This window comes from Canis lupus, chromosome 1 (assembly GCF_048164855.1).
Source record: "Canis lupus baileyi chromosome 1, mCanLup2.hap1, whole genome shotgun sequence".
Classification (NCBI taxonomy): Eukaryota; Metazoa; Chordata; class Mammalia; order Carnivora; family Canidae; genus Canis; species Canis lupus.
The window spans coordinates 114085488-114154453 of NC_132838.1; the positions used below are offsets into that span (position 1 = coordinate 114085488).

At 52.4% G+C, this 68966-nt stretch overlaps 3 protein-coding genes across 10 annotated transcripts; all 3 read left to right on the forward strand.

Moving 5' to 3' along the window:
* Positions 1-1050: 1050 nt before the first annotated feature.
* Positions 1051-40776, forward strand: FCGBP (Fc gamma binding protein). 2 transcript variants are annotated; one of them, XM_072777852.1, is made up of 20 exons: positions 1051-1202; positions 2883-4106; positions 6048-6397; positions 9640-10210; positions 12221-12825; positions 14251-14818; positions 18201-18793; positions 21245-21836; positions 21957-22156; positions 23782-23923; positions 25337-25674; positions 26634-27207; positions 27576-28192; positions 28643-29186; positions 30484-31055; positions 31264-31837; positions 32858-33057; positions 36371-36757; positions 40208-40476; positions 40601-40776. In XM_072777852.1, exons 1-19 carry the CDS (start codon positions 1148-1150, stop codon positions 40436-40438), a joined length of 8937 nt encoding a protein of 2978 aa, XP_072633953.1. In that variant the 5' UTR covers positions 1051-1147; the 3' UTR covers positions 40439-40476; positions 40601-40776. The 2 variants fall into 2 exon arrangements, with proteins under 2 accessions (XP_072633953.1, XP_072633964.1); XM_072777863.1 differs by lacking the exon at positions 2883-4106 and having other exon boundaries at positions 1055-1202.
* A 6656-nt stretch (positions 40777-47432) lies between these two features.
* Positions 47433-58342, forward strand: FBL (fibrillarin). Its single transcript, XM_072777927.1, has 9 exons — positions 47433-47593; positions 52590-52736; positions 52851-52952; positions 53043-53137; positions 54381-54551; positions 55448-55580; positions 56594-56706; positions 57959-58104; positions 58214-58342. Exons 1-9 carry the CDS (start codon positions 47584-47586, stop codon positions 58236-58238), a joined length of 942 nt encoding a protein of 313 aa, XP_072634028.1. The 5' UTR covers positions 47433-47583; the 3' UTR covers positions 58239-58342.
* Positions 58343-58744: 402 nt separating this feature from the next.
* DYRK1B (dual specificity tyrosine phosphorylation regulated kinase 1B) lies at positions 58745-66959 on the forward strand. 7 transcript variants are annotated; one of them, XM_072777874.1, is made up of 13 exons: positions 59566-59660; positions 59906-59965; positions 60914-61077; positions 62111-62230; positions 62319-62507; positions 62656-62803; positions 63670-63956; positions 64666-64812; positions 64894-65034; positions 65327-65362; positions 65447-65642; positions 66022-66128; positions 66223-66959. In XM_072777874.1, the coding sequence occupies exons 1-13, from the start codon at positions 59582-59584 to the stop codon at positions 66592-66594; spliced, it is 2046 nt and encodes a 681-aa protein (XP_072633975.1). In that variant the 5' UTR covers positions 59566-59581; the 3' UTR covers positions 66595-66959. The 7 variants fall into 7 exon arrangements, with proteins under 7 accessions (XP_072634015.1, XP_072634019.1, XP_072633996.1 ...); XM_072777885.1 differs by lacking the exon at positions 59906-59965 and having other exon boundaries at positions 59540-59660; XM_072777903.1 differs by having other exon boundaries at positions 59545-59660; positions 65327-65642.
* The last annotated feature ends 2007 nt before the right edge of the window (positions 66960-68966 follow it).

Below are 68966 nucleotides of genomic sequence, written 5' to 3' on the forward strand. Positions count from 1 at the left end.
CAGGAAGTAGAACCCAGTGTCTGCGTGGAACCAGGAAACAGAGGCCTTCATCCTTCTTTACACACAGATCCAGTCCCCAGTTCCCACTCTGCTCTCCATGGGGGACCCCACCAGAAGAGCCACCTCCCACCTACGGTCCCCAGTGAGGTTAATTTTGATGTTCATATTTTGCAGACAAGATACCCAGAGGTCCTACTGAACTAGGAGTGGGGGGTTTGTGCCCCACTGACCTAGCTCAGGTGCTCAGATTCCTGCCCGCCCCAGACACCTGCCCCTGCCCCCCAACAGTGGTGCCTGGACACAGGACATGGATGGCTGGAGACCCGGAGGAATCAGCTTGCAGGGACTAGGGAAAAGCCAGAACCCGGATATGGGTCCTTTGCTATTGTTCCTGGCAGGAGGCAAAGGAAGAGATCCAACCATCGAACCAGCAAACAAGACTGAATACCACATTCCGCCCCTACTCCCCCACCCACCGGGGACCCAGGCTCCCAGCACCCTGTTCCCCACCTGTTTCCCTCAGGGACACCACCCTTCCAAGTCTGAAGCTCCCAGCAGGCTTGTAGGCCACAGCCACCAGCTGTTCTCACACCCCTCTAAGGACCCAGGTGTCCAGCCCTGCCCTTCCCAGGCTTTCAGGGTCCCCATTCCACCTGGCCCTGGGATCACCAGCCTCCTCCAGGAAGTTGGCACCATCTTCCTGGCAGGTGGCCCAGGGTGTGGCCGAGGAGCCAAGAAACTCCACTATATAGCCCAGCCCAGGGGCTAGCCCTGTAGCTCCAGGGACCTGCAGGTGAGATGAGAGAGGCTGGGGTCCCCTTTAGAAGTGGAACATTGGGTCCCCTACTCTAACTCCTGGCTCCAGGCTTCCCCACTCCAACCCCACCAAACCCACTAGACACCTAACTCCCATCCTTGTCCTGTCCTGCCCTCCATGGCAACTCCTCCATCCCCACCACCAGACCCACTGGATACCTAACTCCCCTATACACACACACACTGGCCTTTCGATCCAGCCCACCTCAGCCTTCCTGGTACCCAGGTGGCCCTGGTCCTGAACCTGGGCCCTTCTGTCCTCTTTGGGACAGCACCCAGCCAGAGGGGCAGACCGGCCTTCTATGACCCCCTCTCTTTCCCTGCTGCAGACATGGGTTCCCTGTGGAGCTGGTGGGCCCTCTGGACTGGAGCAACCCTCCTGTGCGGTAAGTCAGATAGATCCCATCCGTGTCCTTGCACTAAGTCTGGGGGACTCTGCCTGCCGGGGTCAGCACGTTCCATCTGTACGCCCTCCCCAGCCCCATCTCCAATGCCACCCCAAGCTATCTGAGATGGGAGAGAGGTCCCCTAGGTTCTACAGAGAAATGTGGAATTCTCCCATTTTCTCCCTGTCCTAGAAGAAAGCAAATGAAGTCCGCGGTCCCCAGATTTAAGTCCTTGAGACTACCGTTTTCTCAGTTTTCTATAACTCAACTCAAGTTCTGACTCTGAGCCTCCTTCTGCTGAGGTGGTAGAAAATTTCACTGAAGTCATTCTGGAAGGGCTTGGTGCCCGATTCCCGAGGTTTATGCCCAGGCCAGGAGCCTCGGGGAAGCCAGAGTACCTGCGGAAGGATGGGGCCTCAGAGCCTTCTAGTCATCAGTCGGCGTCCACTTCGGTCACTTCGGAAGTCTTCTTCTGACCCTGTGGGACATGGGGACGTCCTTCCAGGCTCCCCTTAGTCAGCAGACAATCCTTCTATAACCTCATACTCTCTCCAGGACCCTGTAGATCTCCTCCCATGTCCTCTTCATCCTTCCCCTCCTTTTCTCTCTCTCTTCCCAGCCCTGGAGAATCTCTTCCTAGTTGGGGTGTTGAGAAGCACCCACTCCTCTCTCTTTCCAGGAGACATGTTGTCAACACTCCTATAATCTCCTTCTTCCCTTAACCCCCTTTACATCCCACCCCCTAAGATTGATTGATTGATTGATTGATTGATTTTTATTTTTAAAGACTTTATTTATTTATTCATAAGAAACACAGAGAGAGAGGCAAAGACACAGGCAGAGGGGGAAGCCCTGCAGGGATCCTGATGCCAGATTCCATCATAGGACCCTGGGATCACGCCCTGAGCCAAAGGCAGATAGATGCTCAACCACTGAGCCACCCAGATGCCATCCCCTACGTTTTATTAAGACAGAAGTCTAAACTGGCACCTGAATCCAGCCAGTTTGGGCCCCATAGTACTTTTTTTTTAATTTTTATTTATTTATGATAGTCACACACAGAGAGAGAGAGAGAGGCAGAGACACAGGCAGGGGGAGAAGCAGGCTCCATGCACTGGGAGCCCGACGTGGGATTCGATCCCGGGTCTCCAGGATCGCGCCCTGGGCCAAAGGCAGTCGCTAAACTGCTACGCCACCCACGGATCCCTGGGCCCCATAGTACTTAAAACAATTTTAGGTTGGAGATTTCATGTGGAAATTCAAATAGCCAGTTTCTCGGGTAAAATGCTAAGAGCTGGCATTAAAAAAAAGAGAGAGAGAGAGAAGAAAAAGAGCCCATAAACCATCATAATAACAGGCTAAAGCTAGCAGCAACACCCCGCTTTCCTTGGTGTATGAATGCTCCGGTTTGCACCCAGATGGTTTCCCACGTTTACATCACTTGCCTGGCCACATCAGCATTTGTTTGAGATCCCCGCTGGAAGTGTACAGGCTTCTAGAAAACAAAAGCCAGAAAAGCTGGTCAGTGAATAAGGAGAAAGGAAAGAAAGGAGGGGTGGGGGTGGGGGGAAGCTCGAATTAATACTTCAATAGGATGGTCTCTAGGCACAATGCAAGGGCTTCCTTCTCTGTGGGAGAGGACTGGGTGAGCAGCCCCACAACTGTGTTCTCTGCCCCCAGGGTTGACCCAGGGGACCTCAGTGGACTTCTTTGCAGCCTTCCTGCAGAACTACCTGCCCGGGTACCACCGGGCCTCTCTCCAACTCCTCCTCTCCAGTCTATCAGACCGCCCCACCTCAGTCTCCATTCACTGCCACGCAGATGGCACCGTGCAGAATGTCATAGTGAACCCTGGGCAGTCAGTCACGGTCAACATCAGTTCCAAGGCCGAGATGGTCGGCAGTAAGGTCTTCCAAAACTCGGTGATGATCTCCTCTGACCACAACATCTCTGTGCAGGCTGTAAACACAAAGCCCGATACAGCAGAGCTGACGTTGCTGTGGCCTGTCCATGCTCTGGGCACTGAGTATTTTGTGCTCACACCTTCCAGCATCTCATCCAAGAACCTCAAGGAGTTTGCCGTGGTGGTTGGGGCGGCGGGGGCTTCAGTCACTATTCAGCTGAAGGGATCAGCGACATTCCAGGGCAAGTTCTACCCAGCGGGCAGTGTCCTAAGCTTGACCCTGAAGCCCTACGAGGTGGTCCAGGTACAGAGCACAGCGGAACTCTCGGGGTCAAAGATCACAGCCAGCAGCCCCGTGGCTGTGTTCTCAGGCCACAGCTGCGCCCAGAAACACACTAACTGCAACCATGTGGTGGAGCAGCTGCTGCCCACGTCTGCCTGGGGCACCCGCTATGTGGTGCCCTCTCTGTCCTCCCAGTCCCGCTACGATCTGGTCTATGTCGTGGCCAGCCAGACCACGAAGCTGACCTACAATCAGGGGGGCACCACGGGCTCCCGTGGGCTCCAGGCGGGCGATGTGGCCGAGTTTGAGACCCGGCCAAACCTGCCCCTCTACCTGTCGGCGAATGTGGGCATCCAGGTCCTGCAGTTTGGCACAGGCGCCACCAGGGATGGAATAACCTATGACCCCCACCTGGCCTTGGTGCCAGATGTGGCAGCCTACTGCCCAGCCTATGTGGTGAAGACTGTGCCAGGCACGAAGGGTTTGGCTCTGGTGATGGCACAGACAAAGGCGGTTAACGAGCTGACCATGGATGGGCACGGGATGGGGGCCGATGTCTCCTGGACAGCCGTGCCTGGCAGTGAGTTCTCATATGCCGAAGTGGACCTTGGCCCTACTGACAAGATCCACATGCTTGAGGCCACTACCAACTTCGGGCTGCTCACCTTCGGGCTGCTCCAGGCCGTAAGCTATGGGACAGCAGGTGCCTGCGGCCGAAGTAAGTGATGGGAAGTGACCCCTGGCCCTGTCCACCTGGTGACCCCTTTGCTGGCTCGCTTGCCTTTTCCTTTTTCCCACCTGCCTGCTCCCCTGTGGCTTTCGTGCTCAGCTGGGCTGTCCCCACCCCACCTCCATCCTCTCTGCCATCCTCCCCTCCCCAAAGGCTTCCCAGCTCCTCCCTACCCAACCCCCTCCAAGACCCCCTACATATTTAGCAATAAGTGTGATCCAGGGTCCTGACCAATAAGAAGAGATGCCAGCCAGAGCACTCACTGCAGCAGGGTCCTACAAGCCCCCGCAGTGGCTGGCAGGTGTCTGACATCAGCCCTTTATCTATTGCTTTGTGTGTGTGTGTGGGATGGGGGGAGTTATGGACAGAGTCCTAGGAAAGAACCAAGGTGCCTAGAGGAAAGGATCTTTGAAGGGAGGGGTGGGATCAGGCTGGCAGCTTCTCACCAGCTTAGAAATACCTTGATATTTTAGCAACTATACCAGCTGCTAACTCTCACTCCCACACCTCATATAGGAGTGTTCATGCCCCAACTCAAGAGGTCTTAAGAGTATGACAATAATAATGGCTACCATGTTGGGGGGAGTTCTCTCTCAATATACCAGAGACCATTCTAGATGTCTTGTGTGTGTTAATAGAGTCAATCTCTAGGACCTGGCCCTACACCTAACCTTAGGCTCTGCTCATTGAGGGTTCGCCCCCAGGCAATGTGGGGTTTGAGGACACTGAAGCCAGACTTCCAATCCCACCCTTGTGCCCTTGGGCATGTGACCTCTCCTCTATGGGCCTCAGTTTTCCCATCTGTACAGGGATAACTATACCCCTTCACAGGATTGCAGCGGGGGAGTAATGAGTTGACATTTATAAAGCTCTTAGGGGTTATCTGGCAAGTTATTTTTTTTTTAATTTTTATTTATTATTTATGATAGTCACACAGAGAGAGAGAGAGAGAGGCAGAGACACAGGCAGAGGGAGAAGCAGGCTCCATGCAGGGAGCCCGACGTGGGATTCGATCCCGGGTCTCCAGGATCGCGCCCTGGGCCAAAGGCAGGCGCCAAACCGCTGCGCCACCCAGGGATCCCTATCTGGCAAGTTATTATGAGCAGACAGAAAGCAAGAGCTTTTGTACCCTGGAAGGCAGGGGAGGAAGAGCTATTTCTTCCTTTGTGGACTCCCTGCCTCAAGCTAGGACCCTAGACATTAGAGTTCCCGGCACTGGCAAAAATGCCCCCTCCAACCGCGGGCATGCAAGGTACTCAACTTCAAAGAGCCACTTTGTGCTTAAATAGTAGAAAGCGAGAAGGGGTAGGTGATTCACGATAACAGGTAACACTCAACGCCTCGGCCAAACCCTACTTAATTTTAGCTTATTTAAGCCTGGCAACACCCTCCTCCCCAAATATCCCTGTGAAGAATGTAACATTATCACCCCCTTGTTGCAAACAGAGAGTTTAAAATTACTTGTGCAGGGCCGCCCAGCTGACCGGCAGAGCCAGGATTCTAACCTAGGCAGCCTGAGCCACCGGTCATTTCTGTTCTGATGAACAGTCTCTGTCTTCCATTTTCTGTCCTTTAAAAAGATTCCTTAGCCTTCTGACCTGAGTGGGAATGCACGGGGAGGGGTCACAGAGAGAGAAAACCCCAAAATGAACATTTCCACGATGATCCCTGCCCATCCTTCTTCACTACCTTCCAGTTCTTCTGGGCTGAGCCGTGTCAAACTAGAGAAATAGAATACCTGGAGTTGGGTCACGTCTGGGCAGCCATTCCCCTTGGGATTTCGGAACTCGGTGTCCCCACTTCTCAAGTGGGTAGTTGTGAGGCAACTGCCCAAACTCTCCACAGCAGGAGAGCTCCAAGAGTCCCTCCAGGAGAGCTCCAGAATACTCCTGACACTTTCCCTGTTGCCACCTTGCCTCCTCTCCCCAGCCGTGCCATCCCAGGAGAAGCCCACCTGCCAAGACCTGCAGTGTACTTTCCAGCAGCAATGCCAGGTGGTGGATGAGCAGGCCAAGTGCGTGGAGATGCCCGTGGCCACCTGCCGCGCCCAAGGTGACCCCCACTACACCACCTTTGACGGCCGTCGCTATGACATGATGGGCACGTGCTTGTATACAATGGTGGAGCTGTGCAGCGAGGACGAGACCCTGCCTGCTTTCAGCGTGGAAGCCAAGAATGAGCACCGGGGCAGTCGCCGGGTCTCCTATGTGGGCTTGGTCAACGTGAGGGCCTATAGCCACGTGATATCTCTGGTCCGTGGGGAAGTTGGCTTAGCTCGGGTAAGTATCCAGAAGCTTCAGGTTTAATACCTATGAACTTCCAGTGAGAAGGAGGAGGCAAAGCTTGGGTGGAGGGCCCCAAATCCAGGCCCTTTGCTGTGGGGTGGAGGGTACAGAGAACGAGGGGGGGGGGTCACAGAAGTGGGGGCTGGGGAGGGAGGATTTGAATCCCTGTGGTCCAGCAATTCCACTTCTGGAAATTTTAAGGATATTCAGAGATGTGGTTAAGGGGGAAAGACTTTATGCCAATGTAGTTTGTAATAGCAAAAGGAAAAAAGAATAGGAAACAAAATGCCCAACGAAGGGAAATATCTTAAGTGACCAAACGCTAATCAGTTCGCATTTGCTACGTGCTGGATTTGTTTCTTAGTGCTTTCTATGTATTAATGCATGGAATGCTCACAGCAACCCAGAGGTGAGGCATTATTATTATTATTAACACTTTTAGATGAAGAGACTGAGGTCCAGAGCGATGGGTGACTTCCCAAGGGCTCAGAGCCAGTGAGAGATGGAGCTCGGAACACAGGCAGGCTGGCTCCACAGTCACTATTCTTAACTTCTTTGCCATTCTGCCTCATACAATAGTTTTACATTGTTTTGTTTGCTTTTGATATCAAATGTACACATAATAAAACCCATACATCTGAAGTTCGTGGAGTTTTGACAAATGTGCAGCCAAACCTCCATTAAGATAGAGAATGTTTTCATCATTCCAGAACATTCTTTCATGCCCCTTCCCAGACAATCCCAACCCACTCTTAGAGGCAACCATAGTTTTGATGTTTTTCCACCATAGTTAGTTTTGCCCGCTCAAGAACTTCACATTCACAGAATCACACACTATAAGCAGTCATTTGCGGGAAGATTCTTTTGCTCAGCAGAGTACATGAGAGTTTCTTCCATGTTGCTGTGATGGATTTTTTTTAAAGAGGTAAAGCGTTGGCATAGCTCAAAACAAACAGGGCACGTTGTGAAAGGTCTGGCTGTCACTCCTGTCTTCATCTGCTATCTTGCCCTCCGCCAAAATTCCCCATTCCCCAGTTTTACTGACTTCTTGACGTTTTACCTAGGGTTTCTTGATACCAATAGAAGCAATATAAACCTACATTCTTACATCTCCTCTTTCTTAGCGAGAGTTCTGTACTGTCTGCTCTGTTCTGCATTTTGTTTTTTGCACTGTATGGTAGCTTCCGGAGCTGTTTCCATATCAACATAAAGGGAGACTCTGCCTTTTTTTTTTTTTAAGATTTTATTTACTTATTCATAGAGACACACAGAGAGAGAGAGGCAGAGACACAGACAGAGGGAGAAGCAGGCTCCATGCAGGGAGCCCAACGTGGGACTCGATCCTGGGTCTCCAGGATCACACCCCGGGCTGCAGGTGGCGCTAAACTGCTGCGCCACCGGGGCTGCCCCTTTTTTTTGTTGTTGTTTTCTTTACATCTGCACGGGTCTGCATGGGATGGATGCCTCTTCATTCAGTAAACTCAATCCCCACCCCCCATGGATGCTTTGTTCACGATGGTAAACAGCAAAGCACTGAGTATCCTTATAGCTCTCTTGTTTTACAAGTGTAAAAGTGTGAGATTAACAAATGGATTAAAGCGGATTAAAGTAGGTGTTCTCAAGATCCAGAGGGATTGACCACAAGCTCAGAGAGACTTCAAATCTTTGATATTATGTGTAGAATTTTGCACATGCTGTGAAGTTTTTCGGAAAGAGGGCCTATTATTTTTGTCAGATTCTTACAGAGGGGTCAGTGACTGGACAAAGGCTTAGAGCTCCTTGTGATGGGATGTCCCCAAGACATTGATTCCTAGGAGAAAAGAGAGGTTCATGAAATGGGGACTTCAGCATGGTCCCATTATTTAAAAAGAAAAAAATATACAAATTAAAAGGTAGAAAAAGCCCTGACTGGATTTATAAATGTACCTCTGTGTGTGTGTGTGTGTGTCCACAGCAATATGGGTGATTTCTCTTTTTTCATTTTTGCCCATGAACATTTTATAAGTTTCCTGTAGTGAACAAATATTACTTGTGTCATTTAAAAATGGAGATGACTTGCCTCCCTGGGCTGAGAGCCTGTGAGTGTCTCGGTGACTGCTATACCCACAGCACTGCCCAGTGTGGACCTGGACACACAGGGGCATTCCTGACTCACTGACCAAATGAAGATCTATCTTACCTTTGGACCTTGTTCATGCAGTCCCCTCTGCCTGTTATTCCTTTTCTCATATCTCTTGGCTAAGACAAGCATGTGTGAAGAGAGAATTAAGAAGAAATGCTCAGAAAGAGGAAACTGGGCCCAAGGGACAGAGAGACACGCTCCTCATCCTCCTCATCCTCCGGTTAGGCCTTCTCCCCGCTCAGGACATTTGGAAAGAATACCCTTCCCCTTGTTTTTGTGACTCTCCACACTGATCCTTTATAGCTCAGCTCAACTCAGCTGTCCTTGCCTCCAGGAAGCCTCTCCCAACCTGCTAGATTGAGTCTGGCTCTTCTTCTGGACTCCCAGAGCCTCCTGTACTCCCACCACCTCCTGTACTCCCACTCTCCTGATCACTCTGATCTGTCACTTTGATCTAATAGTGACAGATCTATCTCCCTCATTGGACTGAGAGCCCCATAAGAGCAGGGTCTGGGTTATCTTGGTCATCACTCCCAGGATCTCCCAGCCAGGGCCAGGCACAGAGGGAGTGCCTGGTGAATGTTTACTTAACACAGCGGTGCCTTCACTCACTTATTGAGCACTTGCTATTCTACTAGGTACTGTTCTAGGCGCTGGAGATGAAGCAGTGAGGAAAGCAGACAAAAATCCCTGTCTTCATGGAGCTGACAGTCTATGGCGTTAGGCAAATGATAAACATGAGAAATTTGTAAATTATATGTTAGAAACTTAGAAGCTATAGGGGAAAAAAATAGAGCAAGGAAGGGATGTAGGGAGTAGGGAGAGGTTGCCATATAAAATAGAGTGGTCAGGAATGGTCTCATGGCCATGGTGACATCTGAACAAAGCTTTTGTAAGAGATCAGGGAGTGAGCCTTGTGTGCATCTAGCGGAAGAACATTTTAGGCCACAGGGATGCAAGGGCAAAGATCCAGAGACTTGGTGGGTGGCAGCTACAGGAAGAAGGTATCCCAGGGCAACCGGAACAGGGGAAGCAAGTGGGAAGGTTTGAGGGGTGAAGGCCAGACTGCACAGGATCTTACCACCAACTCCCCTCCACCCCCCCATCTTTGCAGATTGACAACCAGCGCTCCCGCCTGCCCGCCTCCCTGGCCGAGGGTCGCCTGCGGGTGTACCAGAGTGGAACACGGGCCGTGGTGGAGCTGGATTTCGGGCTGGTGGTCACCTACGACTGGGACTGCCAGCTGGCCGTGAGCCTGCCAGTGCGCTTCCAAGACCAGGTGTGCGGACTGTGCGGCAACTATAACAATGACCCCGCCGATGACTTCCTCACCGCTGACTTGGAGCTGGCACCTAACCCCGTGGAGTTTGCCAATAGCTGGAAGCTGGATGATGGGGATGACCTGTGTGACGATGGCTGCCAGAACGACTGTCCCTCCTGCACCCCAGGCCAGGCCCAGCATTACGAAGGCAACCGTCTCTGTGGCATGCTGACCCAGCCCGATGGCCCCTTTGCTGCCTGCCACAGCGCCCTGCCCCCGAGGCCTTTCCTGGAGGAGTGTGTGTACGACCTGTGTGTGTTCAATGGGGACCGGGCCAGCTTGTGCCGGAGCCTCAGCGCCTACGCCCAGGCCTGTCTGGGGCTTGGCATCTCTGTCGGGAACTGGAGGCCACTAGCCAACTGTCGTGAGTGATGCCCTTGGTGTGGGCTGGGAGCCCGTGGTGGGAGGCAGAGGACTCAATCTCTAAGCACTTCAGCCTGAAGCTGGACCATGTCAGGGACACCGGGAGGATGGCCAAGATGTCACTGTGCACATAGTGAGCCTAAGGTTGGGGCAGACAGTCACTACTAGACACTGACCACTAGAGTGTTCCCTGCTGAGTTCGGCAAGGCTGGGGCAGAGTGGTCAGGGCCAGAATGGAGGAAGTCCAGAGGGCCATGGGCAATCAGGAAAACTTCTTGACTCAGCCTGGGGGTAGGGGGTCAGGGAGGATTTCCTAGAGAAAGGGATGCCCAATCTGAAACCTGTAGGAGGAACTGAAACTAGGCAGAATAAAGGGGCAGCAGGACATGGGTTCCAGGCTGAGAGAGGAGCATGTGCAAAAGCTGGTATGAGAGGTAGTCCCCAGAGTTCCAAAGCAGAAATGTGAACATCCCTTCATTCAAAGCCCTTCTGTGACTCCCTGATGCCCTCTGGATAAAGTCCAGGCTCCTTAGTCAGGCGGCCATACACTTAATCATTCATTCACTCATTCATTCATTCATTCATTCATTCATCCCAAAACATTCCCTGAGCCCCTATCTCGCCCCACCCCTCTGCTGATGATGGGCACAGTGAGGACCAGCACACACCTGCCCCTGCCCTTGTGAAACTCCCCAAGAAATTTTCAGGATACATGACATCTATGCACAGGGAAAAGGAGGTGTCCAGGCCCGGGTGTGGGGCTTGAGACGGGGACTCTGGAGGAGGAAGTCTGGGGAGACACTGAGGTCACATGGGGTTTGTCTTGGTCAGTACTCCGTCCTCATCTCACTGTTGGGTAGACACCAGCCGGAGTTATCCAGTGCCTCCTGTGGGCCAGACTCTGTCCTTGTTGCTGTCGAATCGGGGTCGGGAGGGAGAGGGGGATTGAGGCCGACCAGATCCCCACTCTCACAGAATTCATATCCTAGCAGGGGAGACATATAGTAAGTAGTAAACCATGGAATATCTTCAAAGAGCAACAGAAATGAAGTTCATGTAATAAGAGCAAATGGGAGGCTCACAAAGAGGGTGCTCCCCTTTCTGTGGAGGTGACATTGGGAGCCGAGAGCAGGATAAGACAATGGAGTCAGCTAAGTAGTAATGATGCTATGGGCTGTCTCTGCATAGATGAACTCATTTACTCCTCAGAGCCCTGTGAGATCAGTACTGTTACTATCTCGTTTTACTGATGGGGAAACGGAGGCACAGGGCAATTGGAATCATTTGCTCACAATCACACAGCTAAGCAGGAGAGGCCAGGATTTGAACCCAGGCTATCTGGCCTCCAGTAGCTTTCTTACATGCTTCATTGCTTTCTGAGGAGTGGCCGATCCAGATACTGGAAATAGCTAATGCAAAGGCCCTGAGGACCCATGAGGAGTATGAGGAGTATGAGGACCCATGAGGAAGCCCTTGTGTCTGGGACAGAGTGAACCAAAGGGAGAGTGAGAGGAGTTGAAGAGAGAGATGATGGGTGCAGATGATGGAGAGCTTTGTGGGCCACCAGGAAGACTTGAGCTTTTCCCCTAAGATAGCACCACAAGAGGGCTCTGAGCAGAAGGATGCCACTGGTGTTCGCAGGGTGTCTCTGGCCTGCGAAAGCAGAATGGGGTTGTTGGGGGACACCGGGCAGAAAGCTGCTTGTGGGGGGATCAGACCAGGATGGGGATGATGGCAATAGAAGGGGGCAGATTCTGGATAGATTTTGACAATGGAGCTCCCAGGATTTACTGACAGATTGGTTGTCCGTGAACAGAGGAGGAAAGGAGTTAACTATGTCTCTCAGGTTTGGGACCCCACACCAGGAGGGATGGAAATGCCCTGGGGAGCTCTGGGGGAGGAGGAGAGTGTCAGGAGGGAAGTCCCTTTGAGTCCTTCCCGACAGAGCACGCCACCCAGCCCCTCGTGCTGGCCTGAGCCCCCTCCCCATCTCTGTCTCCCCCCTCCGCAGCCCTGTCCTGCCCAGCCAACAGCCGTTATGAGCACTGCGGCCCCGCCTGCCCCGCCACCTGCAACTCCCAGGCAGTGCCTGCCAACTGCTCCGGGCTCCCGTGCGTGGAGGGCTGCGTGTGCCTCCCAGGCTTCGTGTCCAGCGGTGGCTCCTGCGTGAAGGCCTCGTCCTGCGGCTGCACCTTCCAAGGCCGCCCGCTTGCTCCGGACCAGCAGGTGTGGGAGGACGAGCAGTGCAGGCGGCTCTGCACCTGCAACGGTGCCACCGGGCAGGTGAGCTGCAAGGACACACAGGGCTGCCCAACTGGTGAGCGCTGCCGCGTCCAGAACGGCCTCCTGGGTTGCTACCCCGACCGCTTTGGGAGCTGCCAGGCATCCGGAGACCCGCACTATGTGAGCTTTGATGGCCGGCGCTTCGACTTCATGGGCACCTGCACGTACCTGCTGGTGGGATCGTGTGGCCAGGCTGCAGCGCTGCCCACCTTTCGGGTGCTGGTGGAAAACGAGCACCGGGGCAGCCAGACTGTGAGCTACACGCGTGCCGTACGCGTGGAGGCCCATGGCGTGAATGTGATCGTGCGCCGGGAGTACCCTGGGCAAGTGCTGGTGAGTGACCCAGGACCCTGGGGGGCCAGTAGGGTGGGGGCAGGAAATCCCCCTTAGGGAGTGAAGTTCATACTCTCTTAACCACTACATCCTATTGCCACTCCTGAGGAGACAGATGGGACAGGCAGGGACAGAAGTGGATGGGAGAGTATTACAGGCAGAAGGAGCAAGTGCAAAGACCCTGAGGCAAGAACAAACCAGAGGGGCAGAGGAAGAGCCAGAAGGCCCATGGGGCTGGAATGGAGGGAGGGGATGATGAAGGGAATGCCTACAATGGAGATTTTGATTTAAACCAAAACCAAAGGACAAGGAAGAGACCACCAGGCCAAGAGTGGTGGTTCCTAGGCACAGGAAGCAGCAGGTGCAAAGGCTGCGCTGAACTGAGCTTGAAGAGACAGGAGAACAGCACAGAGCCATGCAGCTGGACCTGAGAGTGAGGCTGGAAGTGTGGAATAGAGAGGTTGATAGGAAACTAGGTGAGAAAAGTGGAGACAAGCAGGGCCTGGTGGGCAGAGGGGTTCTATTTTAAGCTGAGACGTAAACAATCATGGGGAGGCCACCAGACAAAGAATAGGGACGTGGAAGGGGATAGGAATGTCACAAGCAGAAGGCACAGGGAAGGCCCTGAAGCTGAGCTGAGCTCACTGAGTCCAGGAGAAAGTGAGAACGCCTGGCTGGAGTTGCAGGGGTGTGGACGGATGGTACCAGAGAACAAAATTGGAGAGTAGTGAGGCTCAGATCACCTAGAGCCTCTTAGGCCATCGTAAGGGGTTTGGATCAAAGCTAACACCCACAGCTGAAGTAGCATTGGCCAACTAAAAAGTGCTGTGTGGTATCCTAGGGGGAGGGCATAGCAAGTGCAAAGGCCATGAGGTGGTGTTTAGGGTGACACCAAGGAGACTGGGTGAGCACTGTGACAGGTGATGCAGACATAGAGGTGGACAGAGCCAAAGTGGCTCTGGCTTTGTACCAAGTCCCAAAGGCTGAAGGGGAAGCAGCCAGGAGAAAAGTGTTGGGTGATGTTCTTGGCAAAGTGAAAAGGCCCTAAGGTTGGACTAAATTGAGAGGAATAACAAGAAAGCCAGTATGGCTGTAGCAGAATGAGTGAGGCGGGGGGGGGGGGGGGGGGGGGGCGGGTGGAGTGGGAGATGGTAAGGTTGAGGAGGTTATGGGGAGACAGGTCCCGTAGGCTCTGAAGTCCATGAGTTAGAGATTTGGATTTAAGCTGATAGTTGAAGGCTGAAGAGAGGTAGATGGTGAGCTACACAGAGGGGATAGCAAGTGCAAAGGTCCTGAAGTGGAACCAAGAATAATGTGCTCAAGAGAATAGCAAGGAATTCAGAATATTTGGAGCCAAGTGTGTGAAGGGTGGGACACAAAGCCATGAATACCCTGACCCCTTGGATCTCCTTCATCTCTGTCCAGGTGGATGGCATCCTTCATCACCTGCCCCTCCAGGCAGCCAACGGGCAGGTGCAGGTGTTCCGCCAGGGCCAAGATGCCGTTGTGCGCACAGACTTTGGCCTCACTGTCACCTACAACTGGAATGACCGTGTGATTGCCAAGGTGCCCAGCAGCTATGCTGGGGCCCTGTGTGGGCTCTGTGGGAACTTCAATGGGAACCCCAATGACGACCTGGCTCTGCGGGGTGGAGGTCAAGCTCCCAATGCACTGGCCTTTGGCAATAGCTGGCAGGAGGAGACGAGGCCAGGCTGTGGAGCAACTGAGCCAGGCGACTGTCCCAACCTGGATTCCCTGGTGGCCCAGCAGCAGCAGAGCAAGAAGGAGTGTGGCATCCTTGCCGACACCACGGGGCCCTTCCGGGAGTGCCACAGCAAGATAGATCCACAGGGCGCTCTGCGCGACTGTGTCTATGACCGCTGCCTGCTGCCAGGCCAGTCTGCGCCATTATGTGAGGCACTGGCCGCCTATGCTGCTGCATGCCAGGCCGCTGGGGCCACTGTGCACCCCTGGAGGAGTGAGAATCTTTGCCGTGAGTACCGGGAGTGACAGCGGGGGGGGGGGGGGGGGGGGGCTCGGCCTTATGAATATTCATTAACCTATTAATATTATTAATCTACGTGATTCTTATAAAGATATTCTGAGGTAGGGACTGCGGTTATACCTATTTAACAGATGAGGAAGCAGAGGCTTAGGAAGATTCAGTTACACACCTGGGGATCATGACAGGTAGGAAGTCACAGATGCAGTAAATATTTGTAAGACGACCCAGAATATCTGGTGGCCCTGGGTCTAATTCCTATGTGGCAGCTGTCATTCAGAGATGAGTAGCAATGCTGCCCTTAGAAGAAGCCTGGTCCCTCTCCAGTGTTCTTGGTCACCGTCTGGCCCACTTCACTCCTTTACATCTTACTGGATGGTACACATGCTGTCCACTGAAATACACATGATAAATATATGCATGTCACGTCACATTGTTTCTTTTTCTCCTTCAGCTTAACTTATAGTCATTCATTCATTCAACAAATATTTGTTGAACACCTACTATGTTCCATGCACTGAGGACATAATGGGGGAGAAAACAGGAAAAAAATCTCACTCTCCTGAACTGACCTTCCAATGATTTTTAGTTCCAGCAGAATTTAACCTAACGTAATATACTTACATACATGAAAGTCTCTTTTTTGATCACCACACCAGTTAGTTTTTGATGTGTAACCAACATCCCCAAGGCTAAAAGTGGATTAAAACAATAAGCAGTTATTGTTTCTCATGATTCTGTGGGCTGCTGGGCTGTTCTCCTGGTCTGGGCCGCATGGTTTATCTTTGCAGTCCTGCTGCTGCTGGCAGTTCTATGAGGGCTGGATGGTCTACAATGGCCTGACTTTGCATCTTAGGAAGAGTACCCCTATTGCTATGGGTGGCATTCGTGTGGCACACCCCCTACTATGCAGCTCCCCTTCTAAGAGTTTCTAAGGATTTTTCTCATTTCCTTCTCACCACCACCCTGTGAGGTGGGATCACTCCTATTCCTATTTTACAAAGTGAGCAGTTGGAACTACAGAGATATTAAGTGATCTCCCTGAGGTCGCACAGCAGGGCAGCATGACTTGCATCCAGGCAGGCTGGCTCCTGAACTTGTACTGTTAATCGCTTTATTCTGTTGCCTTTGTGGAAACTGAGAATCTCCTATTTCCTTAAAACTACTCCTGCCATTGTACCCCTTGGCAGTTGTAGAAGACTGGGTTATGAGGATGCAGACATCAGGCAGAGGGGGGCTTAGGGTGGGGCCTGACTTACCCAGCACCAGCTTTGATGACTGTGGGCATCATGCCATTCTCAGTTCCTCTACCACCCCTTTGTTTTTGTTTTTGTTTTTTTATATTCCTGACACATTTTATTTTTTTTAGTTTTTTTTTTTCAACTTTCACTTATTTATGATGGAGAGAGAGAGAGAGGCAGAGACATAGGCAGAGGGATAAGCAGGCTCCATGCACCGGGATGCCCGATGTGGGATTCGATCCCGGGTCTCCAGGATCGCGCCCTGGGCCAAAGGCAGGCGCCAAACCGCTGCGCCACCCAGGGATCCCGACACATTTTATTTTTTTAAAGATTTCATTTATGTATTTTTGAGAGACAGAGAGAGGTAGAGACATAGGTAGAGGGAGAAGCAGGGTCTCCACGGGGAGCCTGATATGGGATTCGATCCCAGAACCCTGGAATCACACCCTGAGGTGAAGGCAGATGCTCAACCACTGAGCCACCCAGGTGCCCTTGCTGACATGTTGTAAAGCAAATTCAAGCATGAATTTCCCATAAATATTTCAGTAAACATCTCCACTTAAATCACTTTCAGGGATCCCTGGGTGGCGCAGCGGTTTGGTGCCTGCCTTTGGCCCAGGGCTCGATCCTGGAGACCCAGGATCGAATCCCACGTCGGGCTCCCGGTGCATGGAGCCTGCTTCTCCCTCTGCCTGTGTCTCTGCGCCTCTCTCTCTCTCTCTGTGACTATCATAAATAAATAATAAAAAAAAAATCACTTTCATCCCGTAACAGCTACTTTCCTTTTCTCTCCTACATATTATTATAAAAATTTTCAAATGTATATAAAAATTGCAAGAATTTTACCATGAATACCCATACATTTGCCACCTACATTCTACAGTCTACATTTTACTATATTTGCTTTATCACATGTGTGCCCCTCTATCCATTTTGTTTGGGCCATTAATTTATTGGAAAAAAATCAAGTCATTTGTCCTGCAGAATTTCCTCCTTTCTGGATTTGGCTGGTTGCTTCTTCATTGTTTTATTTAACTTGTCCCTCTGTCCCCACATTTTCTTGTAAGCTGGCTATAAGATCTAGAAGAGCACTGTCTAAAAGAACTTTGGTGATGATGGAAATATTCTGTCCCTGAGCTATCCTGAGGGACACACCAATCACATATTGAGCACTTGAAATGGGCCTGGTGTGACCAAGGAACTAAATCTTCTATTTTATTTAACTTTAATTAACTTAGATTTAAATGGCCACTCATGGGTATCATATCAGCACAGATAGAGGCTTTACTGGGCTTAGTCTTGGCTTTTTTGTTTTATTTCAAGGAAATCACCTTATATTCTGGAATGGCTGGAGTTTGGAGAGAGGAACGGGAATTATTTTTTTCCTCCTTACAAAATGGGCCAAATATTTCAATTTACTACATAATTACTACTACTACTATATCATGATAGAATGAAGAAACTGAAACCACTATGTTCACAAACACATTGCATCAATCACATACACACACTGTATATGCACTTACATGTTTAAAATATGTTCTTAAAGACATTACAGGGCAGCCTGGGTGGCTCAGTGGTTTAGCGCCACCTTCAGCCCAGGGCGTGATCCTGGAGACCCAGGATCGAGTCCCATGTCGGGGTCCCTGCATGGAGCCTGCTTCTCCCTCTGCCTGTGTCTCTGCCTCTCTGTCTCTCTCATGAATAAATAAATAAAATCTTAAAAAAAAAAAAAGACATTACAGATAACCACAAATTACAGTCAAGTTGGATTAATTATGAAATAATCTATCCCACAGGCCCCACTGAACAGAGGGGCTCCTTGAAGCTAGACGGCTTACATGTGAGTGTGTGAGCGACTGTGTGCCTGTACGTGTGTTACCCAGAAGCAGAAATTCTTTTATTTATTTATTTATTTATTTATTTATTTATGATAGTCACAGAGAGAGAGAGAGAGGCAGAGACACAGGCAGAGGGAGAAGCAGGCTCCATGCACCGGGAGCCTGATGTGGGATTCGATCCCGGGTCTCCAGGATCGCGCCCCGGGCCAAAGGCAGGCGCCAAACCGCTGCGCCACCCAGGGATCCCCCAGAAGCAGAAATTCTTAATGCTCATCATTGCTCTCCCTGCAGCTCTGAGCTGCCCTCCCAACAGCCACTATGAGGCATGTTCCCGTGGCTGCCCGCTGTCCTGTGGAGACCTCCCAGTGCCCGGGGGCTGTGGTTCTGACTGCCACGAAGCCTGTGTGTGCGACGAGGGCTTTGCACTCAGTGGTGAGTCCTGTGTGCCCCTGCCCTCTTGTGGCTGCACCTACCAGGGCGTCTACTACCCGCCAGGTCAGACCTTCCGCCCTGGACCTGGGTGCGATTCCCTCTGCCAATGCCAGGAGGGTGGCCTGGTGTCCTGTAATCCCTCCTCCTGTGGCCCACACGAGGCTTGCCAGCCATCTGGTGGCATCCTGGACTGCGTGGTTGTGGGCTCAGCCACCTGCCAAGCATCGGGAGACCCCCATTACACCACCTTCGACGGCCGTCGCTACGACTTCATGGGCACCTGCGTGTACGTGCTGTCTCGGACCAACGTGACCCGACCCGGGCTGCAGCAATTTGCCGTCCTGCAGGAGAATGCAGCCTGGGGCAATGGGAGAGTCAGTGTGACTAGGGTGATCACCGTGCAGGTGGCTAACTTCACCCTGGTGCTGAAGCAAAATCACTGGAAGGTCACGGTGAGAGCAGTGGTGGAACACGAAGGGGAGGGGGCCTGGGATAGAGCATGCTGTGTGGGTGGGACATGGGGCTCAGAGCTTGCAGTGGATGTGGGAGGCATGGGATCCCTGAGGAGAGTGCGTGCCCCAAGTGGGGAGCCGAGGAGTCAGGAGGCCTTGGGGACCTGGGACCTGCTCCCATGTGGCTCAGTTTCCCCCTCCATGTGCTCCTCAGGCTCTCCTCTCCTGCCCTTGCCTATTCCCTCTGAACACCTCTCCCGACCTCCTCCTCCTTTTCCCTGCACCTGGTCCCTGCTCCAGCTGCCTCCCTTGTCTCCTGGCCAGCAACACAATGCAATCAGAGGCTGGACAAGTTCAGGGATGAGAAAGGTTCAAGGACAGAGGACGATCTGGGGGTGACCCCATCACCCCTCAGCAACCATAATAACAATAGTAACAGCAGCTATGGCTTTTACCCTAGATCTTATTGGCCACTAAACACTTCACATCCACAGTGTCATTTCATCCTTGCAACTGGATGTACCATGATTTGCTTTATTCTTTAGAGGGGAAGGTCCCATCACTGGCCCAAAGTGCCTCAGCAAAGGCATGACTTGAACCCAGGACAACATGCCAGGGGACAGTGCCAATGGTGCACACCATGGTGCTTTCTGAGAAGGATTTGGTCTCATATGGAAAGTGGAGAGATCTCCCCAGGGATCCCACTAAAATGGGGGCTCATGACCATTGTATCCACAAAGTATTGATGATGAGGATGCTGACAAAGAGCTGACTTTTTCAGCTGCCCCCTGTGCACTGGCCATGGGTTAGATGCTTGCATACACTCCCTGAGGTTGCCCACGTTCCTAGGAGAGTGCCTGACATAGAGTTGGCTCTGAATACAGGGGTGGTTGGTGTTCTTGTCATTTGCATCTCACTGAATCCCCCAGCTTCTCCATGAAGTGGAAACTATCATAGCCCCCACTTTACAGATGAGGAAACTGAGACACAGAGATATGTCACTGGTCCCTAACCATTCCCAGTCCCTGCTTGGGAAGTATGGCAGGTGACTATGTTTTAAGGAGCCTCGGCCAGGAGAGTGTCTTCCTCCTGCCTTCTCCTCTGATTCCTTACACTTCCCAAAGAATCTGATGCTCACTGTGTCTACATTCAGGAAGGATGAGCAAGCGTGTTATTCAGAGGTGGATTTCTAAGGCTTTGTTGGTGACCATCAGTCTTCAACTTGAAACCACTGGTTCTCAGCTCAGGGGTTTGAAGTTCATTTCCCATTAGCCTAATGCTCCACTCACTAATGCTTAAAGCCTTAGCACTCACTTGTCAAAATAAAAACTTCCAAACAGTTCACAATACTAGCAAATGCTCCCAGAATACCTGTGCCGGACACATTTCTCAGCACTTTCCAAATGTCCGCTTGAATAATCCTGCCAGTCCACCCTGCCTCCCATTCAGTAGATGAAGAAACAAATACAGAGAGGTGTCTCTCACCTGCACAGAGTCACAGGAAGAGGAAGGGACAGAGCTGTGTTGGAAGCCAGGCAGGTGGCTCTGGAGTCCATCACTGCATTATTGATCAGCAAGTGGTGAACGAAAGGTAGCTGGTAAGCTTGTTACTCCATCGAGACTTGCATCAGCTTCCTATGGCTCTGAAATAAGTTACCACAAGCGTGGCAGCATAAAACAACAGAAATTTGTTTGCTCACTGTCGTGGAGACCAGAAGTCCAAATTCAAGGGGTCGGTGAGAGCTGCCCTCCCTCTGAAGACTCCATGAGGGTGGCTCCTTCCTCACCTCTTTCAGCTTCTGGTGGTTCCAGGTGTTCCTTGGCTCATGGCCAGGACACTCCCATCCTGGTCTTGGTCTTTTTTTTTTTCTTTTTATTTTATTTTATTTATTTATTTGAGAGAGAGAGAGCACATGGGGCAGAGGGAGAGGTAGACAGGATCTCAAGCAGATTACATGCTGAGCACAGAGCCCAATGCAGAGCTCGATCCCAAGACCCCAAGATCAAGACCTGAGCTGAAACAAAGAGCCGGTCACTCAACCAACTGTGCCACCCAGGTGCCCCGTCTTTGTCTTCACATGGCCTTTTTTCTTCTGTCTGTCCCCTTTTCTGGCTCTCGTCATTATATAAAGAAACTCGTCCTTGGGCATAGGGCCCACCTGAATCCAGGGTGATCTTGGGATGATGACCCTAAGTATATCTGCAAAGACTCTTATTCCAAATAAGATGATAAAAAAAAAAAGATTATATTCAGGTTCTGGGTGGACATATCCTTTGGGGACCACCATTCAGCCTGCTATAAGACCTGACCATTATGCCCATTTTACAAATTTGAAAACTAAGGCCCAGAGAGGTGAGGTCACGTGGATCCCCAGTGTCAGGCAGGGGCTTGAACTAGCGTCTGCCCTCCCAAAGTGCACCCTCTGACATGTGGAATCTCTTGCCTCCCAGGTGAACGGTGTGGACATGAGGCTTCCTGTGGTACTGGCCCAGGGCCGGATCCGCGCCTCCCAGCATGGCTCGGACGTCGTGATCAACACTGACTTTGGCCTACGTGTGGCCTATGACCTCGTGTACAATGTGCGGGTCACAGTCCCAGGGAACTACTACCAGCAGCTGCATGGCCTGTGTGGGAACTACAATGGTGACTCCAAGGATGACTTCCAGAAGCCAGACGGCTCACAGGCAGGCAGCTCTACTGACTTTGGCAACTCCTGGGAGGAGGCAGTGCCAGGCTCTCCCTGCCTGCCGCCGCCCACCTGCAAGCCCGGCGAAGATTGCAACTCGAGCCCTGAGTGTCCACCTGAGCTGCAGGAGAAGTACAAGCAGGAGAAGTTCTGTGGGCTCCTCACCAGCCCCAATGGGCCTCTGGCTGCCTGCCACAAGCTGGTTGATCCCCAAGGTCCCTTAAAAGATTGTATCTTTGATCTTTGCCTGGGTGGTGGGAATGAGAGCATTCTCTGCAGCAACATCCATGCCTACGTGAGTGCTTGCCAGGCGGCTGGAGGCGATATTGAACCCTGGAGGACCGAATCATTCTGTCGTGAGTAAGGGGCAGAGGAATGGGGGGTGACTGAGGCATAGAAGGGGCAGACATGGGGCCCTGCAGCCCCTCCCACAGAGCTCCTGGGAGGGGGCCCTGACAAGAACTCCCTCTTTGCAGCGATGGAGTGCCCCCCCAACAGCCACTACGAGGTCTGTGCAGACACCTGCTCCCTGGGCTGCTCCGCACTCAGCGCACCCCCGCAGTGCCCAGAGAGCTGTGCCGAGGGCTGCCAGTGTGACCCCGGCTTCCTCAATGATGGCCTGGCCTGCGTGCCCATCCAGCAATGTGGCTGCTACCACAACGGTATCTACTATGAGGTAGGAACCCTGTCATTGCAGGCAGAGCCCAGGGCCTTGCACCAGACCCCATTCCACTGCCCCTTACCCCACAGCCCCCCACTTGGCCTCCTGAATGTCTCTCCCACCCATCCCTTCCCCTCTTCGTGGCCCCACTGCTGTCCCATTTGCCATCTCCCCGCTGCTGTCTCCACACCCTCACTTTTCTCCCTTGGGCCACCTTCCCCACGGCAGTGGGGAGACTCTTCTCAATATGGCCATGGGCCCTACAACTTCAAATCCTTCCCTGATTCCACAAGTCTAGACCATCTGTGTGACACAGCAGGTAACTCCATCTGCTTCCTTCTCCCACCTTCATGCACTTACTCCTTTTTCTTTGATTTGACTGTGTGTCTAAAGTCAGTCTCCCTCAAAGGACCACAAGCTCTGTGCGGGGGCCCTCTCTGCTGTCGCCTCATACAAATGAAAGCAGTAATAAGAGTGAATAGGTAGACAGTGCTCATTATGTGCCAGTTATGGCTTTCAGTGCTATGTGCACAGGATATGTGTGATGAATCTTTTTTTTAAAGATTTTATTTATTCATGAGAGACACACAGAGAGAGGCAGAGACACAGGCAGAGAGAGAAGCAGGATCCCTGGAGGGAGCCCAATGCGGGATTAGATCCCAGGACCCCAGGATCACGACCTGAGCGAAAGGCAGACACTCAACCACCAAGCCATCTAGGTGCCCTGTGATGAACTTTTTATTCCGAAATATATATGTATGTGTGAACTTTTTATTATGAAATTTTGGTATGAACTTTTTTGTATGTATGAAATTTTTATTACGAAAATTTTCTCTTTTTTTAAGATTTTATTTATTTATTCATGAGAATACACAGAGAGGAGACAGAGAGAGAGAGAGAGAGAGAGAGAAAGAGAGAGAGAGTCAGAGACACAGGCAGAGGGAGAAGCAGGCTCCATGCAGGGAGCCTGACGCGGACTTGATCCCGGGACTCCAGGATCACGCCCTGGGCTGTAGGCGGCGCTAAACCGCCGAGCCACTGGGCTGACCTATTAAGAAAATTTTCAAACATGCTCCCGCCATGTTTGACTTCTGTCAAGAGAACAGTGTAATAAATCCCCATGAGCTTATTACACAGCTTTAGTGATAACCACATTTTCCCCATCTTGTTTCAACTCCAACCTAGATTATTAAAAAAAAAAAAAGAAAGAAAAGAAAAGAAAAAAAAACCCTCCCTTTTCATTTCTTCTGTATTATTAACGAAGTTATACTCTTCTAGGTAGGTGCTATATTATCAGCAGCTTACAGATGAGGAAACAGAGTTATCCAGAGGTTAAGTAATTTACACAGAGTGATACAGTTTGGAAACAGCAGAAACAGGCTTCAGACCCAGGCAGTTTGCTCCAGAGCTTTTGCTCTTAATTGGTATGTCACACCGCTTCTCATAGACAGCAGACATTTAGTGGGGGTTTTGGAAAAGTGAATGAGTGAATGAATGAATTTGACCTCAGGACCATACGGTGCTTTAGGTCCACAGACAAGGGGCCACCCTGCTGAAAGATGTCCCTTTTGTGTTCTCTGGATCTTCTGTCTGCCAGTGTCAGCTCCCACCCTCATGGCCGTTGCCCTCTGTCCCCACAGCCGAACCAGACGATACTCACTGACAACTGCCAGCAGCAGTGTGTGTGCCATGCCGGACAAGGCGTGGTGTGCCAGGCCCACAGCTGCAAGCCAGGACAGGTGTGCGAGCCCTCGGGAGGCATCCTGAGCTGCGTCACCAAAGGTGCTGGGCTGGGGCCGGCCTCAGGGGGGCTGGGAGCACAGGGTGATGCAAATCCTGATTTTCACAGTGAAAGGTACGGAGGAGTAAAGATTGGGGTCTCAACCTGGGGCCCTCCGAGGCTGGGATTCCCAGGGCGGGGGGCAGAGAGCCTCCAGGCCAGGAGGCAGGGACTTTTATGGTAGAATCCAGGCTGTGGGGAGCCTCAGGGCTAGGTTTCCTGGGGGCAATGTCACAGACCCTGGACATAAGGCAAGGACAGGAAAACTTTTTCCCTAAAGGGCCAGATGGCAAACATTCAAACTTGCAGGCCTTGTAGGCGCAGTCATAACTCAACTCTGCCATCGAGGCATGAAATCAGCCATAGACTATGTAAGCAAGGGGATGAGGCGCCAGTGAAACTCTGATATTTATAAAAACAGACAGCTGGCTGTGCCAAGGTTCACTGACCGCTGGTACGCAAGATTAGGCTCAAGGCATCTAACATCATCTCCCCTTCAAGGCAGGGGAGACTGGGACCCACAGGGACAGAGATAGAAAGCATAGGCTTGAGGTCTCAAGCAGAGACCCCACCAGACTGGGATCTTAGAATACAGGGCCCTCCTCAAAGGAGGATCAGGACTTATAGGGAAATAGTCTGACATGGGACACCCCCCTCCCCACACCAATAAATCTGAGTCACAGAGCTCCCCCGACCCAGGACTGGTTTCTCAGGTTGAAGGGCAGAGAATAATTCCTTATTCCCAAAGATAAGGGCATGGGACCTCCAGAACTGAGACCCTCAGTCCCCACAGGGACTCCCAGGGGTGGGGCTATTTCAGTCAGAGTGGGATCAGGAGACAGAAACCACACAGTAGCCTCCATGAGGAGTTTAATCTACAGTATTTATTTGCAAGAGTCCCAGAGGGGTAAGAGAACTTGAATGAGCAGATGGAGGGAGCAGCTCCCAACTCCCACCCAGGGGAGGGAGGAAGGTGGAGAGGCGGAGGTCACTGGAAGGTGCAGCTATATAATCTGCTGGTTTAGAGGTTGTGCAGCCTGGTGGCCCCCAAAAGGCTGGGAGCTCAGGCATGGGCGAATGCGGGACCCAGGTCTTGAACACAGAAAACCCTGGTGCGGTGGATGCCCTCTCATGGATGCCTTCGGGGCTGGCATTGCAGATACTGGGACCCCTGAGGCTGGGTTCCAGTGTAAGGACCCTACAGTCTGTGTCTTTGCTGCAAGGTCCTTGGGGTCTAGGTCTCCAACAGCAAACCAACAGGCATGGGTCTCAGATGTGAGGCCTCGGGTATCTGTTCTCACCTGCAGTAGCCCTCAGCACCAGTACAGTAGTGCCAGCATAGACTGGGGCAGATGCCAGGGAGCAGCCGACCTTAGGCTGGGCAGCCCCACAAGGTCCCCTCTCCCCATCTCCAGACCCATGCCACGGTGTGACGTGTCGGCCACAGGAGACGTGCCAGGAGAAGGATGGCCAGGCTGTGTGCGTGCCCAACTATGAGGCCACATGCTGGCTGTGGGGTGACCCACACTACCACTCCTTCGATGGCTGGGAATTCGACTTCCAGGGCACGTGCGACTACGTGCTGTCAGCAGCCGGCTACCAGGGGGGCAGAACCCAAAGCCTGACCCCCTTCACCGTTACCACCAAAAATGAGAACCGGGGCAACCCTGCTGTATCCTATGTGAGGCTCGTCACCGTGTCTGCCCTCGGCTTCAACATCTCCATCCACAAAGGGGAGGTTGGCAAAGTCCGGGTAAGTCCAACATGCCCTGGTGGGGGCAAGCCATCCTGCCAGCCACAGTTAGGAGCTGAAAGCTCACTCTTGGCCTAGGCCCAAAACAAAATGACAGTGAAAGCAATGACAGCAAACGCCCCCTTTTTGTTGGGAATTAAATGAGCCCAGCCCTTTGCTAAAGGCTCTGATGTAAGACTTCAGCATTTGCCTTTTTTAGCAACCTGGGTTTGAATCCAGACTCTCCTTGTGAACTGTGTGATGTTGGGTGTGACTTTTCTTGATGGGCCTTCATTTCCTTGTCTGTGAAATGGGGATCCGTCTGAGAGCCTGTGAATGTTGGTGAGGGAATAAATGAGAGGCCCAGAGCCTGCAACAAGGAGTGAAATTCAGGGAGATGGGGAGAGGGGTGAAGGCCAGGGGGAGGCGGGCTGCCCTTCCTGCCCATGGTGACAGGATTACAGATTAATGAATGGTAGTGCACAGAGGGAGAGAGAGGTACAGAACAGGGTCAGCACTCAATAATGAATGTTGAGTGACTTGAAGAGATGTCCAGACACACAGGGGTGTACAGGAGATGGGGGGGGTCACTGAGAAAGAGACACAGAAAGATCCAGAGAGAGAGAGAGAGAGAGAGATGCTGAAAGAGAACTAGATCTAGATGTAGAGAGAGGGAAAGACAACAGAGAGAGAGAGAAGAAGAAGGGAGGGAGATGGAGAGAGAGAGAATGAGAGAGAGAGAGAGAGAAAGAGAGACCCCGAAAAAGCAGCAGAGTAAGGTTTCATTCTCCAGGGCCTGGACTCAAGCAACATCCTTGATGTTTATTAACCGACATATAACTGTCAGTCCTGAGGAAGGCCTTGGCAGCTGCCAGCCATGGCAGATGAGGGAGGGAGGGAGGCAGGCAAGGGGCCAGAGCTGAAGCCTCTGCACCTCGAGTGAGCCCTGTTTGCCTCCTTCCCCTCCCCTCCACCCCCAGGTGAACGGTGTGCTGACAGTGCTGCCCGTCTCTGTGGCCGGGGGGCGGCTTTCGGTGACCCACGGCCCATCAAAAGCGCTGCTGGTGGCTGACTTCGGGCTTCGGGTCACCTACGACTGGGACTGGCGAGTAGAGGTGACACTGCCTAGTAGCTATCACGGCCAGGTGTCTGGGCTCTGCGGGAACATGGACCGGAACATCAGCAACGACCGAGTCTTCCCCAATGGCACACTGGCTCCCTCGATACCCAGCTGGGGCGGCAGCTGGCGAGTTCCAGGCTGGGACCCGCTGTGCTGGGATGAATGCCAGGGCAACTGTCCAACATGCCCTGAGGACCGCCTGGAGGAGTACAAGGGCCCGGGCTTCTGTGGGCCCCTGGCCCCTGACTCGGGAGGCCCCTTCGCTGCCTGCCATGCCCATGTGGCCCCCGACAGCTTTTTCAAGGGCTGCGTTCTGGATGTCTGCCTAGGCGGTGGGGCCCACGACATCCTTTGCCAGGCTCTGGCCGCCTATGCCGCCGCCTGCCAGGCTGCCGGGATTGCCATTAAGAATTGGAGGGAGGAGGCTGGTTGTGGTGAGTGTCGGGGAGCAGAGCAGGAGCTGGGGGTGGAGGAGGGGATCCTGTCTCTCCCACATTAGATGGGTCTCACTCCGGTCTTTCTGGGCCATTTGTTTTTCTCTCTCTCTCTCTCTTTGCCTCTTGTCTCTTGGTGCTTATCTCTGTCTCCCTTTGATTGTCTCTGCCTGTCCATTTCTCATTCTCTCTCCCCATATCTGTTTGGGTCTTCCTCTGTGTCCTTCTATTGGTGTCTTGCTGTTCCCCTCAATCCCTCCCTGTCCCTCCTTGTCTCTGTCTCCATCTATCTCCTCCCAATCTTCTGACCCCACCCCTGACACCATTCCCTCTCTTTCTCTCCCTCCCACTCCTGGGTCCACCCACAGAGATCTCCTGCCCGGAGAACAGCCACTACGAGCTCTGTGGCCCAGCCTGCCCAGCCAGCTGCCCAGCCCCTACACCTCCCACGACCCCAAAGCCATGTGACAGCCCCTGTGCCGAGGGCTGCCAGTGTGATTCAGGCTTTGTGTGGAGTGCCGACCGCTGTGTGCCCCTGGATGGTGGCTGTGGCTGCTGGGTCAACGGCACCTACCACGAAGCTGGCAGTGAGTTCTGGGCTGATGCCACCTGCTCCCAGAGGTGCCACTGCGGGCCTGGGGGCAGCTCGCCGATCTGCAAGCCTGCCAAGTGCGGGCTAGGTGAGCAATGTGCCCTGTTGCCCTCGGGCCAGCTCGGCTGCCAGCCTGTCAGCACAGCTGAGTGTCAGGCCTGGGGTGACCCCCATTACGTCACCCTGGATGGGCACCGATTCGACTTCCAAGGCAACTGTGAGTACCTGCTGAGCACGCCCTGCAAGGCACTACCCACGGGGGCTGAGAACTTCACCGTCACTGTAGTCAACGAGCACCGGGGCAGCCAGGCGGTCAGCTACACTCGCAGCGTCACCCTACACATCTACAGCCACAGCCTGACCCTCAGTGCCCAGTGGCCGCGACAGCTGCAGGTGAGGGGCCTGGAGCCAGACGGGAGCCCATGCCAGCCCTGGGGTTGTCTGGGACACTCAGGAGTTTGTCATTCCCCTGATTCCCTTTCATAGGTTAGCGGGGCCATGATGCAGGGGTTCAGAGTATAGGCCTTGGAGCAGTGGCTTCTCCATTCCTTACATAATTCCTTTAGTTTAGCCTTAGTTTATTCTGCTATAAAATGGGTCTAAGAAGAGTACCTGCTTCAGAGGGTCGTGTGAGGAAGCAGTGGCATAGTAGCTCTAGATGCCCATTATTACTACTACTGCTGCTGTTATTATTATTATTATTATTATTATTATTATTATTACCAAGGGTAGATCCCAGCCTCAGGGTTCCACCCTACCCCACCCCCACCCCCTTCGGTGGTGTAGTCAAAATTTGAACCTTGACCCGCGCGGTCATCCCCCATCCCTACCGCGTGCCCGCAGGTGGACGGCAAGCTCGTGGCGCTGCCCTACCAGCTGGACTCACGCCTGCGCGCCTACCTGAGCGGCGCCGACGTGGTGGTGACCACGGCCGCGGGGCTGTCTCTGGCTTTCGACGGGGACAGCTTCGTGCGCCTGCACGTGCCGGCGGCGTACGCGGGCGCCCTCTGTGGCCTGTGCGGGAACTACAACCAGGACCCCGCCGACGACCTCGAGGCGGTGGGCGGGAACCCGGCCGGCTGGCAGGTGGGCGGCGAGGCTGGCTGCGGGGAGTGCGTGCCCGGGCCGTGCCCGCCGCAGTGCACGCCCGAGCAGCAGGAGCCCTTCGGCGGCCCAGACGCCTGCGGCATCATCTCCGCGCCCGACGGCCCGCTGGCGCCCTGCCACGCCCTGGTGCCGCCCCAGCAGTACTTCCAGGCCTGCCTGCTGGACGCCTGCCAGGCCCAGGGCCATCCGGGAGGCCTCTGCCCTGCCGTGGAGACCTACGTGGCAGTCTGCCAGGCCGCGGGGGCCCAGCTCGGAGAGTGGAGGCGGCCGGACTTCTGTCGTGAGTACTGATCCATGCCCGGTCCACATAATGGGGTGGGGTTGGGCAGGGGGTGTCTTCCCGCCTTCCCCTTCACACAGCTCTAAGACCAGAGTTCTCCTCCCCCACAGGGTTAGGCAGCACCTTGCCTCCCCTGAGCCAGATAGCTCCTGTCCAAAGAACCACAATGGCCTTCACACACCAATGCACCAGGACGCAGACTGCCATGGGAGACACTCAGATACACCTGGTCAGAAACCCCGGGTCCAGGATCCTCTCAGGGATCCACGTGCTGATATCTTAGTCAGATAGACCGGGTGGTGGAGCCGGTGAAAGCTACACAGCGAGATACACCTGGTCGAGGTAGATTCTCTCAGGTACCCCTGGTGAGAGAGACCTAGAGAGTTACACCTGGTCCGATGCACCTACACTGTTTCAAACACCGAAATACACAAGGTCAGATAGAACCTTGGTCTGATAACCTTAGGCAGAGACTCTTCTGATTAGAAGCACTTGGGCAGACACTCCCAGGTAAGATCATGACCCTGACACAGCCCCAGGTAGATATATACAGGTTCATGGTCAGAGAGTCCAGGGCCATTACCCTCAGACACATGGCCTTGGTGAAATTTATCCAGTCAGCTTCACCCAATCAGATACACATGGTCAGACTCACGCCGACGCCGACCTTGTCAGAGAGACTCCATCAGAGGCTTCGGGTCAGACATCCACAGCCAGGTGTACTCAGGTGGATTCATACCAGAGATACAGGATACACTTGGCTCCACGCCCTGGTCAGATTCACCCCCCTGAGACACCCACAGTGGGTTCTAATCCTGCATATCTTGGTCAGATGTAGGTGGTCAGATTCACCCCATAAGATTCACTTCATCTTTAGAAATACTTCAGCAGGGGGCACCTGAGTGGCTCAGTGGTTGAGCGTCTGCCTTTGGCTCAGATCGTGATCCCGGGGCCCTGGGATCGAGTCCCACATCAGGCTCCCCAGAGGGAGCCTGCTTCTCCTTCTGCCTATGTCTCTGTCTCTCTCTGTGTCTCTCATGAATAAATAAAAGCTTAAAAAAAATACTTGATCAGATTGACACACAGCAAGGTCAGAGAGACTTGGTCTCCACATCCCCACCCTGGATCCCCCAGTAAGATATCCTAGATCAGACACTTTGCCCAGATCTCTGGATGGAGTCAGTCATGAAATATTCTCAGACAGAACATACAGATTCTGAGCAGGTTCTCCCACTCTGCACCTTCTCTGTGCCTCTCCCATGCACCCACCTGGCTCATTCCCTCTTTGTCCTCACAGCCATCCAGTGCCCTGCCAACAGCCACTACAAGCTCTGCGGTGACTCCTGCCCTATAAGCTGCCCCAGCCTCTCTGCGCCTGAGGGCTGCGTGCAGACCTGCCGGGAGGGCTGCGTCTGTGACGCCGGCTTCGTGCTCAGCGGCGACACCTGTGTGCCTGTGGGCCAGTGTGGATGCCTCCACGAGGGCCACTACTACCCACTGGGCGAGTCCTTCTACCCGGGCCCTGAGTGCGAGCGGCGCTGCAAGTGTGGGCAGGGCGGCCAAGTCACTTGCCAGGAGGGCTCGGCCTGCAGGCCCTACGAGGAGTGCCGAGTAGAGGACGGTGTCCAGGCATGCCACCCTACGGGCTGTGGCCGCTGTGTGATCAATGGTGGCATCCACTACATTACCCTGGATGGGCGTGTCTATGACCTGCATGGCTCCTGCTCCTACGTCTTAGCCCGAGTCTGCCACCCTGACCCCAAGGACGAGGACTTTGCCATTGTGCTTGAGAAGGATGCAGCTGGAGATCTCCAACAGCTGGTGGTTACTGTGGCTGGCCAGGTTGTGACATTGGCTCAGGGGCCAAAGGTAAGTGGCTTCTCCCGGGGGTCTGAGCAGGATAGGGTCTACCCCAAGGTGAGTGAGGGGGACACAGTCCCACCCTCAGGTAATCCGAAGAACATGGTCTGACCCCAAAGGGCTGGTGAAGAACACAGTCCCACCCCAGGAGTCTGAGGGGACCGCCTCACCCATTATTCTGTGAGTCCCTGACCACCTGCTTGACCTTTCCATCCAGGTCACTGTGGATGGCGAGGCTGTGGCCCTGCCTGTGGCCGTGGGTCACGTGCGGGTGACTGCCGAGGGCCGGAACGTGATTCTCCAGACCACCAAAGCACTGCGGCTTCTCTTTGATGGCAATGCCCACATCTTCATCTCCATCCCCAGCCCCTTCCGTGGCCGGCTCTGTGGCCTCTGTGGGAACTTCAACGGCAACTGGAGCGACGACTTTGTGCTGCCCAATGGCGCCGAGGCCTCCAGCGTGGATGCCTTCGGAGCCGCGTGGCGGGCGCCCAGCTCCTCCCAGGGCTGCACTGAGGGCTGTGGGGCCAGTGGCTGCCCCGTGTGCTCGGCCCAGGAGACGGCGCCCTATGAGAGCAACCAGGCCTGCGGGCAGATCCGGGACCCCAACGGCCCTTTCGCAGGCTGCCACGCCGTGCTGAACCCCTCCGAGTACTTCCGCCAGTGCGTGTACGACCTGTGCCACCACAAAGGCAGCACCGCCTTCCTGTGCCAGAGCCTAGCGGCCTACACGGCAGCCTGCCAGGCAGTCAGTGGCACCGTGAAGCCTTGGAGGACGGAGAGCTTCTGCCGTGAGTGTCCAGGGGGGCCCTCGAGAGACTCCAGACCAGGCTCAGGGACGTCCCGCCCCCCTCCACCGCCCCGCACCTGCTCCCATCCTGTCTGCATCTCACCAGCAGTCCCTCCCTCTTGAAGGCTCTCCTAGCTTCTCCTGCACCACCCCCCACAGAGCTCCCACTGGCCCTTCTCAGTCTCCCTTCAGGGGCCCACTCTCCTGAAACCACAGACGTGCTTCATCCTCAGGGCTTGTCCTGAACCTTCTCTGTGGTGACCTGGGAGGGCTGGTCAGGCAGCTCACATAATAAAGCGTGAGTCTGTGGCTCACGTGGCCCCCATGTCCCCCTGGATGTGGCTATAGCCCTCAGACTTCCGGCCCAGGACTGTACCTCTTAGATACCCCCAGTTAGGGGTATGCTTCCTTCTAACTCCCAGGGTAGGGCTGTGTCCTGTTCATTCTTCTAAGGACAGCACCTCTGTCCAGAGCCATGATCCACCCCTATAGCTCTAGATTTGTCCTCAGTGCTGACAGCGGACACTTTGTCTTCAGCCCTGACCTCTCTCCTGACTGCCAGTCTTGGGGGGCCAGTGGCTTCCTGGACACTTTCCCCCGGATGTGCATAGGGTCCCTCAGATCTGCTGTGTTCTCATATGGCATTAGCATTTTACCCCACACCTGATCCTCCCATTCCCCGACCGAGTCTTCATCTCAGGGGCAGCCACACGCTCTGCCAATTGCTTGCCAGAGCCCAGGGCCTCACCCGGAACACTTCCCCTAGGTCCTTGCAACTCCCTCTTCTTGCCCCATCCTGGCCTGACCCCCTGCCTGTGCTTCCCCCAGCAGCCCTGATCATGCTGGGCTGTCACTGTCTGTCCCCCTGAGATGAGCTCATAGAGCAGGGCCCGAGGCTGCTTTCTTGCTGGTGTCCCCAGCACTGACTGCCACCCTAGACCCTGGTGTGCGGGGAGGCCTAGGGGGTAGGGGTAAGAGTGCGGGAGAGGACCCTGACCTGCCCTACCTCCTCCCTCTGCAGCACTCCAGTGCCCGGCCCACAGCCACTACTCCACCTGCATGCGCTCCTGCCAGGGCTCCTGCGCAGCTCTCTCCGGCCTCACCGGCTGCACCAACCGCTGCTTTGAGGGCTGTGAGTGTGATGACCGCTTCCTGCTCTCGCAGGGCACCTGCATCCCCGTGCAAGACTGTGGCTGCACCCATGACGGCCACTACCTGCCGGTGAGCCTAGGGTTGGCATCAACGATGGATGACAGGCAGGGAGGGAGGAGGAGCTCCAGGGAAACATGTGGAGTTCTTGTGCCCACACCTCAAGGATGGGGACATTTCCCAGCTCCATGGCTCCATGCCAGGGAAGTATTAGTTCCCTGAGTCTACTGAGACAGACGACCTCAAACTGGGTAGCTTCAAACCAGAGCCATCTATTCTCCCAGAGTTCGGAAGGCCAGCGTCAGGAACCAGAGGCACTGGGGCAAAATCCAGGTGTGGGCAGGACAGCCCTCCCTCCAGAGGCTCCAGGGAAGAAGCCATTCCTTGCCCCTCCTCTCTCCTTCCCCCCAGATTTGTTTTTGTTTTTGTTTTTAAGATTTTATTCATTCATTCATTCATCAGAGATGCAGAGAGAGAGGCAGAGACATAGGCAGAGGGAGAAGCAGGCTCCCTGCGGAGACCCCAAAGCGGAATTCAATCCCAGGACCCTGGGATCACGCCCTGAGCCAAAGGCAGACACTCAACCACTGAGCCACCCAGGCGTCCCTCACCCCAGTTTTTGGTGGCTGCACCCCAGTTTTCCTGGCCACCTCCAAATTCTGCTTCCATGTCACATTTCCCCACCTCCTGTGTATGTGTCACAAAACCTCTCTGGGCCTCCCTCTGCTAAGGATACAAGTGACTGCATTTAAGTTCCACTCAGATAATCCAGGACAGTTGAGATCCTTAATTTATCACATCAGCAAACACTCTTTTTCCATATAAGATAATATTGACTGGTTCCAGGCATTGGGACCTGATATTTTTGGGGGGCCATTCAGCCCCCCCAAAATATAGCCCCTTATCTGAGCCTCATTTTCTTCATGGGGTTAATCATCATCCTTGCACCATAGGTGTCTGAGGATCGGGTGCTGTGGTGCCTGAAGGGCACCCGCTGGGAACCGGGCCTTACCCTCTGCCTTCATCACACAGTAAAAAACCCCAACAATTTACAACAGCACAGTAGCTGATGAAGTTAGCCATCCTCTGCTGATGGAAGTTGAAAGTGAATCTGATTTATTTTTGCACTTGATGTTTTCTGCACTCTTGCTATGCCCCACGTTTGTGACAGGTGTTCATTTATTTAGTGATCATAACAATCCTGTGAGATGGGCACCACTGCCACAAAGAGAACTGAGCCCTGATGGTCCCTTAGCAAGTGGTAATGCTGGGATTCACATCCCAGCAGCCTGGACCTACCCTCTGAACTACTAGGCATCCCACCTCCTCAGAAGTATATATATATCAAGGAAAGGAAAGATGAATGACCACATTCCATCCTCATTCATCTCCATCATTTTATGAATGGCAGAAAGATAGGCCAGAAGGCTTAGAAGTGGAAGACTTTTGGGGAAAGAAATGCCAAACTCCTTCCTCCAGGTGTCACCGCCTACAGGAAGCCCTCCCTGATCATCCCCTAGGCTGGGTTAGGTATTACCCCAGTGCTTCCCCCATCCCAGTCCTCACCACTCTACCTGTGCTAGAAGGTTTCTTGGATTTGTCAGTCTGGCATTCTCCAGGGAAGTCTGGGCTGGAGATACAGATGAGCAAGACATCATAGAGAGATAGTATTTATCTCTTTTGTTACATTCATTCATTTCTTTTAATGTTTGCAGACTTATATAATTTTTTTAAGGTTTTGACTTATTTATTCATGAGAGATACAGAGAGAAAGGCAGAGGGAGAAGCAGGTTCCCTGCAGGGAGCGCAATGTGGGACTCGATCCCAGGACCCCGGGATCATGACCTGAGCCAAAGGCAGACGCTCAAACACTGAACCACCCAGACGTCCCTAGACTTTTATTTTTAAAGAATTCAAACTTAGGGATCCCTGGGTGGTGCAACGGTTTAGCGCCTGCCTTTGGCCCAGGGCGCGATCCTGGAGACCCGGGATCGAATCCCATGTCGGGCTCCCGGTGCATGGAGCCTGCTTCTCCCTCTGCCTATGTCTCTGCTTCTCTCTCTCTCTCTGTGACTATCATAAATAAATAAAAATTAAAAAAAAAAAGAATTCAAACCTAAGAAAACTTGCAAGAATCATACAAAGAACTCCTGCATACTCTTCCTTTAGGTTCTTATTGACCTTTTGACACGTTTGCTTTGACATCCTCTCTATATAAGTATATATGCACATTTTTTTCTGAACTATTTGAGAGTATGATCCTGACACAGTCCCCCTTCATCCCTTAGTTCTTTAGCAGGGATTTCCTAAGAATAAGGAAACTCATTTACATGATTATGATGTGATTCACTTCAAAATCAGGAAATGCTAATCTAAAAAAAACAACAAAATCAGGAAATGAACTCTGATTCAATACTATAAAGATTCTATTTGAATTTTATTGGTGGTCCCAGTAATGTCCTCTTTGACAATCACCTGTCCCCCTGGGCCAGAGTCCAAATGAGGATCAGACACTGCTTTTAGTTTAGTTTTTTTTTTTTTGACACTGCTTTTAGTTTTTATGAGATTTGATGAGATCACCAGGTGTTGGACATAGAGAGAGAAGGGAAAAGTCTAAGGATTGAGCCCTGAGCAAAGTAGTGGTTAAGGACTTGGGAGATGAGGATGAACTTGAAAATGCAGTGAAGAGAGAGCAGCCAGTCAGGTGGGAGAAAAAAAGTTATTTCCTGGAGTTGGGTTCCCAGGTGGCCTTGAGTTCTGGGGCTGTGAGTGCCAGGACCCTGGGATCTCTGCAGTGCTCACTCCCATCTGGTATCAGTTTGCTTTTACCCGGTTACAAATCACCCCAAACCCTAGGGGCTTAATACAACCATTTGTTTAGTTCGTAAGGCTGGGGCTCTGCTGTGTGGGCTGGACTCCACTGGGTGGTCCTTCTGCTGTTCCAGGGCTCGCTCATACATCTGTAGCCCTGCGGTGGGTCAGCTGAGAGCTGGCTGGAGCTCTGTGGTGGCAGCTGGGATCATCGTCTCTCTTCCTTGGGGATGTCATCCTCCAGCAGACTAGTCCACACTTGTTCTTGTGGGCAGGATTCCAAGAAGGAGAGAGAGAAGGAGGGACGGATGGAGGGAGAGAGAGAGAGCGAGACAGCTGTAAGGTCTCATGAGGTCCAACCCTCTGGGTGTGACACTGCTTCTGCTGTCTTACAATAACCAAAGCAGAGTGTTGAGGTGAACCCAGATTCCTGGGAGGAAGGGGAAATAACCTCCACGTCTCTCGATAGAAGTTGCTGCAAAGTCACTCTGCGTGCATGCAGAGCTTTGGGAGATTGCAGCCATGGGTGTGATCCACCGCACTGAGGTCACCCAGCCCCTCTCTCTGTGCACAGGTGAACTCCTCACTGCTGAGCTCAGACTGCCACCAGCGCTGTTCCTGTTCCTCAAGCACTGGCCTGACGTGCCAGGCAGCCAGCTGCGGGCCAAACAGCGTATGTGAGGTCCAGGCGGGGGCCCGGAACTGCTGGACCCCCCAGGGTCTCTGTTCCCTCTCTGTAGATGCCAACCTCATCATCTTCAATGGGTCCCGCAGAGCTTTCCACTCCCAGGGCATCTATGAGCTGTCTTCCCTCTGCCCGGGACTACCAGACACCACCATCCCCTGGTACCGAGTGGTTGCAGTCCTCCATGCCTGCAAAGACAAAGTTGAACCTGTGGACGAGGTTCACATCTTCTTCAAGGATGGGCTGGTGACTCTGAGCCTAGAGAAGGGCGTGTGGGTAAGCCTGGCATGGGGGCGTGTCTCCCCTGTGCTTTTTGTTCCTCCTGCTGTGGTGTCCCTGCAATCCTGGCTGCCCATCTGTCTTGCGTTTCCTTTATCCAGATCTCTATAGTTTAGTCCCTGCATTTGTATTTGTCTCAGTATTTCAGACTTGGTCTCTCTATTCTGAGTTGTTTGGTTCTTGTTTTTGTTTGTTTAAGATTTTATTTATTTGGGGGGAGAAGGAGGGAGGGAGAAGCAGACCCCCTGCTGAACAGAGAGCCAGGACCCTGGGATCATGACTTGAGCTGAAGGCGGATGCTTAACTGACTGAGTCACCCACACATCCCTGGCTGAGTTCTTGAGGAGTGAAAACATGCTCAAATAAATTAGTCGTTCTGATAATAGTGTTAATCAAAACTCTATTGGCTGTAAGCAACAGAAACCTGAATTCAGATTGCCTTGAGCAAAAAGGAATTTATTGTCCCACAGAACTAGAAAATCCAAGGATAGAGCCTCAGGAGTGGCTGGATCCAGGTGCACTGGCAGTATTATCTGGATTTGTACCTCTGTCTTTTGGACTTGCTATTCACCCACCCAGTTTCATTTCTTTTGGCTTCCCAACACATACCCACAGAATGGGGGCTCTTCTTATCCTCATTTTCTTTCTTTTTTTTTTTAATCCTCATTTTCTTATCCTCATTTTGCACAGAGGATAAACTAGGGCCCAAGAAGCTGAAGTCATACATTCAAGTCATTCAGACAGTGCCTAGGAGATCCAGGCTTTGAAACCACCAGCACCAGACTCAGTTCCGAACCACTTTGGTAGGAACAAGGTGCTGTAGATACAAGGGACCTGATTGTGTCCAAGTGCAGCGTTCAGTGGGAACTTCCCCCGGACTCTGATGATTACAGGCCACTGATCCTTCCCTCACTTGTCCTTCAGCTTGCTCTTCAGGACCCTCTCATGCCTGCTGTTGTTTGCCTCCAGGAGTCTGTTTCAGCACTGGTGCCCCTCGTTCTGCCCCTTGACTTCCTCTCATGTACATTTGCATTTGCCAAACCCCCTGGTTCTCACCACCCCAATTCCAGATTTCTGATAGAGACTCTGGCCAAGCTGATGTCGGCTTATGATCCAATCATTCATGGCCCATGTGGAAGAGTCCCAGACTCAAACACAGATGCCAGGCTACCCTAAGCTCCTAGATGAGCATGTCCTTATTTCTGTGACCTGTTGATTGATTGTAGAGATATCCACCGGGGTCTTCTGGGTTCAGTGGAGATACAGCTGATGCTCCACACACCTCCCTCAGTGGATGATCTGCATCCCCCCTCCAGCGCATGGAGACAGGTCAAGGTTCAGCCCTTGCTGGAAGCAGGGAGGCTTGCATTCTCTCTTTAGGGTAATCTGGACCAATCATTCCTTTTCTCAAGCCATCTCCCTGATCCATAATTCAGATTCACAGACACCTACTCTTGACCTCTCCTTGCCCCTCTGAGAAACAGTTCTCTGTATAGCAGACAAATGCTCTAGAAATGTGAATCAGATCAGGTGTAAAACTCTACAGGTGGCTTCCCAGAACAACATTCCAAACTCAAGCCACCTCCTTCCCTTGGCCTACGAGGCTGTGTGATCTGACTCCTGCTGGCCTCCAACCTCGTTTCCTGTAACTCCTTCCCTTGTTAGCTATGCTTATGAAAGGCCAGGCTGACCTTTCAGCAAACCAAGCTTGTTCCTTTGCATGTACACCTTGGGCCTTTGCATGTGCTATGCCCACTGCTGTGGGGCTCTTCTCCCAGGCAATCTGAGTTGACACCTTCTTGTCCTCTAGGCCTCTGTTCCAGCGTTGCTTCTACAGAAAGGCCTTTCCTGACTACCTACAGAAGCTCCTCCTCTCCATCCCAGTCTCCATGCTATTGTTCTCTTTGATTTCCTTCAAAACACTTATCGCTATCTGAAGTCATCCATTATTTGCTTGTGTTTGTTGCCTTTCTCCATCACTAGCATATAATCTGCAGGTGGACAGTGGTCCTGTCCCTCTTGGTCATCACTTTGCCCCCAGTACCCAGAATGGGGCCTGGCCACCCAAAGAGGATTCCCAGGAAAAGGTGGTTTTTGTGAATATATTCAGTCCATTCCCTCTCTGACAGGCCATATGCTGAGAGACACAGATGATTCAGACCCAGTTATTATACCTCCATAGATTGAAGTCTGATGAAACTTTGCATCCACTCCTCCAACTATTCTTCACTCTATCCATCTCTTTTTCCTTCCTTCCAGCCATCTATTCTTCTACCTCTGTTTCCCTTTTCTCCTCTCTCTTTGCATCCCTTTTCCCTCCCTCTGTTCCTTCTTTCCTTTCTTTTGTCTATCCATCCACCCATCCATCCACCCGCTCATCCATCTACGCACCAGTCCATCCATCCACCCACCCATCCATTCACCCCCCAGTCCATCCATCCATCCATGCATCCACCTACCCATCACCCATCCATCCACACATCCACCCACCAATCCATCAGTCCGTCCATCCATCCATCCATCCATCCATCCATCCATCCATCCAGGTATATCTATCTATCTTTCCAATCAAAATCAACTGGCAGAGGAAGACTCAGACACAAAGCATTTAGAAAAAAAGAACTTTTCTTTCAAAGAAGGGTTCTCTACGGAGTCTAACTCTAGAATAATTAATTCATCAATGAAAACAAACAACAGGGGCAGTCTGGGTGGCTCAGCAGTTTAGCGCTGCCTTTAGTCCAGGGCCTGATCCTGGAGACCTGGGATCGAGTCCCACGTCAGGCTCCCTGCATGGAGCCTGCTTCTCCCTCTGCCTGTGTCTCTGCCTCTCTCTCTCTTTGTGTCTTTCATGAATAAATAAATAAAAATATTTTTTTAAAAAAAAGAAAACAAACAACAATTATTTAAAGGGAAAAACTCATGAGGTTCTCAAGGTTACTGTGTCCACAGCTTATGACAGAGAAACAGTAATTTTCTCACATGATTGTGATACTTTCTAGCTCGTTACTTGTCTGTAGATATCAGCATTGAAAAAATAAGACATGAAGTTGCTCTTGTTGGGAACCAGTAACTTAACAGGACACACACAAGTGTTCTTTTATTTTGAAAAGGAGAACCATACGGGACGATGCTGGGGTTGGATCGTGTGTTTATCTATCTGGTACAAAGTGCTCCTCACCACCCTGGCTGGCCCTGGAATGTTTTGTGCATTCTTACTTATCCATCAACCCATCTCTCTGTCCTTTTAACCATCTCTCCAAATCTCCAGCTAGCTTATGTATGCATCTCTATATACGGTGCGTCAATCCATGTCTTTATCTCTTTTGGCACTTGTGTCTCTGCTTTTGCTCCTTGAACTTGTTATCTTGCTTGGAGTCTCCATCTTGGTAACCCTCCAACTCTTTTGTGACTCTAGCCTCACCTCTGTTTTTCCCTTACCATCACCAGGTGAATGGTCTCCCTGTGACTCTCCCAGCTGAGTTATCGGCATCTGTGTCCATACGTAAGAATCCCGATGGCTCCGTGAGTGTTATTCAGAAGGCAGGGGTCCAGGTGTGGCTTGGCACCAACGGGCAGCTGGCTGTGATGGTCAATGATGACCATGCTGGAAAGCTGTGTGGGGTCTGCGGAAACTTTGACAAGGCCCAGACCAATGATGGGCATGACTCCAGAAGATGACAACAGGAGAGCTGAAGAGTGCAGGACTTCTCCCCATGGTGAGAGATGTAGCATGGAAGCCAGGCTACTTGGGGGTAGGGGCACCTGGGTCCTCATGGGAAGGGGGCAGTCGGGGTAAGTGCTCAATCTGCAAGAGAATTGCTAAGAGTCTGTCTCTTACAGTCACAGCTGATCAATCATCTCCTGGGAATGAGGACTTCGGGACCTGACCCTCCTGGAGATTCCAATAATTGGAGGGTGCACAGTGTCCCTGTGTGCCCCTACACTGTTCTACCCCTTTGATGAGCCACTGAGGCCAATTGCTAGAGCATTGAATAAATATCTCAGGCTAAGCTGCATGCCAATGTGTCTTATGCCTTCTCCACTCTGACTTTCCTTCTTGCACAGCAGCTGTCATATGCCTGGGGCATCTGGCACATGATGAATATTTACCGAAGGGTGAAAGGATGATTGGAGGTATGGGTGGGTGAGTGGACAGATTATGGGTGGGTGGAAAGGAGGGGAAAGGGAGAGAAGGAGGAAGGGGACCTGGATGGGTGAATGGGGTGGCAAAATGGAAAGATAGGGACATGGATAATTAAAAGTAGATGAGGGGAAGATGAACAATTGAATGGAGGGAAGGAGTCAAAAATGGAAAGAGGGTGAATAGATTCTGGCTTTATAATTTATAATCCAACAACTTCTCTGCCACTTGGTTTCCATATATGTCTTAGTCTATGCAGCTGCTATAAGAAAATACTGTAGAATGGATGGCTTAGAAACAGCAGAAATTTATTTCTCATGGTTCTGGAAGCTGGGAAGTTCAAGATCAAGGCACCAGCAGATTTGGTGCCTGGCGAGAGTCCTCTCCCTGGTTGATGATTGGCTATCTTCTCATATGTGTCATCATATGGCAAAGGGCCAAGGGAGCCCTCTGGGGATTAGTTTATAAAGGCACTAATCTGGGGCGCCTGGGTGTCTCAGTCAGTTGGGCATCTGCCTTCAGCTCAGAGAGAGAGGCAGAGACACAGGCAGAGGGAGAAGCAGGCTCCATGCAGGGAGCCCGACGTGGGACTCAATCCTGGGGCTCCAGGATCAGGCCCTGGGCTGAAGGCGGCGCTAAACCACTGAGCTACCCTGGCTGCCCCAACATAAGCATTTTGAAGGGACTCAAGGGTTCAAACATTCACTCAACAGCATCTTATTTGCTTGTTTGTTTGTTTGTTTGTTTGTTTGTTTGTTTTAGAGAGAGCACTGTGTGAGCAGGGGAAGGGGGAGAGGGAGAGGGAGAGAATCTCAAGCAGACTCCTTGTTGAGCACGGAGCATGATGTAGAGCTCATCTCAAGACCCTGGGATCATGACCTGAGCTGAAACCAAGAGTCAGATGCTTGACTGAGCCACTCAGATGCCCCAACAGCATCATATTTAAAGCAGAGTTCATGATAGTACCTACCTCATAGAGTTGGAGTGAGGATTCAATGTGTCCATTCAATCCACAAGTCAAAATTTGAAATCTCTCTTCCTTTCTAAACCCTTCCCCCACCTTTCCCATGATGGCCTTACCCACCCAGTGACTAGCGCTGCCAATACTCACTGTAATAGAAAATAGGGATCGTTCTTGATTCTTCCCTCTCTTTTGCCCTCCACTCAGTTCATCCACAAATCCTGTTGGGTTGTATCAAAATGTACCTGAAATCTGCCTTTCTTATGCCTACTTGATACAGCCATCACCCCTTTATGCTGATGATGCCAACAGCCTCCTACCTGCTCTTCCCCTTTTGTAATCCACCCTCACTGCTATTTGATGACTCTTCCTAACATATAAGGGGGACTATTGGCTAGAAACTTCTCATAATAAAATCAAATTCGCCATCTTGTCCTATAAGGCCCCTGCCCACCTCTGCTGACTCATCTCCAATCACTGTCCTCCTTGCCAATTATGATTTGGGAACTTGATCTTTCAATGTACTGAACATGCCAGATTTTTCCCACTTTACTTCTTTGCAATATGCTGTTCTTTGCACTTACCAGATGATTAGCTGCTTCTCATCCTTCAAATGTCAGCTTACATGTTAGCTTAAGGCCTTAGAGAGGCCTTTCACAGCCACGTCATTTAAAGTGGATTCCCTGTTACCCTCTGCGCCAGATGCTTGCCTGCTTGCTTATTTCCTTCCTAGCATTTGTTACACTTTAAAATTACTTTTATTTGACTTTCTGCCCATTTAGAAGTAACTCAAAAGCAGAGACTATATCTGCTTCATTCACCACTTTATTCTCAGCACCTAGCACACAGTAGATACTCAGGACATACTTATTGAATGAATAAATGGCCAACGATTAACCTGGAGTAAAGAGTTGCAACATACCTAGTAAAGGATTATATCCACAATATATAAAGAACTCCTTCAAATCAATAAAACAAGATAGCAGCCCAATTAAAAAAAAAAAGAGTGGAGAATATACATATGCAATTGACAGAGAAAGAAATCTACATATGTTGAATGATTCAATAGGTCAGGTTATCCATATATAGTATTTCTGAGCTTCCCAGCAACTCTGCAAAACAAGGATAGATATAAAGAAATAGACTTATTGAAGTTAAGTTGCCCAAAAGCAGGTTGTAACAATGGAGCCTAGATTTGAATTCAAGTATGCCACCAAACACAGTCCTTTCCACCGAATTTTGGTGAGTCTCACATAGGCTCAACTCCCTTTCAAGAAAAGGAATTGAGATGCCCTAAAAATTAAGATGAAAAAGAAACAATCCAATAGTAAAAGAGGCAAAAGGGCAGCCCCGGTAGCTCGGGGCCGCCTTCGGCCCAGGGTGTGATCCTGGGGACCTGGGATCGAGTCCCTCATCGGGCTCCCTGCTGGAGCCTGCTTCCCCCTCTGCCTGTGTCTGTGCCTCTCTCTCTCTCTCTGGCTCTCTCTCTCTCTCTCTCTCTCTGGCTCTCTCATGAATAAATAAATAAAATCTTTTTTTAAAAAAAAGAGGCAAAAATTTTAGATAGCTAATAGATAGATACAAATGGCCCTTAAAAATAAGAAATGCTCAGGATCCCTGGGTGGCTCAGCGGTTTGGTGCCTGCCTTTGGCCCAGGGTGTAATTCTGGAGACCTGGGATTGAGTCCCACGTCGGGCTCCCTGCATGGAGCCTGCCTCTCTCTCTCTCTTATGAAAAAATGAATAAAATCTTTTTTAAAAAAATAAGAAATGCTCAATCCTACCCATATTAAGAAAAAGGGAAATTAAATCACCCAAGATACCACTTCTCACCAACCAGATAGACCTCAACAACAGAATTTACTGACAAGGCTATCAGGAAAAAAAAAAAAATCTCATATCCTATCACTGGGAATGCAAACATAAGTCTGATGCAGGGAAACTCAGCAGTATCTTTCAAAATTATAGATGCTTTTTTCTCCCGACCCAGTGAACTCACTACTAGGAATCCAACCCAAAGCTACAATGGCAGTAAAAGGATATAAGCCAACGCTGTTCATCACAGTGCTCTTTATGGTTTAAAAAGGAGGGGAGGGGTGCCTAGGTGGCTCACTCATTTAAGTGTCTGCCTTTGGCTCAGATCGTGATCCCAGGGTCCTGGTCTCCCTGATCAGTGAGGAGTCTGTTTCTCTCTCTCCCTCTGCCCCCACCTCCGTTCATGCTCTCTCTCTCTCTCTTAAATAAATAAAATCTTTTTAAAAGATTTTTTTAAAAAAGATTTTATTTATTTATTCATGAGAGGCAGAGAGAGAGAAGGCAGAGACGCAGGCAGAGGGAGAAGCAGGCTCCAGCAGGGAGCCCGATGTGGGACTCCATCCCGGGGCTCCAGGATCAGGCCCTGAGCCGAAGGCAGATGCTCAACTACTGAGCCACCCAGGGGTCCCAAATAAAATCTTTTAAATAAAGAGAAACAATTCAGATATCCATCAGCAGCCTGGTTGATTTACATATGAACTATTCTGCAGATGAAAGTAAAATAAGGCATATTTGGAAACACTGTTACTGGAGTGATCTCCTGGTTATGTTATGAAGTGAGAAAAGCAAGGTGGGAACAGTGTCCATAATGAAAGAGACCTGGGATCCCTGGGTGGTGCAGCGGTTTGGCGCCTGCCTTTGGCCCAGGGCACGATCCTGGAGACCCGGGATCGAATCCCACGTTGGGCTCCTGGTGCATGGGGCCTGCTTCTCCCTCTGCCTATGTCTCTGCCTCTCTCTCTCTCTCTCTCTCTCTGTGTGTGTGTGACTATCATAAATAAAAATTAAAAAAAAAATGAAAGAGACCTAAGAGAAGGAGTACAAGGGGCTTTTAGAGTACTGGTAATGTTCTATTTGTTGACTTGAATGGTGGTGGTATGGGTTCTTCCCTTTGTGATAACTCATAAAGCTGGGCAGTTACATGCACTTTTCTGTAGGCATGTCATACTTCCCCAAAAAAAACAGTTTTAAAATGAAAAAATCGTAATCTCTGAAAATTCTTGGCCAGTGTGTGTGTGTGTGTACGTGTGTGTGTGTGAGAGAGAGAGAGAGAGAGAGAGAAAGAGAGAGAAAGAGAGAGAATGAGAGAACAACCAAATGAAGGGAACTTGTTTGGACCCAGATTTAAACAAGCAGCAATTTTTTTTAAAGATTTTATTTATTTATTCATGAGAGACACACAGAGGCAGAGACATAGGCAGAGGGAGAAGCAGACTCCCTGAGGGGAATCTGATGCTGGACTCGATCCCAGGACACCGAGATCATGACCTGAGCCAAAGGCAGACGCTCAATCACTGAGCCACCCAGGTGCCCTAAGCCATTTGATTATTACACAGCTCCCAGAAATCCAGAATAAACTCAGCAGGTTTTCCATCTTAACATTTAAACAGATTTTCAGAAATGCATCTGCGTGGCTGGAACACCCCGCACAAAGAACTCAAAAGCATTGGTTCAGTCATTCATTCAACAAACAGTGACTGAGCACCCACTTTGGGCCAGGCCTTGTTCTAGGTACTGAGTGATACAGCCATGAATGGGACAGGCCAGTGCATTCTCCCGGAGGTTTTTAGTTGTATCTCATAGTAGCACTTGTTTTGCTTTGTGCAATGAATGTAAGGATGAATATTAATATTATAAAATTACAAAGCACCAAATTCCCAATACTTCCTTAGAATCTGCTCACTCGTCCCTCCTTCCTCTGCCTATACCCTGATCTTGTCCATCCTTGTCTGCTAGCTGATCCACTGCAGCAGCCTCCTCCTTGGTCTCCCTCCTCTCAGGGCTGTTCCCACACTCTGTTTCCCATGTGCAAACAAGGTGATCCCATGTTAGATCACATCCCTTCTTTGTTCAAGAATCTCCCATAGCTCCATCTCACTTGGAATAAAAGCCAAAGTCCTTTCACTGGCACCCAAGATCCTCACACAATTTCCTTTGTTACCTCCGGGCTCTCATCTCTTTCTGCTCTGCTTGCAAACTCTGCCCCAACCACACCCCTCACTGCCTCTCCAACCCTCCATACCATCCCCGCCCCAGGACCTTTGCACCTACAATCCTCCATACCTAGACCTCTCTTCCCCCAGATAGGTGCATGCCTCACTCCTCATCCCTTTTAACTCTTTGCTCAAGTCACTGGATGCATTCCTTGATGCCTGATTAAGAAAGTCACCTCTCCTCCAACTGTCCTATCTTCCTTTCCTCCTCTTATTTTCTCCAAAGTGATGAAGTTTGGGAATTATAGGTGAGGTTTGTTGGGGTGAAGTCCGGAGCCGACCACCAAGAAAGAATTATTGAGACATTTTTGGTGCAAAATGATGGTTTTATTAAAGTATGGGGGCAGGACCCAGGGCTGCTGCCTTGGGCCTGGGAGGGGTGGCTGATTATGTACCTGGGAGCCGGGAGGGGTTTGAGGATAGCACACTCTCTCAGGAATTTCGGAAGCAAGGTTTCCAGCACCTTGAGGGGGTAGCTATTGTTGGGAAAAGGGCACTTATTACCGTCTAATAAAACCTGAGTCATGAGACCCTTCAGATGTACCTCGGTGGGCCACGTGCTTGGGGGATGATTGCCAACATGTATCTTGGAGACTTAGAAATAAAGGAAATTTCTTTTTCTTTTTTAAATTTTATTTATTTATTCATGAGACACAGAGAGAGAGAGAGAGGCAGAGGGAGAAGCAGGCTCCATGCAAGGAACCCGATGTGGGACTCGATCTTCCATCTCCAGGATCACGCCCTGGGCGAAGGCAGGCGCTAAACCGCTGAGCCACCCAGGGATCCCAGAGATAAAGGAAATTTCTAAAGGAATTTTTTTATGTTAAAGTAGACTCACAGGATCCTGGGGGTCAGGCTAATATTGCCTTTTGCCCTTAACAAAGTATTAACATCGAGGCAGTTGAGTCCATAGAGGACTGTCCCTCTGCCTGTCTCAAGGACTTGTCAATGTGCTGCCCTGGGCCGGTGCTTTGTCCTCAGCTAGTCCTCTGTTCCTCCATCAAAAGCACTTTTATTGCCTTCTAATAACTTAGTTGGTGTCTGTTCCTCCCACTAGAAGATGAACTCCGGGGATCCCTGGGCGGCCCAGCGGTTGAGCGTCCGCCTTCCGCCCAGGGCGTGATCCTGGGGTCGCGGGATCGAGTCCCGCGTCGGGCTCCCTGCATGGAGCCTGCTTCTCCCTCTGCCTGTGCCTCTGCCTCTCTCTCTCCGTGTCTATCATGAATAAATAAATAAATCTTAATAAATAAATAAATAAATGCTTAATCGACTGCATATGTGTGAGCCCAGAATCGTCCGTGTTCGTCGGGTGGAAATGGGTCAGGGAAAGCTTTCGGGTGTAGACCTTAGGAAGTTAATCACAAACAGAGCAGAGGGGCAGCAGGGAGCACAAGAGACGAGCCCCGGCTCCGGGGAGGATCGCACGCCCAAGAGAAGGCGGGAAGCGCGCTCAGCGTCGCGATGGACGCGCCTAAGGCCGCCCACGGGGGCGGCGCCCTGAGAGGCTTGCGAAGCCCCGCCCACAGCGCGCGCGCGGGGCTCCGGACGCGGAAGGAGCTCCGAGGGGCGGGGCTGCGAGGTTACGTCACGCGCCGTGCGTCGCCGCGCGTGCGCTCCTTTCCACGTGCGAAAGCCCCAGACTCGTGTAGTCCCGGCCGCCGCGGAGTCCTGAGCCGCGGGGCTGAGCTCTCGCCATGAAGCCAGGTGCAGGCCGGGGTTGAGGGCCGGGGTCGGGGACTGGGGGCCGGCGGGAGCCCGAGGGGCGGGGCCCCGGCCTAGGGGCAGGGGGTCCGGCCGCTAGTGGGGAGGGGGTCCTGGTTCCGGTCGCCCGTGGCGGTGGCGAGGGGGTCTTGGCTCCTCCCTGTGAAGCGACGCTGAGTCCGGGGTGCGGGTTCCTGGTCTGGGGGTGTGTGACTGGCTTCGGAGGTCACGGTCGTGAGTCGGGGGTCCTGGGTTTGGAAGGGGGTTCCTGAGCTAGGATTCGACTCCCTGAGGCCGTCATTAGGGGTCCCGGTTATTGGGCTGGGGGTGGCAGTCGGGACAACCGACCCAGAGTCTGGATCCAGGCGTCTGGGGTCTTGGATCTCTGGCTGCGGGATTTGGGGATTATGTGTTGGCTCGGAGGTGAGTCCCGATTTGGGGTCGGGGAGAAGCCCCGTTTGCTTCGCGTGTCGCCGCAACCAGAGCCCCCTTAGCTCCCAGACCAGCTTCTCAGAGAGGGCCGTAGTGAATGAGGACTCCCGGCTTGGGAGTGTGTGGCCCTTTCTGCCCCACTTTCCCGCTCTCTACTCTCCCGAGGGGCGGGTCTCCGAGGTGTGAGTGATCGTGATGCTCAACTCGCGGTGAGATGAACCTTCACGAGCCCAAGACGGGCTTAGCGTGGGGTGGGGGAGGGAGATAGTCACAGGACGCGTGAGTGATTTTATTCATTTGATTTTCCCCGAGATTCTGGTGAACCCACCCCGCCTCCCCCGTTGGTAGATCGATGAGAGGGCAGGCTTTGACAGAAGAAAGATCTCAGTTCAAAACTTCAGCACTAGCTTTGGTTCTTAAGTTGCAGCGTGACCTTGGGCAAGTGGCTTTACTTCTCTGTTTTCTCGTTTGTAAAATGGCGCCCAGTTATAATTTAGCAAGATCACGTTAAGAAAAAGTACATATTGTGGTAATCTCTTTGCAATAGATTAAGTGTACAAATAAATCAACAGGTTGGCATATGTGATGTTATATATACATGTCAGTTATAGTTCAATAAGGCCGAGGGGGAAAAGCACAGGACTTGACATAATAGTATTTGTCTCCACCTCCTGTTATCTTTATCATTCCTCTCAAGAGGCACAAAATTAGGGTCTTTCTTCCTGGTGACTTGGGGCTTCCTAAATCAGGCAATGCCCCTCCCCACAACTTGCTTCGCTAGAGTTTGGGGAAATCTTCCACTGTGACCCAGAAGGTCTGTTTCCTAGTACAGGTCTTTGTTTTGCACTTTGCACTTCCTTTTTCTCCCACCCTCCCTGCGTGTGTGGAGAGATGGGGTCATCTGGTGGAGGGGGAGGGTGGGTTTCTTCAGGAGAAAGAAGACCTGATGACCTGATGAAATGATGGGCGGGGAGGCAATGCTGGACTGTGTCTCTCCATCATACCCCGGCATGCCTGCAGGCACCCTACAATTTGATTCCCCCAGGAATGGAGGATATACCTTCCGCCCAACCATTCCCTCATTGTGTTAGGATATGAAGCTGCAGCAGTTAAGAGTCAGCTCTTCACTAAGGGTTTGAGTCTGACAGAGAAGAAGCCCTGGGGAGATTTTGAGCAGGGACAGAATGCTGTCTGATTGACACATTTAAAAGGATCCTTATTGTTTTTTTATGTAAAGGGCATCAGGGGAGCACAAGTGGAAGCAGGTGCATTAGCAGGAAACTTGTGGTGATTTAGTAGGAGATGATGTGGCTTGGGCTAGGGTGGTATTAGTGGACCTGCCTGACAAATTGTCACACTTTGGAAATATATTTTGAACATAAAGCCGACAGCTTGTATGTGGGTATAAGAGAGATCAAGGATACCTCAGGGTGTGGACACATGTACCTGGAAGGATGGAGTGTCCATTTTTGAGATGGGAAGGTTCTAGGAGGAGAGCAGGGTCTAAACCTGGGGGTCCGTGGAACTTCCTCCCAAAACTTCTGGAAATGTGTGTGCAAACGTGTGTTTTCCTGAGGAGTTGGTACTTCTGGTACATTTTTGTAAGCTCCCCTGGACCTGAAATGAATAGATATGTTTTGAGTACCTAGAACTGCAAGTTGACACTCATGCCCCCAGGTCCCCTAGCTATGCCCACACTTCTCAGGTCACTGTTCCATCAGGCCTGGGATGAGAGTCCCTTCAGCCTAGTGATTTCTCCCCTAAGTGGAAGGACAGGGGGACTCTCCTTCCCCTCATTAAAATACTCCTGTTCAAACTGTGTACCAGGCAGTGTGTTGAGGGAAGTGCTTTGTGTGTATTAAGACATTTTTTTCCTACAATGTGTGATTGTTATCGCCGTATCTCTGTCTTACAGGTAAAGTTTTCAGGATTCCCATGAACCTTCCCTACTCTCTAGGGCCGTGAGTGGCATCTCCATCGCCCTGTACGGGACACATGAACTGATTGAGGGGCGGGGACTGGGGCTCCCTGAATGAACAGAGAGAGTGCTTCCCCCGCCCGGGGCAGAACCCAGGGATTTAAGAGTCATCAGCAGACAGCTCACTTAATATTTATTGAGCCCACACTTTGTGCCAAATGTTGTGCATGGTGCTGGGGATGCAGAGTGACCAAAAGTATTAAAACATCCCTGTCCCTTGGGATGCTGGTGGGGAAGTCAGGCAGTGATAAAGTAAAAAGTGCCATGTGTGATGCTTGATAGGAAGAAGCTAAAGGTAGGGAGCCCGAAGGCCCTGAGTTCTCAGGAAAGAATGTTTCATCAGAGAGCTGAGTGCAACGAAGAAGTGGGTGAGCCCAGCTAATGTGTGCAGGAAGGACAGCAGGTATGAAGGGCTTAGAAGCTGGAGAGTGAGTTGAGGAGGAAGGGTGCAAGGCCCAGAACAGAAAGCGTGAGGGCACAAAAGTCAGCGACATTCTTAGTTCAGGCTGCACATTTCAGATTGCCTGGGGAACCTTAAAAAGCCCAATGCTCAGGCCCCTACACCTAAATCGGGATCTCTAGGTTCCAGGGATTAGCCAAAGGTGAGAGCCACTGATTTCAGGCTTTGGAAGCCAGAGACAGGAATTTCAGTTGCATTTTCAACATGATGGAAAGCCATTGGAAGGGATTTAGGCAAGGGGATCAAGAGATCCAATTTTGTGGTTTGGAGAAGGTCCATCTGTAGCTGCCCTGTGGGCAGGAGCCTGTAGAGGGAGTAAAGGCGACTCTTCGGGAATTCTGAAACTTAACTTTTAGTACTTAAATTAGGAATAATGTTTAAAAGCTCTACATTTTCGTCTTTTAAAAAAATTTTTTTTTCTTAAAGATTTTATTTATTGGGCAGCCCTGGTGGCCCAGCGGTTTGGTGCCGCCTTCGGCCTGGGATGTGATCCTGGAGCCCTGGGATCGAGTTCCACGTCGGGCTCCCTGCATGGAGCCTGCTTCTCTCCCTCTGCCTCTCTCTCTCTGTCATGAGTAAATAAGTAAAATCTTTAAAAAAAAAAAATTTTTTTTTTTTATTTGAGAGAGAGCGAATGCACAGGAAGGAGGTGGGCAGAGGCAGAGGGAGAAGCAGACTCTCCTCCCTTCTGAGCAGGGGAGCAGGGAGCCCGATGCGGGGACCCATCCCAGGACCTCAAGATCATGACCTGAGCTGAAGATAGCTGCTTAACCGACTGAGCCCCCCAGGCCGGGCGCCTGCGTATTTTCATCTTTAACACCTTTACAGTGTGTGAAGATTTCATAGCGCGCAGATATAACGCACCTTTACAAAAAACTCTAGCTAGTTTACTATTGAGTAGTTGACATCAGGTGAGGTCATTTTAGAGCATCCCTAATTGTCACACTATTGTTTTGTAACTTGTGCTTTGCCCAAAGTAGTGCAGAGCTTAGGACACTGGCGCAGAAAAGTCAGATAGTGAATCTGTTAGCACCAGGAGAATGCCATCTGCTTCTGCCGTCATTACCAGCTCAGTGCAGCGCATGTTTGCTCTGACCTGAGGTGATGAAAATCAAGTCTTCCTGAATCTTTTTTTTTTGCCCCCCTTCAGATTTCAGGCCAGGTAACAAGCCCTAAATTGCTTATGTGCTGTTGCCCATCCATAAAGGACAACTCGACTTTTTTCTTGTTTTTTTTTCTCCCTCTGAGCTGAGAGAGACCTCTGCAAGTTTGCAGGAAGGTCGATGAGGTAGCAAGAAAGACATCATGGCCAACTCCCCTCTGTTTAGGGGTTGGCCTTTTTCCTCCAGACTGAAGTTCAGGAGTGGGAGGGCACGGACATGGTTTCAGGGTCTGGGGGCCCTTCCTGCCACGATGCGTGCACAGGCTTCAGACTAACACTGAAAATAGAGTGGATCTTCAAACCTCCTATCTGACCAACAAAAGCAGCATGTTGACAGTAACCTACATCTACCTGGGTATCCCTCCCCTACCTGAATCTTGTTCATATTCCCCTCTCAATCCCCAGTATTATCAGCTTTGCATTTATCGTCCCCTTTCCTCTTTTGGGGGGTGGCATGGGGCAGGGTTACCATGTATATCAACACAGCACGACGTTGTTTAAATTTAGCTGTTGCTGAGCCTTATGACCAATACTGTGTTGGACATGGTCTTCGAGTTGCTTTTTCACTTAACATGACTCTTAAGTTTGTTGGTTTTTTGGGTTTTTTTAAGATTTTATTTATTCATGAAAGACACACAAAGAGAGGCAAAGACATAGGCAGAGGGAGAAGCAGGCTCCCTGCGAGGAGCCCGATGCGGAACTTGATCCCAGGACCTTGGGGTCACAACCTGAGCCAAAGGCAGGTGCTCAACCACTGAGCCACCCAGGCGTCCCATGACTCTAATAAGATTTATCTACCTGTTGTAATTATATAGATCCTCGTCACTGGTGCTTATGAATACTCCCCATTTTATTTGTCCATTCTGCCAGTGGACATCTGCATTGGTCCTGATTTTCCTGTGTGGAATTACGAGACATAACTTCTCAAACTTAATTGCCCCAATTCCTCTTTCTGTTGCCACTACAGGTTTCAGCCCCCGCGGGGGCGGCTTCGGTGGCCGAGGGGGCTTCGGTGACCGCGGTGGTCGTGGTGGAGGCCGAGGAGGCTTTGGTGGGGGCAGAGGTCGTGGTGGAGGCTTTAGGGGCCGTGGCCGAGGAGGAGGAGGACGAGGTGGTAAGTGACATTGGGAGTGGGTGGGAGGTGGGATATGATTAGGAGGCTTTCCCTGGGCTTTGGGAGGGAAGAGATCATGGGATCTCCCTCTCTCACTTCATCTCTGCCTTGTAGGTGGAGGTTTCCAGTCTGGCGGCAACCGGGGTCGTGGTCGGGGAGGGAAGAGAGGAAACCAGTCGGGGAAAAATGTGATGGTGGAACCTCATCGGCATGAGGGTGAGTGGGGAGGGTGCAGAGCTGCTGAGGGTAGGGTGGGTTGTGGGGTGCAGCCCAGAGTCTTCACCCTGCGCTGGTCTCCTCACTTAGGTGTCTTCATTTGTCGAGGAAAGGAAGATGCGCTTGTCACCAAGAATCTGGTCCCTGGGGAATCAGTTTACGGAGAGAAGAGAGTATCGATTTCGGTGAGACCAGGGCCCCAACTGACAGGGTAGCCAGCGGTCTGGTCTCCCTACCCCCACCATGCATCCTACACATGCCAGCTAGGGAGTCACCTTTTTCTTTTTTTTTTTTCTTTTTTTTTTCTTTTTTTAAGATTTTATTTATTCATTCATGAGAGAGACAGAGAGAAAGGTAGAGAGAGAGGGGAGTGGAAAGGCAGAGACACAGGCAGAGGGAGAAGCAGGCTCCATGCAGGGAGCCTGACATGGGACTCGATCCTAGGGCTCCAGGATCATGGGCTGAAGGCAGCGCTAAACCGCTAAGCCACCCGGGCTGCCCGGGAGTCATCTTAATACATAAGTCAGATCCCCATTGCCTTCAGGTTCAAGTCCCAGGTCCTCAGTGTGGCCCAGAAGACCCTGCACATTCCAGCTCCCCCTCCCCACCCATGCCCCCACCCCTGCCCCAGACCTAGAGTCTTCTAGCCATACGGGTCTCCTTGCTCTTCCCTCTATCTTGAATACTCCTCCTCTCCAGCTGTGTGTATGTCTGGTTCCTTTCATCACCAGCATCTCTGGTCAACATCACCTTGTGTTTCTCACAAGGCCACCTTGTGCCACCCAGTCCATGAAAAGCAGCCTACCCTCTGCTCTATTATCCCACTTCACCTTTATGATGAGGCACGCTCCTGCTCAGGGCTTTTTGCTGCCTTTCCTGCTGCCTAGAATGTGCTTCCCCAGGTGACTTGCATGGCCCCCACCTCCTTCGGGTCTGCATATGTCTCCTAGGCACTTCCCTGGCCACCCTGCCTCATTTTCACCTGTTCCTCAGCCCCCTCCCCCTACTGTATGTCCTTTCCTGGCTTGATCTTTTCTCCTTAGCAACTGTCACTGGCTTCTGTACTGTACGTAGTTTGGTGTAGACTTGCTCCTTGAGGGCAGGGGTCTGTCTCATTCACTATGTAGCCTGGCATAGGGTCTGGCACAGAACATGTTGGCACAGCAAATGTTTGTTGAATGAACACACAGGTCTTGCTGTTAACTGATACGATCTTTTATCTCTGTGTTTATTGTCTGTCCCTGCCCCTTCTACCTGAGTCATTAACCTTCATGAGAGGGCAGGTACTGCATCCATCATGGTCACTGATGTGTGCCTGTGTTCATTTCTTGAACAATGAATGAGCGCCCTAGGCCCTAGGGCTAAGGGCAGTGGGGTCTAGCAAAAAAAACCTGGCACTAACTTCTATCCCCATCTCTCCCGGCCCAGGAAGGAGATGACAAAATTGAGTACCGTGCCTGGAACCCCTTCCGCTCCAAGCTGGCGGCAGCAATCCTGGGTGGTGTGGACCAGATCCATATCAAGCCAGGGGCCAAGGTGCTCTACCTCGGCGCTGCCTCAGGCACCACTGTCTCCCACGTCTCTGACATCGTAGGCCCGGTGAGTGGATAGAGGGTTAAGGAGGAGTGAGTAAGGGCAGGTGGTGAGGTGAAAAGGAGGCAGAGACTGCCTCTGCCAGCCTGGAGTCAGTGGGCCTGGCTGCTTCCCTGTACCATGTGGCTTGGGGCTAGGCCCTTCCTTCAGAGTGCCTGTAGTAGAAGGAGCAGCTTGAAGCATCCAGTCTCCAAAGGCTCATTTAGTCCCATTCCTGAGTTCCTGGTCTGGAGGGAAGGGACGTGGGTATTGGCGTAAGTGCAGTTAGAGGGGCCCCGGGGTCGAAGGTACAGATACCAGAGTGTTGGATTTAGTTGTCCTCTTTAAAAATGTATGCCCCCAAATCTGGTCTTGTGGTTTCTCTTAAAAGAACAGGTATTAGTTTCTGGGCCTACATTTCTGTGTCACTCTGCAGGCTCCTTGGTTAGAGGTCACCCGTGCATCTCACTTCAGGACCTCTAGCCCATCTGCATGACTTTGTAGGCTGTGTAATGTAGTGGTTTAAAACCCCAGGCTCTGTTGTGGGCGTTTAACAGTGAGGTGGTTTTCGGCACATTTCTTAAACTCTCTGAGCCTCGGTTTATGCCTCTGGAAAATAAGGTTGCTGTGAAGATACTTGTAATTCCTGTAAAGTACTTAGAGCAATGCCTAGTCCATTGTAAGTATTCTTAGCTGTTAGAACTTCATCTCTGTGCCTGGCTTCCTCGTTTGAAGCCTGTACTGGGGAGACTGGACTCTCAGATCAAGCAAAGTGGGATTGAATAACCCTTGGCAACAATACGTTGTCAAATGGTAGGGTTTTGATTCTGTGTGGATTTGAAGAGATGCTACATGCAGTGTTTGAGCTTAAAGTAGGTATTCCATCTAAAAAGTAGTATCAGTGTTTTTATTAATTGTTTTAGGATGGTCTAGTCTATGCAGTTGAGTTCTCCCACCGCTCTGGCCGTGACCTCATTAACTTGGCCAAGAAGAGGACCAACATTATTCCTGTTATTGAAGATGCTCGGCACCCACACAAATACCGCATGCTCATAGGTGAGGGGTCTAGGGATTGGCTCAGATTGTGTAGGCCAGGGCACTCCAGGTTTCTTGGAAGAGGTGGCCAGAGCCCTGATTCAAATGTAATCAGGATGGATGAGTAGGCCTCCTGAGTCTGCAGGAATGAAGAGGGTGAGGGGAGCCAGGTGAGGTTGTGGAGCTTGGGTGTCTGGCACCCCTGGAAGGCTAACCTTTTTTCCTTCGATCTCCTGCCCCTCTCCCTAGGCACCCCCATACTTCTGCCTACTTCTGAAACATGGTATTTTTTATGCTGCCCCCCTTTTTATGATTGATCATAAAAAACAGTGTGGCCTGGCCCGGAGGGGCCCATTGTGAATATTACTTTGGTTTTTAAAGATTAAAAAAAATGGAAGTACAATATAAAACGTGTTGCTACTGTTACACTCCTTATAAACCACCCTCAGAGGTAACCAATACGAACAATTTAATGCCTTCTTTTCCCAATTTAAGAAAGTCAGTTTTCTTTTTTTCTTTTTTTCAGTTTTCATTATACCATTTTTTTGTTGTTTTATTTAATCACAGTGGCTTAAAAATACTTTGCATTATGTTGGTTTTGAGTAGTTTTTTTTCCCCATGCATTCATACCATACCCTTTAGTTTCCTTTGACAATCCTGCAGACGCTCTTGCCTGTAAGTGCTCACCTTTACATGCCTTTTTATGACGTGTCTGTCTCCCCCCCAGACCTGGGAGCATCTCGAGGGCAGGGTCCGGGTCTGACTCGTCTCTGTGTCCCCCACACCGGGCCCAGGCCTGGCCACAGAGTAGGTGGCAATCATGGTTTACAAGAGGAATGAATGAATGGTGTGACTGGGTTTTGGACCCATCCTGGGGGTCCAGTGGAGGGAAAGGGGGAATCAACGGGGGGAAGTGAGACTGGAAGCAGGGAAGACTATGCCAGAAACCTTCTGGTAATGGGGCACAGGCCTCACGGGAGGAGCTGGGAATATCTGGTGGATCCAGCTTGTAAGTGCCACTTATTTCTCCCTAGCAATGGTGGACGTGATCTTTGCCGACGTGGCCCAGCCAGACCAGACCCGGATTGTAGCCCTGAATGCCCACACCTTCCTTCGTAACGGAGGACACTTTGTGATTTCCATTAAGGTGCGGGGCTTGGAGGAGTCTAAGATGGGGTGGTAGTATTTTCTCTGTAACTGCCAAGCAGCTAGTCAAAACAAAGGGGCCAGGGCCTCCATTCTCCTAGTCTAGTCTATTCCCAGGCTCTACCCTGCATTTCCCTGCCCTGTCAAATAGCACTTGGTGAAAAATGTCTACAAAACTAAAAGGCTTTGAGTTTAAATAGCCAATAGAATGTAGTGGTCAAGTCCATGATGGCCGAGTCTGACCATTTAAGGTTTTTTGTTTTTAAAGATTTTATTTATCACAAGACACAGAGAGAGAGAGAGGCAGAGACACAGGCAGAGGGAGAAGCAGGCTTCATGCTGGGAGCCTGACGTGGGACTCGATCCCAGGTCTCCAAGATCACGCTGCAGGCTGAAGGCAGCACTAAACCTCTGAGCCACCCCGGCTGCCCTTGACCATTTAAGTTTGAATTCCAGCTTGTTCTCTGAGCAAGTTACCCAACCTGTGTTTGTTTTACTTGTCAAGTAGGAATATTAGTCGTATCTCTTTTAGTGTTGATGCAATGATTAAATTTATCAATATAAAGTGTTTAGACTAGAGCCTTGTATAAAATTTTAGATGAATACTAGATGCATTTTCAAAAACGTTTTATTTAAAGATCTTCAGCCAGGGATCCCTGGGTGGCGCAGCGGTTTAGCGCCTGCCTTTGGCCCAGGGCGCGATCCTGGAGACCCGGGATCGAATCCCACGTCGGGCTCCCGGTGCATGGAGCCTGCTTCTCCCTCTGCCTGTGTCTCTGCCTCTCTCTCTCTCTCTCTCTGTGTGACTATCATAAATAAATAAAAATTAAAAAAAACAAAACAAAACAAAACACCATCAGGTCAATAAAGTGTCCCTAAGATGTGTTTGTTTTAAAAAAAAAAAAAAGATCTTCAGCCAGATTCACCATTTGTTAGCCTTTTGCTCCATTTGTTTCAGTATTCTCAGCATTGTTACTATTGTTAAAGAAGAGGAAGTAGAAAAAACAAACACAAAAACCTGGGTGTAAAATTTAAACACCAGCTTTAAGACAGTCTCTGTTGAAGCCTTCCTGTTCCAAATCCAAACCAAATTGAAAACTTCTCTAATGAAGTCTTTCCCTACATTTCCAAAACCTGAGTTTCACTGAGTTTCCAATAATTTAAAAAAAAATCTTTTTTTTTTTTTTTTTTAAAGAGCAACAAAAAGGAAAACAGTCCAGTGCTTTGCTTATAAAATTCAAATTCTTCTGCAGGCCAACTGCATTGACTCCACAGCCTCTGCTGAGGCTGTGTTTGCCTCTGAGGTGAAGAAGATGCAGCAGGAGAACATGAAGCCCCAAGAGCAATTGACCTTAGAGCCCTACGAAAGAGACCACGCTGTAGTGGTGGGTGTGTACAGGTGAGCAGGGGCCGGCAGCCCACCTGGACAGAGCCCTGCCAGTCAGCACTTGGAAGGAGTGCCCCAAATGGTGACAAGCTCTGAATCTTCTATCTCCTTCCTCTCACAGGCCACCTCCCAAGGTGAAGAATTGAAGCCCGGCGCCATCTGGATTACCAGAGATTTGTGTTGCTACTGTTACACGTGTTTTTCTATTAAAAGACTCATCCAGGGGCACCTGGGTGGCTCTGTCACTTAAGCCTGGGCCTCTTGATCTCAGCTTAGGTTTTGACCTTAGGGTCGTGAATTCAACCCGGCCTTGGGCTCCTTGGGCGTGAAACCTATTTAGGAAAAAAAAAAAATTCATCATCGCTCCTGTATGCTGATCAGAGACCTCCGTTCAACGGTGCGCATGCGCCGTTTTTCAACTGGCGCGGTGGTGGGGGTGGACCAGCTCATCCGGTCCCTCGTGCGCATGCTTCTCCCTTGGCTGCTTTTTGCGCAGCCGTAACCCGGCTTCCGGCGCCTGGGCGGGGCTGATAGCTTACGGTGCATGTCTGCCGGTAGACCCTGCTGCGCGCAGGCGCAGAATGTTACCTTGGGTCACGTGGGGGAAGCGAATGGGGGGGTGGGGGCGGAGCCCGGGGCGGGGGGGCCGGTTTGTTGTGGTCGCCATTTTGCTGGTTGCATTACTGGGTAATCGGGCCCTGGCTCGCCGCGTCCGTCGGATACCTTCAGCCAGTGGGCAGGTCTGAGCTCGGGCTTCCCGAGCAGCTTGAGTCCCCTTGCCCGCGCCCTCAGGTAACAACGCGGCTACAGGTGGGGCGGCACGAGCTCGCGGGGAGGGGGCAGTACGGGCCCGCCCTGCCCGCGTCGCCGCGAGACTTAGCACGAGGCCGAGGGAGCAGAGCAGGGGGGCGGCGGGCAGGTGCAGGCCGTGCCTGGCTATTCATAGTCGGATTCTAGGAAGTGGCCGAGCCCGAGGGAGCAGCCTTGGGAGGGCGGCTGGGAGGGGGTAGCGGGGCCCGGCTCCCGCCCTTTGTTTGGGCTCGGCTCCTCCGGCTGCATCGTCGTCGCCTAGCAACAGCTGTTCTGAGCTGCGATTGGCTGAGCTCTTGGCAGCAGCGGCCAATGGCACGGTTGTTGCCATGGCAGGTGCGGACTGCCAAGCTCAGGCCGGCCCCGCCCGCCGGGCTCCGCCGACCGGGGCGGGCCTCCAGGGTGGGGGGCGGGACGCCTGGGTCCCCAGGGGCGGGTGGCTGCGCGGGGCGGGGCCGGCGGGGCGAGGGTTAACCCGCCCCTCCCCCGTCCACCTGCTTTCCCCTTCCCCCGCGTGCCCCGGGCTGACCCTCGTTCCCTCCTCTCCCCGCCCCCGGCGGCGGCGGCTGCTGTTGTCACCCACCGGGCCGCCTGTCCCGCTTGCCCTCCCCGCCGCGGGGCTTGCCGGGCCGGCCGGGCCGGGACAGGCGGCCGTCTCCTCTCTGCCGCCACCGCCGCCATGCTGGCCGCTCGCCCACCCCACTGGGGGCCCCACCGCGCCCCAGCCCCCCGTGGGCCCCGCGCCAGCCCTGACCCGGGTAGGGGGTGGGTGCTGGGAGAGACGGTCCTGCTGTGGGAGGGCCCCAGGGAAGAGGTTGTTTCGGGTGAGGGGCGGGGGAGCTCCGAGAGAGAGGAGGGATCGTGGAGTGGCAAGGCTTGGCATAGGAGAAAGGGATTGACATGGGAGAAGGCCTGTGGGGAGAGGATTTTGGTGTGGCAGGTACTCTGGGAGGGGAGAACTCTATGTGATATTCGGGGATTTTGGTTTCTGGGGGCCTTCTAGGAATGGCACAGGTGTGGATTGACCCTGGTGTAGAGAGGAGTAACTGGAGAAAGAGCCCTGGTAGGAATATTGGATGGGGGGAGGAGGGAAAGATACAGTGTAGGGGAGAGAAGGGCGAGGGAAGAGACGGCTCCTCCTTGCTCCCATCAGAAGAAGTGAGCCTTGATTGGGAGGGGGACCACGGACTAATATGGGGAAGAGCCCTTTTGTGGCACAAAGAAACTATCTGGTGGGGAGGGTCCCTGATGTGAGAGGAAATGGTATAAGGATAAGGTCTTGGCATGATATGGGGAGGGTCCCCTGGGAAGGGGGTGCCCTGATGGATGAGAATGCCATAGGGGTAGGAATTTTTTATATAGGGACAACTCTGTATAACAGGGTAACCTTGGTATGCTCTCCAGGACCCTGATGTGGTTTTAGGGGCCTGCAGAAGACTCTGCTATGGGTGTGGAGGGGGCCCAGAGTTCTCTTGTGGTTTGGGGGGAGGGGAATCCTAGACTTCTCTAGGATCTACTGGGAAGGGTAGATCTTGAAGTGAAAGGACCTTGCTGTGATAAGAGGTGATCCTGACAATCAGGGAAGACTGCAGGAGGGCAGGATCTGGTGTGAGGGGGCCCTGGGGAGGGCCATAAATAGAAATGGGAAGCAAACCTATACTGTCTGTGGTTTCTATCTTTCTTCTCTTTCTCACCCCAATTATTGGTGTCTTTTTGTCCTTTCTTGTCATGGCCTTTATCCCTGCCTGGCTTCCAATCATTCCCTTTCACATGTTCCCCTCTTTGTGCCACCTACTTCATTTATTTGGTAATCATTTGTTGAGGGACTCTGCTGTGCCCCCACCCCCACCCCACCATTTTTCACTGTCCCCTTTCTTCATTGCCACCTGTTGTCCTTTTTCTCCTCTCCCTATGCCCTACCTTCTCTCTGGTGTCCACCTCTTTCCCACCTGTCCCTGTCCCACACATCTTCTTGTTCCATGTTGTTCCCCTGCCTCCCGCCTGCTCTCAGGTCTCAGCGGCGGTGGCAGCCGAGGTGCAGGATGCGAGAAGGCGCCCCCCGGCCGGGCTCCCGCTCCAGGCCTCGCTCCCCTGCGGCCCTCTGAGCCCACCATGGCCGTCCCACCGGGCCATGGTCCCTTCTCTGGCTTCCCGGGGCCCCAGGAGCACACGCAGGTATGCGTTCAGCTGGCTCCTCACATGCCTGGGGTAGGGGGAGGCTGGGGATAGAAGGGTCTTGGGGCCAAAAGATTATTTGGTTGCCCAGAGCAGTCTCCTGGGGCCATGAAAAGCCCATCTGGAGTGGAAGATAATAGAGAAGTTGGTGGCAGAGACTGTTTGGATAGCCTGGGTTCAAATCCTGACACAGGGTTAAATTACTTAGGTTCTACCTGCTTCAGTTTTCTTTCTCTTAAAATGAAGCCAAGAATGATAACTACCTCGCAGGATAGTTGTGAGGTTAAGCAAGTTAATGAAATGCATGTAAAATGCTGAGAATAGTGCCTGGCACCTAGGAAACACCCAGTAAATGTTCACTAAGGAAAAAAGGTCCAGAGTGAAAGATGGGCAGTTGGGGTGCAAGGGGGAGAAGTCTGAGTCCAAAGGATCCTGGAGCCAGCAGCATCTTACACTACAGAGTAAAGATATTCAGGGGTGGAGACTGTCAGGGCTCTGAAATGTAGAGCTTGAAGCAGGATGGAGTAGGAGGTGCCAAGGTGCTGGCTCCCAAAAGACTGGGGCAAAATGTGCAGAGTTGGGGGTGAAGGATAGGAAGATACCACAGGATAAGGGTAAAGCAAGATGGCAGCCCTCAAGATGGGACACCCAGAATGATGGTGGACTGGGAAGGGCAGAGCCTATGTTTTCTATCTGATCTCTCCCACGGAGGTTCAGAAAGGAGTAAAGGTGTAGGATGAAAGGTCAGGAGAAAATAGTTCACCATTCATTCACTCAGCAAATCTCTGATGACCACCCACTATGTGCCAAACGCTACTTGGCACTGCAGATACAGCAAGAACAAGACAGTCTCTGCCCTTGGGGAATTTCTGTTCCTGTTGGGTTGTCACACAGTGATCAAGTAAAATGTGTATATGGTGACAATGACCCGGCCACCCAGAGAGTTCTCCCTAAGGTTGTCTGTTAGAGGTAAAGGCCTATCCTCAGTGCCATGCCGCACCCCCCCCCCCCCCCGCCCTGCCTCACCCCGCAGGTATTGCCTGATGTGCGGCTGTTGCCACGGAGGCTGCCCCTGGCCTTCCGGGACGCGACCTCAGCCCCGCTGCGCAAGCTCTCCGTGGACCTCATCAAGACCTACAAGCACATCAATGAGGTGGGCGGGGGACCCAACCAGGTGCTGAGGGGTCCTGGCAGCTGGCACAGGGCACTCAGCAATCCTTATCTTCTGGCTGGCTGGGCAGGTATACTATGCGAAGAAGAAGCGGCGGGCCCAGCAGGCGCCACCTCAGGACTCGAGCACCAAGAAGGAGAAGAAGGTCCTGAACCATGGTTACGACGATGACAACCATGACTACATTGTGCGCAGTGGCGAGCGCTGGCTGGAGCGCTATGAGATTGACTCACTCATCGGCAAAGGCTCCTTTGGCCAGGTGCGGGATGCCCCCCTTCCACCCTGACCCAGGGATAGAGAGGCATGGGCATCCACTGATACTGACCCACAAAGGAGTAGTGCCCTGTTCTGTGCCCCGTCCCCTTCCCCCGCATTTCCTCACTTTGTAACATGCCCTGCCCCGGCAGGTGGTGAAAGCCTATGATCATCAGACCCAGGAGCTGGTGGCCATCAAGATCATCAAGAACAAAAAGGCCTTCCTAAACCAGGCCCAGATTGAGCTGCGGCTGCTGGAGCTGATGAACCAGCATGACACAGAGATGAAGTACTATATAGGTGAGGCCTGGGGCAGCAGTACACCCAGTACAGTACTGGGTCAGTGTCTTCAGGGCAGGGGCTGGTCTGGAATCCCCTGACATCAGCGATTCTCCTGCCGCCTTAGTGATTGTTTCCCTATTCCCATGATGGCTTTGGTCACAGTGTATTGGGTGCTCGCTAAGGGTCAGGCCCTGTTGCAAGCACTTTCCCTGATTTAACTGGCTCCAGTCTGACCACAGCTCTGGGGGGAAGGGGCACCTTGGCCCACAGCTTGGAGACGACGACAGAGGCATTCATGTGCTATCACTTGCATAAAGTCACAGCATTTGTACTCAGAGGGGCTATAATTTCACCAGGCAGTGGGCTCCCAGGCCTATAGTCATAACATCTGCATCAGTCTTTTCCTCTTTCCCATACTGATTCTTAGAAAAGGCAAGTGGATTGAAAAAGTGTGTTTCTTTAAATACACATCCTTACCCTAAATGGAAAACTAGTGTCCCCTGCCACAAAAATAAATAGAACTGAGACTAAAACAATGTTACAAAATTAAGTGAGAAAATCTAGAAGGGCAGTAAAGACCCATCAGCACCACAAGGAAACGTTCTCTGGTTTATCAGAAAGTTTGACAGAGACTTGGAAAGAATGAACTTCTCTTAATCAAGGAACTCTTTCTCTTGATGTGAATCGAGTTCCAGATCATATAAAAAACACCCTGACGAGCAGCTGCTTCCCGTGGGCACACCACAATTTGGCCAGCGCTCAAGAGGCAGAGCCCCGGATCGGCTTCCAGCCCCTCTGCCTACTACTGTGCATCCCCGGCCGCCACCGGGCCTCTCTGAGCCTCAGCTTCCCCGTCAGGCCCATTTCCATCCCCTTCCCCGCAGTGCACCTGAAGCGGCACTTCATGTTCCGGAACCACCTGTGCCTGGTGTTCGAGCTGCTTTCCTACAACCTGTACGACCTCCTGCGCAACACACACTTCCGCGGCGTCTCCCTGAACCTGACGCGGAAGCTGGCGCAGCAGCTCTGCACGGCGCTGCTCTTCCTGGCCACGCCCGAGCTCAGCATCATTCACTGCGACCTCAAGCCCGAGAACATCCTGCTCTGCAACCCCAAGCGCAGCGCCATCAAGATCGTGGATTTTGGCAGCTCCTGCCAGCTTGGCCAGCGGGTGCGGCGTGGCCCGGGGACGGGGGCGGGGCTCGCGGCGTGGGTGTGGCCCGGGGGCGGGGCCAACTAGTGGCGGGTGGGGCGGGGGTGCGGCCCGAGGTGGCCTGGAGGGTGGTATTGGAATGGGGTGTTGGCGACCTAGCGTTGTAAGGCCAGCTGGTGCGGAGGTTAAAAGGAGAGGGCCACAGGGTATAGTACCCAGTAGGAAAGGAAGAGAAGCCTGAGGAGGCAAGGCCAGCTATGAGGCGTTCAAAGTGGGCAGGGTGAAGTGGGGTTGGCTTTGAGCCTGGAGAGGCGTTTGGCTAGGTTTTGTTTACCCGGTGCTCTGAAAGCTGGGGAGGAAGTGGGGGACGGGTGCTTTAGTTTGCAGCTTTGAGTCAGCAGGCATTTGAGATGGCTTGGAAAGGGTCTGAGTGGGGGGTGGTGGGAAAGGCCTGGTCTTGCAGACTGCCAACCTCTGATGACCAAGGAGGGTCAAGTCAGTCTTTGGATGAAGATCAGGGTCAGACTAGGCTAGCAGAGACTTCTGAGGCTGATGAATAAGTGATGGTAGTGCCTCCTGGAAAGTGGGTGATGTCCTCAAGATTTGTAACCCTAATGCTCCAGTTGCATGGAAGGAAGCTTGTCTTAGCTTTGAGTATGTCATTGGCACTACTAGGGGAGGCTGGGACCTCTCTTGACTGTTGCCCTGTTCCCTGCTTCTTCCCCAGATCTACCAGTACATCCAGAGCCGCTTCTACCGGTCGCCTGAGGTGCTTCTGGGCACACCCTACGACCTGGCTATTGACATGTGGTCCTTGGGCTGCATCCTGGTGGAGATGCACACCGGAGAGCCCCTCTTCAGTGGCTCTAATGAGGTGTGCTCCTGAGGAAGGGGTGTGCTGGAGGGGGCGGAGGCCTGGCTGGCCTGATGACCCTGACTGCCCACCTGCTCACAGGTGGACCAGATGAACCGGATTGTGGAGGTGCTGGGCATCCCACCAGCCCCCATGCTGGACCAGGCACCCAAGGCTCGCAAGTACTTTGAACGGCTGCCTGGGGGTGGCTGGACCCTACGAAGGACAAAGGAACTCAGGAAGGTGCGGCCCCTGCCCCATGCCGCTCCTCCTACCCTGGTGGCCCTTTACTCTCTCACACTTGGGGCTTCCTTTCTCCCTGCTTCCTCTCCCTTGTGTCTTTCCCTTCCTTCCTCTCCCCTTGTCTGTCCTTTGTCCTGCCCCACCCCATCTCTCCTACCCACCCCACAACTCTTCTTAGCTTCTCTCCTTCCACTTTCTCTCTTGTGCCTCTGTTTCCCCGTGTGTGTCTCCCTGCCCCTCCTGCCCACTGACGGCCACTCTCTTGCCCCCCCTCCCACCCCCTCCCTGCCAGGATTACCAGGGCCCCGGGACACGGCGGCTGCAGGAGGTGCTGGGCGTGCAGACGGGCGGGCCCGGGGGCCGGCGGGCGGGGGAGCCGGGCCACAGCCCCGCCGACTACCTCCGCTTCCAGGACCTGGTGCTGCGCATGCTGGAGTATGAGCCCGCCGCCCGCATCAGCCCACTGGGGGCTCTGCAGCACGGCTTCTTCCGCCGCACGGCTGATGAGGCCACCAACACGGGCCCGGCAGGCAGCAGTGCCTCCACCTCGCCCGCACCCCTTGACACCTGTCCCTCCTCCAGCACCGCCAGCTCCATCTCCAGCTCTGGTGGGTGCCCAGTGCCAGGTGGGGTAGAACAGGAGGGTGGGCAGCTCTTGTTTGGCCTGGCCTGGGGGCCTTCACCTAGAGCTTTGAAACTGCATGATCCTGAACTCCAGAACAAGTGGGGCAAACAGAGTTCTGACTGGTCCTGACCTGATCTCCGAGATTGAGCTTGGGCTCACATCTCTAAAACTGCTTTTCACTCTGATACCCAAAACTGAGCTCTGACCCATAATTTCAGAATTGGGCCCTATCCTCTAAATAGACTCTTGTCCAAAGCCCAGGCCTGGGCCTGGGTCACAAACCAAACTCAGACACTGAAAAATCCAACCACCACCTCTCCTCACCTAAGGCGTCTCCTCATTTCCTCCCCTGGCACTTCCAGGAGGTTCCAGTGGCTCCTCCAGTGACAACCGGACCTACCGATACAGCAACCGATATTGTGGGGGCCCTGGGCCCCCCATCACTGACTGTGAGATGAACAGCCCCCAGGTACTGGGGCCTGGGGGACTTGGGAGGTGGGTAATAGGTATCTGGGGCTTTAGGACCTGGGTCTCCATCACCCACTGTTCCTTTGCTCCTTTAGGTCCCACCCTCCCAGCCGCTGCGCCCCTGGGCAGGGGGTGATGTGCCCCACAAGACACATCAGGCCCCTGCTTCCGCCTCGTCACTGCCAGGGGCCGGGGCCCAGTTACCCCCCCAACCCCGATGCCTTGGTCGTCCCCCATCACCAACCTCACCACCACCCCCGGAGCTGATGGATGTGAGCCTGGTGGGCGGCCCTTCAGACTGCTCCCCACCTCACCCAGCGCCTGCCCCCCAGCACCCGGCTGCCTCAGCCCTCCGGACTCGGATGACAGGAGGTCGTCCACCCCTCCCACCCCCTGATAACCCTGCCACTCTGGGGCCTCGCTTGGGCCTCCGTGGTGTACCCCAGAGCACGGCAGCCAGCTCATGACCCAGCCCCCTCCCTGGGGCCCCTCCTGAAGCCATACCCCCCATCTGGGGGCCCTGGGCTCCCATCCTCATCTCTCCCCTTGACTGGAATTGCTGCTACCCAGCTGGGGTGGGTGAGGCCTGCACTGATTGGGGCCTGGGGCAGGGGGTCAAGGAGAGGGGTCTAGGCGCACCCTCCCCATTAAGGACTGGACCCTTGGCCCCCTCTCCCCCCCTTGTTTTCTATTTATTGTACCAAAGACAGTGGTGGTCCGGTGTTGGGGGGAGACCCCCTTCACCCTAGGGCCCTAGGAGGGGGTGGGGGCAGGTAGGGGGAGATGGCCTTGCTCCTCCTTGCTGTACCCCCCAGTAAAGAGCTTTCTCACATGCCTGCCTGAGCGTTTGCAGGGCCTCGGTTCCCCTCACATGGCCCTCAGAGACGTGGTGGGGAACAGTATTTGGGGAGGGGGTATCAGAAGAGCTTTGTCACGTGGGATGCGTCCCTGGGGAAGTTATGGCTATTGGTGGAGACATGGGGCTGCAGGACCTCTGGGGCTACGGAATCCTAGACAGAAATCCTGGATAGGGTCCTAGCCCACGTTTGTCTTTTCCATGGTAGACAGAGACCCTGAAAGAGTAAAGGCTCAGCTCTGGCCTGTCTCTGGAAAAGTCTCCACAGGAGTGGCTCTTTATGCCAAGCAGGCATCCGGTGGGTGCTGAACGCACGCAGCAGGCCTTAGTGGTGCCATCTGGGGGAAATGGCAGGCAGGCATTGGGTACAGATTTTACCCCCCACGTCTGGTCTCACCCTGTGGAACCATGACGGAGCAAAGCATTTTGAGATTCTCGGGCAGAAAGATTTTCCTGGGGTTCCAGGTAAGTGGGTGCGTTTCCATGGCAATTTGGAAACTTTGTCTCCTAGCTGGCCAATCAAGAGCCTCCTGATTCAAAAGTGTCTGCCGTCTCCCTACACTGGGGCGCGGCGCTTCCTGGGAAATGGAGTTCTGCGTAGCAGTCCTTTTTCTGTCTTTTCATCAGGGGACTACAAAGACCAGAATTCTTTTCGCTCGCGAGTTAGGGACGGGCTGCCGGGCAGCCAATAGACAGCCAGGGGTGGACCGGGGGCGGGGGGATGCTTGAGGCGGGCTGTGGAAGAGGAGAAGGCCGTGGTTGGGTGGCGTTGGCAAGGGTTTGCGCGGTGTTGAGTTCTCAGGCGTGCGGAAGGTGGGCCGCCGTGCTGCTCCCCGAGACCTTGCAGGTACAGCGCCTGCGGTCTCGGAGCAAGAGGTAGGTGCTGAGGCCCGAAGCGGCCCCGTTGCGCGGAGCATCACTAGTCGCGGTGTCGGGGCCAGCTCGCGGGGAGCCCGGTCGGTAGGAGAGCCAGGCGAGGACGCCGTTTTACCTGCAGATGTTCGGGAAGGGAGGCGGAGGGAAACTAGACGCACGGGTAGGGAGACCTTCCTGGAGGAGGAGGAGCTGTCGGAGCTGAAGCCTGGAGGCAGGATGTTTGCGGCGGCCGTGGTGCGGCGGTTTGCGCACAGGCAGCGATGAGTAACTGTGCGAATGTGAACTGCGGGAGATGTGGTGTTGGAGATCTAGCTGAAAGTTCTGTAGGAGTTCGATCGTGGAGGACTTTGTTGGCCGTTTAGGGAGCCTGGACGCTGTCCTAGGGCATTGAGGAGCCACGAGAGGATTTTTAGAAGGGAAGTGGCATGGCCTAATCTGCTGCCATCGAGGAATAGCTTGATGGGGAAGAGACTAGGGTCCGGGAACCCAGGGTGGGGGCTGTGGCACGATCCTGGGCAAGAGATGCTGGGAATGAACCAGGGCAGGAGTCTTGGTTGGAACAAAAGAAAAGGAATGGGTAGGAGAGATGTCCGGAAGGCTGAGTTGACCTGAGGTATGGCTTCCAGGCTGTGTGGGAGGGGAGGCGGAGAGGGGCTGGAAAAGGGCATCTTCATCAGGTGGAACAGCGCCTGGCATAAGGGAGATGCTTAATAAAGGAAAATTTTCGAATGAAGAGTCCTGGGAGGCAGATACTATTATGATCTCCGTTTTGCAAACGAGGACACTGAGGGCAGAGAAAGATAAATAACTCACCCAAAATCACATAGTTAGCAAGTGGAAGGCCCAGGATGGTGTGTGCGCACGTGTGCGCGTGTATATGTGTGAGAAAGAGAGAGCGAGAGAGAACCATTGACTTAGCAAGGTGCAAGATGAGCTTCGAGGCATCAGCGGGGTCCAAACCATGTAGGTCCCTTAACAAATTTGGGATAAGCACGGAAATGTATGTCCACATTTCTGTTTCCAGTGCAGAACCTCTCCCTGACTTGCTGACTGCCCACGTGATATCTTTTCTCTCAAGATATTTATAATCATGCTGAGACCCTCTAT

Excerpts from the sequence above, each read along its gene's own strand:
- FCGBP (XM_072777852.1), top strand. The coding sequence starts at position 1,148 with ATGGGTTCCCTGTGGAGCTGGTGGGCCCTCTGGACTGGAGCAACCCTC. Across the intron at positions 12,826-14,250 it reads AGTACCCTGGGCAAGTGCTG|GTGGATGGCATCCTTCATCA; the intron begins GTGAGTGACCCA and ends ATCTCTGTCCAG. Across the intron at positions 36,758-40,207 it reads GCCTAGAGAAGGGCGTGTGG|GTGAATGGTCTCCCTGTGAC; the intron begins GTAAGCCTGGCA and ends TACCATCACCAG.
- FBL (XM_072777927.1), top strand. Across the intron at positions 52,737-52,850 it reads AGGAGGAGGAGGACGAGGTG|GTGGAGGTTTCCAGTCTGGC; the intron begins GTAAGTGACATT and ends TCTGCCTTGTAG. Across the intron at positions 58,105-58,213 it reads GTAGTGGTGGGTGTGTACAG|GCCACCTCCCAAGGTGAAGA; the intron begins GTGAGCAGGGGC and ends TTCCTCTCACAG.
- DYRK1B (XM_072777903.1), top strand. The coding sequence starts at position 59,582 with ATGCTGGCCGCTCGCCCACCCCACTGGGGGCCCCACCGCGCCCCAGCC. Across the intron at positions 62,804-63,669 it reads AGAGATGAAGTACTATATAG|TGCACCTGAAGCGGCACTTC; the intron begins GTGAGGCCTGGG and ends CCTTCCCCGCAG. Across the intron at positions 65,035-65,326 it reads GGACAAAGGAACTCAGGAAG|GATTACCAGGGCCCCGGGAC; the intron begins GTGCGGCCCCTG and ends CCTCCCTGCCAG.